The 60,948-nt window shown below is 42.5% G+C and overlaps 2 protein-coding genes across 2 annotated transcripts in view; one reads left to right on the top strand and one right to left on the bottom strand.

Moving 5' to 3' along the window:
* Positions 1-657: 657 nt before the first annotated feature.
* Positions 658-38,951, top strand: LOC119661700 (17-beta-hydroxysteroid dehydrogenase 13). Its single transcript, XM_038071147.1, has 5 exons — positions 658-1,671; positions 33,974-34,124; positions 34,195-34,349; positions 38,042-38,399; positions 38,490-38,951. Exons 1-5 carry the CDS (start codon positions 1,652-1,654, stop codon positions 38,748-38,750), a joined length of 945 nt encoding a protein of 314 aa, XP_037927075.1. The 5' UTR covers positions 658-1,651; the 3' UTR covers positions 38,751-38,951.
* A 21,227-nt stretch (positions 38,952-60,178) lies between these two features.
* The window catches only part of LOC119661155 (segmentation protein paired), a 13,545-nt gene continuing 12,775 nt past the window's right edge, over positions 60,179-60,948 (bottom strand). The window contains exon 4 of the mRNA XM_038070367.1: positions 60,179-60,948. This exon is cut by the window's right edge and continues 475 nt beyond it. Coding sequence (XP_037926295.1) covers positions 60,324-60,948 — 625 coding nt within the window. The 3' untranslated portion in view covers positions 60,179-60,323.

Raw genomic sequence — 60,948 nt, 5'->3', positions numbered from 1 at the left:
TTGTCAGCTCTACCCAACCCGCAACCTGGAGGACCAGTTGGTACAATTTGTCCCGTTTTTAGGCGCGGGAGACTCGCCTTCATCCTTCTCCGTCTGTAGCTTTTCGTTAAGAAAGAGCTCCCAGCGGTCACCACGTGGAGGTGGAGATAGGGTTTGGTAGTAGAGCTGTTGGTGTTGATTCAGCAGACATTTCCCAGGTTTTATGCTCCATCGTGGGTACCAATCTACGTTTCGCCCTGGGACCTATACTACTCAGTCGAATTTAATTACTATTGTTGGTAGGATGAAATGCAAACTTCAAGCAAGGGTTGGAGTAATGGGTGTGAATATTATATAATGATCATCTAGTGACGTAAATCTGATGACTATCAAACTCTCGCCCGATTGTGTGTCTCTGATGTTGGAGAGTTCATATGAATTGACTCGATCTCCTGAGAACTGGTCGCATATCGTGCTAAGTCCTCTTGATTTACCACCAACTACACAGGGTTTAGCAAATGAGCTAAAGCGAAAATGAAAACTTAAAATAGAGTACGTTCGTCACTAGCTCAGCATTTACGCTAAAAACTACGGATTAGCGTTCACCTGGGAGTTACGAGTAGAGCGTCTGGTTTTTGCGCATAAGTTACAACCAAGGTAGGCCGCAAGACGGTGAGTCGTTAAGTTGCGTGCGAACTATTAAGACGTTGTTTGTTGTACTAAGCGTTTTCTGATAGTGGCGTGAATTGAACCTTAAACAAGAAAATTTGAATGCACTACGTGAAACTTGAGCCGGGCTTCAGATGTGCGTGGCCGAAATTCTAATTTTCCAAGACAATAGTCTGCTTCCAGCGTTCAATAAAGGTTGTGGGTGGAGTTGTTTGTAGGACACTTGTGTAGAAGTTCATTGAAAAAGTTCACTATCACTCTCGTTCGTCCCGATTTACCCTTTCGATTTTATGAAGACATTAACAATCTAGTCACAGTTTCTTTGACGCTCTCAATGGAGTAATCCAATTAATTTACGCGTAATTGTGTGAAACAGATAGTACGGAGTCGGTTGACGTGCATGATGTGCAGACTCTGCGCCAGATTGCAGTAATTTCCAATTCTTCCGGCCTCTTTAATCAAGTCTTGTGAGAAATACATTTCCGAGGAGACACAGATACGTTAGTGGTTTCAATCGTTGGATTTTCTTCTTCACTGTACTTTTGCAAAAGTATGAATTGGTATTTTGCCGGTTTATTGGAATAGGGAGCAACTTGCATTACCCAGCGTGGTCGCGACGACGGTAGTTGCTGATACTAATGCGAGATTAAGTTTGCATGCATTACTGCAACTGTGGTCTTTCTTCTTAGACTCGACGGAGTAGGCTGTCCAAGTACGGGTTTTTCATTTTGCTGGTGGACTTGTTCCATGTGAAGGAAAGTGAAATCGAAAGTGATTTGTCGTGCAGATCTAACGTAACTTCAGTTTTATTCCGTAAAATTGCAAGTATTGGGACTTGATAAAGTGGTTTTCCTTGACTTCCGGAGGAGCATCTGTGAAAAAAGTCGACGATAGTTTCGGATGGTTTTGATCAAAATAGACAAGTTTGCATCTTAACGACTCCATTTAAAACGAAAGTTTTATCTTTGGTACACATCTAATATAATAAGGAAATATTACGACCATGGCAATGGTAAAGAATGAGTAAGTATAATTTTATATTAGTAAAGTTAGTAAATGTGAAAATGAGTCGTTCTAGCGTATCAAGTTCCATTATAGATTTTAGTTCGTCGTAGTATGAGATTTGCTACCTTCTTGCTTAAGTATCTCAGAATTTACCATAATGCAGCAACCAACTCGTCTATATTTACATAAGTGTACTGTGTTTGATGCGGTTAGTGGTAGATGGAATTTGATATTGTTCAGATAAATGAAATTACTACACAATTTCTGGGATACAATATTCCCACCATCATTTGAACAGCGAAATGTTCGCTAATAGAAAGGATGCTTAACTAATTCCACTTACTTCTGGAGACTGTGTGTGAGTAAGCTGCTGAAGAACAATTAACACACAAAATTCATTAAGATTTAATGAAGTTTCGCCTTGCAGAATCTTCTATGTATTCCGCGATTGATTCTTGTCAAAATTATTGCTAAAATATTCAGCCGATCTAAAGTGTAGTTTGGCAAGTGAATAAATGTTCTGTTCTGTTCGTTGCTTGAAGTTCAGCAGGTGAACAAGATGCTTTTTAAGGTTTTGTGTAAAACAAAACCTTATTAAAATCGGTTTACTGTATGTCTTTTTTTTTGGCTGGGGGAAATCCATCATGGATATGCATTTGGAATCTAGGACACGCATGCCGGACTCTTACCGACTAAAACCTCCCATATTTTCTCCACACTCTCCCCGCGGGACCACTGTTTCGGTATTGCTTCGCGGGGCTGTTCAGTTCTTAGCTGTTCACTCTAAACGAGCTGCTACCGCTTTGCGTGGCGTTAATTGCAGTAGCTTCGATTCTATATTTCCGCTATACTTCTGCTGCTTTTAGTTCCTGGTGGATCGTGAAACGGATTGCAACTACCGCGTTCATTGTTGTATTTTATTACACCGGCGATTCATCTAGACCGAACCTATAGAGGTAATTCCTGTATCCACCGTGTCCGGTTAAGAACTGAATCAGATCGTAACTCGCCTCACCGTGGTTCCGCATAGTTTACATGCTTATGTCTGGGATAAGCCTGTGTGTCCACCGGCCATTCTCCGCCTGGTCCCATGCTGTTTGCCACGCAGCCAGTGACCGCAAACGCTCACTTTGCTTGTTTAGGCTTGCTTTCTGATTTTCGTACAAAGGACTTGCCTCATCGGCTAGAATACCGTGATTATCCCCGCAATTACGCATGCTGAATCGTAAGATGTTGTTCGGTAGCCGCAACATGCTCGGAGAGCGCTTAATCGATATGCAGCTTGAAGCTGTCTACGATTTTCTCCGATTTTTATTGCCGACGCATATACTGGTGCCGCGTATAAAAGTACAAAACTGACGTCCCGCGAGAGTAATCGTCGAATGTGCTTCATTTTGAAGCATCCTTGCCAGTGTTGAGCTGATTGTCGCCGCTTTCTGCCTAGTAAACTTTAGATGGGGTTTAACGCCCAGCGTGGAGTCGAATATTACTTCCAGGTATTTTAAGCGATGGCTGAGAGCTAACTGCATGCACTCCGGCGCAAATTTCAACAGTTTTCTGTTTCCGCCGCTTTGTAAAGAGCACCAACTCCGTCTTGTGTTCGGCAAGCTCCTGGCTTACCTGTCCTTGGGATCAATACAAGCTTTTGTATTTTCCACTCTGCGGGGAAGGACCATTCTTTTAGGCAGTCTGTAAATACCAGTGAAAACATGCTTGGTGCCATTCTCATTACCAATTTCAGCGGGGATTCGATCCATGAGGGGGGCTGCGGCATCCCGGACCTTTTTCACTACTTCCAAGACTTCGTCTGTGGTTACTGGAGGTATATCTTCGGTGTATTATTGGGAAGACTGTTTTCGGATGTTGGGGGAACCATGTCGAAACTATCTCCCACAATAATCTAGGGCACATAATAGGAGGGGCCCTTTTCCCTTTTATTGCTGACATAATGGACTTGTACGCTCCTCCCCATGGATCTGAGTCTGCTTCATCACAGAGTCGTTTGAAGCAATCATTTTTACTTTTTGTGATGGCCCATTGCAACTTTTTTCGTGCCTGTTTATATTCGAGGTACCGTTGTTCATACTCTGACATGTTTCTTCGACGTTGACTCCGCCTTCTGCCTTCAAGCATTCCGTACGACACTTCACTATTTCAGCGTTCACCAGTAGTTAGGGTTACGCTTCCGAGATTGTGCACGTCTTGGCATGGAAGCGTCACATGCTCGGTATATCTGTTGGGACAGCTGCGATGCTTTTTCTATGGCTTTTCTAATAAACTCGGTGTTCCACTGCAATACCTCGAGAAATGTATCCTCATCAAGTGCTCTTGATGACCAACCAGGTGAGGATTTATTGTTCTGGGTCGCTTTTCAATAGTATTATATATCACCTGGTGGTCGCTATGCATGTATTCTTCGCTAATATGCTAGTGTAGATGGTTGACAAACGAATCACTTACGAAAGTAAGATCTAGCTCTCCACGCCTAAAGGTGTTTACCCTTTCGATGTTTGGCAGGGTGACATTTAGGCAGGAGAAAACCTGGAGTAGTCATTTGTTTTCTGGCTTCCCCACTCCATTGCCCAAGCGTTGAAGTCTGTCTGTCTGTCTGTTTGTCCGTCACATGGAGACGGTTATAGTAATTGGCACCAAATTTGGTAGAAAGGTGGGAACTGTGAACGCTCACGCAAACTGTGAGTTACATCCTTTTACGTTGAATTTAAGGGGGGGTCCCCATACATGAAAAGCGGGGTGTAAATTTTTTTTTCATCAAATATAGTGGGGTATCAAATTAAAGGTCTCGGTTAGCACTTTTCGAAGCCGGTCTTACTTTTGACATTTGTTTTAAAGGTGGGGAGTACGGGGGGTTGAAAGTGATTATTTCTTTAAGGGGGCCATTCTCAGAAACTAAACAACCGAAAAATCAGGAGGCTGCCACTATATAGTGCCTGGGCTCCGAAATACCTTATTTATTCAAATAAAGTTAATAATAGTGTATTACTATAATTTTTAGCAATTGGCTTCAAAACCTCCCTTAAGTTCATACTAGCACCACGAACCAGTAGTATAGGCTATAGTATGGAGTATGATCTTACCAAGTTTGGTGGAAATCGCACTATTACTAACAAAGTTACAATACGTCAAAGTTGTTGCTTCTCTGCAAATTCAAGACTCAATATCGCCCGAAAGTGGATACTTTCACATAATATATGCATATATTACGTGGTACGTACTAAGAAATACACAAAACCTTTCGTACCTGAAGCGTCCAGCTTCCGGTTTCCCGACTTGTTGTCCTACATAATACGTTCATTGTTAAAAAATTCGTTTGCTTGGTTTTACTTAAACGCAACCGCGATTTAGTTGTTCACACAATGATATGTGTCGAAAACACATCATTTCATTTTAACAAAAAAATAAAATTAATTTGTAAACCGGTATGAAAAAAATGTATAGATTATCTTTTTATTCAAAAAAACTTTACTTTAACATGTAAAAATCTTCTTGAAGTTACGGAGTATATTCCAATATTCAATGAATACGTTATATTAAAAAGGTCGTCAATTGTATCATTGACAGTCAAAAGATAGCATCAAGAAAGGCTCCAGAAAGTACTCAACTCATCGCTCTAATATGCCCTTTCTATCGGAAATCAGATTTCCCACTTTTTCTCGGCACGGTGAGCATGGAGGTGTGCAAGGCTTCATCCTGCTGATTGCCTGGTAAAACTTCTGCGCTTGGTGTGGTTGCTCCCTGTACTTCTCAAGTTCACAGACCTGTTGGTCCTCCCAGGCTTCTCTTTTCCGTCTGTGAAGTCGCTTCTCCGCTCGCCGGAGTTCGTGATGAGTCTCCGCACGTGCCCGCGTTTTTTGAGAATACAACATTACTCGATATGCGGCATTCTTCCGTTCCGTTGCTAGCTTACATTTATCGTCAAACCAGCCGTTCCGACTCCTTTTGCGACTGGGGCCAAGTAAGTGGGTGGCCGTATCAATGATAACGTCTTTCAAGTGGTCGTGAAGATCATTCGTTGATGCTTCATCTCCAGTCCTTCTGTTGACTGCGGTTATTGCGGCATCCATTTCCCTCTTATAGGTGTCGCGGAGGGCTGTGTTGTGGATGGTTTCAGTGTTCACTCTTACCTGATTGTCAGAGGGGATTCTAGGTGGTATTGTTATTCGAGCTCGGAGCACAATGCCAACGAGATAGTGATCCGAGTGTATATTGGCCCCCCTATATATTCTGACATTCATCAAGGCTGAGAGTTGGCGGTGTTCGATCAACACGTGGTCAATTTGGTTGAAAGAGGTCCCGTCTGGAGAGGCCCGCATATGTTTGTGGACCGCTTTCCGCGCAAACCAGGTACTTCCAACAACCATTTCGTGTGACACTGCTAATTGAATAATCCGCAGTCCGTTATCATTTATTTTTTCGTGTAAGCTATGGGAGCCGACGTATCGCCTGAATACGGGCTCCGTCCCTACTTGACTGTTAAAATCCCCAAGTATGATTTTGATATCATATCTGGGACAGGCTTCGAGGATTCGTTCTACTGCCTCGTAGAAGGTATCCTTCTCCGACTCCGCAGTCTCCTCTGTAGGGGCGTGAACGTTATTGAGGCTTATATTTCTAAACTTGCCTCGCAAGCGCAGAGTGCATAGCAGATCGTTTACGTTTTCAAAGCCGATAACAACAAGTTTAATTTTTTGGCTGACTATGAAACCTACTCCGAGCACATGGTTTATTGGATGGCCACTATTATATATGGTGTAGTGACTCTTCTCTAGGAAACCGGCCCCTGTCCAACGCATCTCATGCAACGCTGTTACATCCGCCCTATATTGGGACAGGCGTTATGAAAGAACTCCCAATGGTAACCACGTGAACAGATAGGGTTTGGTAGTAGAGCTGTTGGTGTTGTTCAGCAGGCGTTTCCCAGGTTTTATGCTCTATCGTGGATACCAATCCACGTTTCGCCCTGGGACCTATACCCGCCTATGTCCACCACTTTGAAAATTAATGAGGTAGTGGTTTTTGTGTAGCCCTAACCCATGACTAAAATCGCCTTCACGATAAACAAAATGAAGAGAAATCTTTTATATCAGAGTAACTACAAGTACTACAAGCCGAAGGAAGAGCGTGGATACAGAGCATATATTCTGTGTGCGGAGAAGTGAAGATAAGGGTCGGGGTAATAATACTGCGCACTTCTTGCTCGAGTGAGCTTTTAGGAAGATACTGGGTGCCTGCATGAATTTAATTTGAATAAGGGATTTTTTGAGGCCTCTTTGAATTGACTTCAGTTAATTGTCTCTCTTGGGAAGGTTCTGACAAATTTGTAAATATGTTATATTCCTTTTGCTTCACTTCTAGTTAGATCTTATGGTATCTTGTCTATTTGTTTAGCTTATGCTCCTTGTTCTCAGCTCTCTTTCCACATTTTTTTCAAGCGACACTCGGTTGAGAGATTATTGCTTGATGTTTGGAAGTGTATGCCCAATTCCGCGATGTTTGCGCTTTCTGTAGTTTGTTTCTTTTCTTATACTTTGTTCATAGGCATTGTTGATGAATGGTTGTAACACGTACAAACGCAAGTTTCTCTAGCAGTAGGTAAAATTTCTAGGTCATTCAATCACCCCTGACGTCATTCGACCCGACCCAGTCAAAGTGCAGACGAATGCGAGTTTTCCGTTCGCAAAGACGATCAAAGACCCTACAAGGCGTTTGGGCATAATAACCTCCGACCGTCGTTTCCTACTCAAAGCCGCTCACCACCTGGCATTACTTAACGCCTTCTTGTCTGGTCTTAATACCAAGTATTCGCGAATGGTTGTGTGGTCTCCAAAAACTGTTTGAAACCACCAAGCAGCGGCTGGTAGACGCTACTCTTTTGATATAGCCTCAACAAAGTGCACCTCTTCGTCGATGCATCAGACATAGCAGTAGACGCTGCTCTTCACCAAAGGGTGAATCAAAGCTGGCAACCATTGGTTTTTTCTTAAAACAGTTGAATCCCGCTCAACAGAATTACAGCGCCTATGATCGTGAATTATTAGCCGCGTATCTGAATATTAAGCACTTTCGATATTCCCTTGAAGGCAGACCAAACTATAAGCCTCTGAATGGTAGACGGCCGCTTTTTGTAATGAAGTGTTTTGCTCCGTGTACGATCTTCCGCACCGTTGCAAATATTGCCTCACGATCACTGGCCTGAATCAATACTTCTGAAGGACATTACTGCACAGTCTTGTACTGAGGCCCTCTGTCATGAGTAGATTCCGGGCTTTGGTGTTCCCGCCGTCATCATCACAGACCAGGAAAAGCAATTTGAACCTTTTCTCTTTTCCGAGCTCGGAGAGCTCCTGGCAATCAAAAGTCAGTGGACAACTGCATACCATATGCAGTTCAATGGAATGCCATTCCGGTGAGGACTGATGTCCTCCGAAAGACAATATGAGGGCTACTACAAGTACTCGAGTGTGGAGAGCATTCGGGTAGTCTGGACGTCGGTGGCAAGCCCAAGAGGATCTCCTTAGATAGGCCTTTCTTCCAGGAAACAGACGGCACTGGACGGTAGCGAGACCGCTGCGTTCGTTTTGACGTCTTCCATTCAAACGCAGCCGAGTAGCCTCGCCGCGGGTTCTCTCACCAAAACCCCTAGGTTTCAAGTGGGGCGGAGTGATACCGGGCGTACTGGAAGAGGGTGGAACCTGCCAAGAGGCCGATTTGAAAGAGCCGGACTACTCCACACGGAGTAATTGTTGTCGTGGGAAGTGGGCCTTGCCGACCCAATTGATTTTTAAAAATTTTTTAGAAAAAATAATTGAATGAGCGAGAAATCAGAATTCTCTTAGGATTCTTTAAATTTAGTTTTATAGTTGTTAATTAACACTCGCTCACCAGTTTTTGCGATGACCTCAAGTCAAACAAGGTTTCTGATGACGAATGGCATAGTGTCGCTGAGAGTAATAAAGCGGTATTGGCCTGCGATTATCTGTACAATTACGTGCGCAACGGAGGGCGGTAAGATATTGTACCTGCCCTCGCTGTTGTTATCTCGTAGTAGGGGCGAATGATAACGGCGTACATATCTTGAGTCCACTACATCCGCTGACTACACGAACCTGTTGAAGTGACAGGCGGAGCCATGCTCCAGGTCATCATGGCGCCCAAATACCAGGAGGCCCAAAACTTCTAAACAAATCAAGAAACAAAGATAATTCCTGAATGATAACTTGAATTGCCCAGTTTTTTTTTGTTGCGATAAACGCTCACTTTTCTGTTTCCCGTAATATAAAAATAATAATAATGGTAGAGAAAACCCATAAAAATGATTGTTCTTTCTTTGAAAATATATTTGATATATTTGACTTCAAAGTGTATGGCCGTAATTGTCCAACTTTTTAATCGTGTATTTCCAACCATTGAAAAGGGACTTGATGTCGACAACAAGGAATGACTCGAGTAAATCGAGTTTCTTCTGAAAACGGGCGTGTGAGAGTATTGGCACAATAAACTTATATTAAAATACGTTGCCAAAATTCTCTAAAATTATTAGGTTGTTGCAAATGAAATGTCGGATTTTTCAGTGAAGTTAGTTATGATTTTAATGTTTAAAACTGCCGCAAGGTGACTCTGGTGGTATGGGATAATTCGTTCGATCAAGGAGTCATTTCAGTTTCAATCGACATTGAAGTTCTAAGTAAAACTCAAAGAAAAAAGCATGGAAGGGAGTCAAAAACGTCTACTTTTTCTATATGAATTTAAACTTGGTCACAACGCAGCGGAGGCAACCAGAAACATTTGCAGAGCATTTGGAGCTGACGCAGCAAACGAACGAACGACACAGCGGTGGTTCGAAAAATTTCGATCAGGCGACATGACCCTCCAAAGTGAACCTCGTGGACACCCAGGACCATCGATCGACAACGACGAGTTGCGTTTGATAGTGGAATCTGATCCCCGATCATCGATTCGTGACATTGCAGAGAAAATAGGCGTACACTATTCGACAGTATCTCGGCACTTACAACAGCTTGGAAAGGTGAAGAAGCTTGATAAGTGGGTTCCGCATGAACTCAACGAGCAAAACATGGCGCTGCGAATGGAAATATCCAGTTCTCTACTCAACCGCAACAGGAACAATCCCTTTTTGCGCAGAATAGTGACATGCGATGAAAAGTGGATATTGTACGACAACCGTCGCAGATCAGCGCAATGGCTAGATGCCGATCAGCCTCCACAACACATGCCAAAACCGAGCCTTCACCCGAAGAAGGTAATGGTAACTGTTTGGTGGTCTGCATCTGGAATTATTCATTATTCGTTTTTGGAGCGTGGTGAAACAATTAATGCAGAGAAATATTGTGCCCAATTTAATGAAATTCACGAGAAATTACGTGTTCAGCGGCCTAGATTGGTCAACAGAGATGGAGTGATACTGCTCCATGATAACGCCCGACCTCATGTTTCCAGAATGACGGTCCAAAAATTAAATGAATTACGATATGAGACTCTACTCGTTACTGGAGGCCAGGGTAATATTTGGAGCTGTTACGCTATAAATGATTATAATGACGAATGGAAAATCCTTTCTATGAATAATCTAGTTGTAGAAAGTGCGTCCGTGGTTAATTTTTCCCATTTATGGAGGTCGTGAATTCAGTTCATCGAGCTGAGGCACACAGCCGTCGATCTTGACGGATGGTGCTCCCCATAACGCTTGATGTAGGAAATGCCTTCAATTCCGTAAGATTGGCAGATATATTAGGCACATTGGAAAACTCATTCCACGTACCAAGCTATCTTGCGGATATTGAGAGATTATCTGAAAGACTGCTCTCTGCTCTATGAGTAGCCGGACCTCTGGAACGCTTGCTACGATAGTCTGCTGAGCTTCGATATGCCCGAAGAGTCTAAGAGCTAATCCTACCGAGATAAAATGGGAAATCTTATTTCCGGTCATATGGGCATATTCGAGCGATGCATTGGGTACTTTAATGAACTGCTGAGTAACCAAAATATGGGCGAGTTGCAGGTCCTGCCAACTGAAGACATCGTGGAGACCTTCCTACGATAGTCTGCTGAGTTTCGATGTGCCCGAAGCCAAGAAGCCAAGATGTACAATCTACCTTTATCCAGATCGAGCAATGAAGGCAAACCGAAATATATGATAACAACGTCAGCATCAAAAACGCAAGAGTCTCGTGCTGAGCAGCTTGCGGCCTACAATATTGACCATGTAGTCCATATTTGTCAGTTGACTCAGGACCGTTTCGTACATCGTTTCACTCAATGCTTTGATAAATACTACCCGGGAAAGACGACATCCTTTTTTCCTTACTCTGACCAATTGGAATCCAAACGGAAATTGGCAGAAAAGCGAAACTTTCTATTTGTTGGTCTTCAAGCAAAGCTTATAAGAGAATTACACCTGCAAAATTATATGCTCTACTTTCAGTAGGCTTAATGGGATTCCCAAATGAAATAAATGCTTCTGATTGACATTTCTACTTCCCGAAAGAATACCATGAAAATATAGGCATGGCTTTAAAAATACATCAGCATCTAGACGTCGGATCTGACTTCCTAAAAGAACTCAACACTCCTAGCTATGTAGGCGTTTATGTAAAGAGTGATGCCATACCATCCATTGTGGTTTCACGTTGTTCAATGCTAATGGTGAAACGACAGATGTAGTTCACAAAGTTCTAGCTAAGCTAGAAAGAATATAATGACTCACACCTTTACTAAAATGTTGTACCTGTTTCACTTTACCGAATGAATTAACGTAGGGATTTGGGGGTCGACCAGATTTATAAGTTGCGTATTCCGAAAAAAACTAAATTAAATGTTTTTAGCAACTTGGTACGCCAGCATGAGTATGGTATATTCGTCCAAAACTTATGTGTCCTTTTTCGCCACTTGCGATTGGAAGATAATGGGTGCCAGTCTATTTGTCAGCCTTTTAGTTCGCTGTGAAATTCTAGACTAAAGAGGTAGACTTTTCCAGACAGGTGTCAGATACATATGTAATTCAAATATAATTTACACTATATATGCATATACAATAATTTAGGCTATCTATACCTTTTATTAAAAGAAGGGTGAAAGATTTTGAGGGAAGGATATCTTGTGGCGAATGACTATATTTTGTGTGAATTAATTCTGTGGATTTTTCAGTGCGGGTGCTGTCGGCATTCTGTATAGCCACACATGTTACACATAAGTTTCGATCCATTCTTGTATTATTTAAGTAGAGAAAGCCAATTGGCACCGTGAATTGGTTAAGCCAGGATTGATCATTTAACCTTTTGTCGGTGAACTTTCCAATGAATCCTTGTAAGGATCTTCTATACATATACATGAAGCTAGGTACTTGTTTTGGTGCTATTTGTGAAAATGTTGATACCTGCTTTATTCAAGCAATTTTGGGAACCACTAAATTGGGACGTTGATGTCATAGGAGTTCCAAGGCAAAGATATAAGATTAAAAGAGGAAGGGAATGCTGTAAACCTTGAGGTATGAATTTTCCTATTTTTATTCAAAGAATCTGACGTAATACTTTTCATTCAAATACTTATGATTCCGCTGTAAGTGGCTAAATATTCAGATTTAATTCTGTTGAAATTGAACCAATTTGTATTTAGGTTAAAAGCTTAATTATTTAGCTTTGTTACACAAGTGCACGGTAGAGTAACCTAAGGTACTTTGCCCACATTTGTTTAAATTATGGGTTCTTTCCTGCAAAGTGTATGATTTGCTTTGTAAATGCGGGCCAAATGTTCAAAGAACTTCCACTACAATTACAATATTTGGCTTAGTGAGTTCAAAGTGGTACCTTTATAAAACCCACTTGCATTAAAAATATGCTAATCATTCGTGCTAATTCATACGTGATAAAACTATGATGAGAAGTTTTCGTTAGTGAAGTGCGGACTCCTAGCAAGGCCCAGTGAATGCTTCTTAGTTATCGCTAAAGTTATAAATATAAAACTTTGGACTATACAATATATGTATATACATAGCATTGTGCAATAGTTTATATAGAATTCTCCGAATTTAAGTAGCTAATGTGTATTCATAGAGTGTAAAATCGCGAGTAGCAAAAGTAATGTAATGCAAGTAATAAGACTAACAATGTCACATAATTATACACTTCGAAATAAGAAACGTGAGAAATGTTTGTATGATTGATTTGATGTTAATGTTAAAGCCAAGGTCGATGGAGTCATGGTTTCGGATATAATTGGTATGTGTAAAGATGTTCCCTAGTGGATAAATTTAGAAAATTAATATTATTTAAATATGCTTTTGCAAAACTCAATTTAAAGAGTTTCATGGATATTGCGATATAATGTTCTTTTATTGGGGTTTGAATTCATTTGATGTTACTTCCTTGTTAAAAGAGAATGCCTATGGTCAAAGGGCTTACAAGATGGTAAATGATGAAATGACTTATGAGGGATCCAAGTATTCAAAGGAGCCCCCCCCCCCCCACTTTCCCAAGCCTGGCTAGCACGGTGGCGTACAAGTATATCTTGACGGAGCACTTCGATGGAGTTTCAAACGTTCCGGGCGGACCTTCACCCTTAATTTCTAGGTTTCTAGGATAGCTCTTCCCTCGCCTCCAGCTACGCTGCATGGTCTTTTGATCATCACAAGTCATTACAAATAGGGCCCCACGTTGGGCGCTATTTGAAATGACACGTGAGTGATCGAAGTGCTCAAAGGACCGACCGCGCGTGGGGGCGCGGGCTCTGAGGGTCCCGCCCTGCTTTGAAATCTTCAGGCCACTATATTGGAGGATGTTCCGTTTGAAAAAATTAAATTTTCAACCGAGTCAACCGAGCTTTCCAGTTTATTATACTCTTTGGTAACCTAATAGGTTTTCTTGATCGCGGTGAAACTGCTCAAAACTTTTGCTATCATATACGATGCATGGGTCAACAAATCATTTATGTTTCCTATTTAATAAAACTATGTCGTCCACTAGTCCTAAAGCTTTATCCCAGTATTTTATTGGCTCTTCCAGAAACTCATCCACTGGGATATTTCACGTTACTAGTGACAGTTAACAACTTTTTAGACAACCTTTAGTTGTGTTTGTGACTACGGAAGGGATTACTGTATAGGGAATCTATTTCTAATAAGTTCGCACCAAAGGGTTTTCTCATACTGGATGTCGTGAAAGATGCCATCTCGGAGAATGCTGAGGTTGCAAGATTTGAGGCCGCATATCTGCCCAAGTTTGTCCCATATCCTCTAAAATTCTTCAGTATTGGTTAATTTAGTTAGATGGGGTCTGGTTTTCGCAGTTTTTGCGAATCTGAGCACATCATCCAGAGGCAGAGAGTTTGCAGATTCTTTTTGGAAGTCAAACTTACTGTGGTAACTTTTTTTGGGGAGTGAAAAGGCCGGCAGTTGCATATAAATTGCAGCGTGGTCTCGTTTTTTTCCTCACATGAGCTACGTATAGCCGATATTACTACGATATCAATTTTTTCCATGTGGTAGTTTAAAACGCCGCTCTATAGGCTCCTGGGCTCTTTCACTTGGGTTTTCTCCTGCAGGTAGTAATTTAAATTTCTCTGTTCGGTTCCGTGATTCCGTTCCTTGCAATTTCATTCTTGATAGCTTCAGTGTACTGACGAACTGTTTGGGCTGTGGTCTACTCGATACTTTTTGGTTAAGTAAAAGATTGATTTGATAGTTTACAAATACGTATTTTCCTCATGATTTGTGTTTTTAAAGCTATTTCTGTAAATATCATATTCTAATTGTGTTTTTTCTACTTTTTTCTAAAAGTTTCACCAAGGTTTTTCGAAATGTAAAGGCTTTCGTATGGGTCTAGTTTGCTGGCATCGTTAGTTTCCTTCAATATATCAGCGTTACCCAACGATAAATCGTGTCTTTGCTCTACTACATGTTTGGCAACCGCGGACTTAATGTGGGGATTGCCACCCTTTCCTGTAGATTCGGCCTTCTTTATGAGTTCTAGCACCCAGGTGTCGACTAGTTTTGTCTGCCCTGCATAATCATGCCGCAATCTAGGCAGGGAACCTTGTGTATGCCGCTTTTTTCGAGACACTGTTTTTTATCCTTAAGTATCGTTTATTGGTTGATGTAACCCAGAATACACGTTTATGTAGTTGTCCTTTGACGTTCTGCGTCAGCCTATCTGTGTTTGGCTCCTGGAGGAATATCGAAAGTGGTTGTCTTGAGGCCTGGTGTATTTTCTTTTGGGTCCGATTAACCAAGATGTCCCTGTTGTACTCGTTTTTCGTGGCTGTGTGTGAAACGGTTATAACGATTGACACTAAGCTTGGTGAATTTAAGCGGAGGGCCCATATATGCAAAAGGGTGGTGTACATTTTGTTTTTACTAAATATAGCCATATAGGGTATAAAATGAAAGGTGTTAGTTAGTGCCGGTCTTCTATTGGATAGGTGGGGAGTGTGGGTGGTCGAAAGTGATCATTTCTTTCACGAATCCATTCTCAGAAACTCTCAGAAACAACAGCTCTCCCATTTTAAAAATCTGAAAAGGATTAAGAGGCTGCCGCTTATGGTGCCTAGTCTCCGAGATACCCTCTATACCGATATCTGTTCAAATAAAATTAATAATAGTGTAATATTATAATTTAAATTTAGTAATTGACTGCAAAACCCCCTTTAAGTTCATCCTAGGATAACAAAATTGTACACCAATGTAGGCTACAAGTTTGGGGGAAATCTCATTATTACTAGCAAAGTTATAATAGGTTAAAGTTGTCACTTATGTGCAAATTCAAGACTTTGAATGTCAGTATCACGCGAAAGTCGATACTCTACATAATATATGCATATATACATGCTAGGTACTAATGGGACAGTCCACTCAAATATTTTTATAAAAAAATACACAAAACCGGAGTGTAATTACGCTGTATTTATAGCGATTAAATTATTTGAAATAATAAAAGCTTACTTTTTCTATTCGTTAGTGTTAATTTATTGGTCATGCAAATACCAATATTTCGGGAACCACTTGTTCCCTTCATCAGTGCTAACAAGTGGTTCTCGAAATATCGATATTTGCAAGAACAATAAATTAATACTAGCGAATAGAAAAAGCCAGTTTTTATTATTTCAAATTTCACACCAAACTTTTCATATCTGAAGCGTCCAGCTTTCGTTTTCCCAACTTGTTTCTTTTCTCCTGGCTGAGCGGTATTGTAGAGATCCTGTGGATCATAAAGTCGTATGCTGCAAATTTGTGGTGGAAATCGAGGTTTGACGTGTGCGTGATTGTTCGTTTCCTGTAAATGTTGAATTTCAAGTTCCCTCTTCTCGTTTTTTTTTTTTCAAATTCAGGAAAGGTATCTCCCTTCCTTTTCGATATCCATGGTGAATTTGATGTTTCTGTGCGCCTGGTTGACTTTCTCAAGGATCGTTCCAGTTTCTTTTGATGATTGCTAAGTACATCGTCCACATATTTGATCGAGAAACTCGGGAGTGTGCCAGCCTTCTCGAGTTCATTCTCCAGATTCTCCATAAATTCCTCGCAGCGGTGAGCGGTGGTTGCCCATTGTTGTCCCGAAGGATGTTTTATAAACTCATTACTGAATGTGCAATATGACCCACTCATGTATATTAAGTCTAGTTTCCTATACAGTTTGGCCTTCTTCCTCCATTCGGGTGAGTTTCCGAGTGTCATGATTCATTCTTCTAATAAGTATAGGGTTTCCTCCGTCGGCACGCTTGGTAACAGTGCTTTTACGTCGAAGGATACTAGTATTTCATCATTGCCGGTGGACGCTGAGCGTCCAACGTCGCCCGAATCTCGGCCACGCTGGCTGTTAAAGCGGCTATCTCGCGCTTTGTCGCTCACCTCATCCGACGCATCAAAGCGCCAGCACCCACTCGACACTCGTCCACACCTGCCTGTTCGCCCAAAGAACTGGACACTTGCACGCACGTTCTGGTCAGGACGGATGCCGTCCGGAAGCCGCTGCAGCCTCCATATGAGGGCCCGTACCGCGTTCTCGAGCGTGGAGAACATTTCGTCCAGCTCGAGATCGGTGGACACAAAAAGGCGGTCTCTTTGTCCAGACTGAAACCCGTGTGCACCCCGAAGCAGCGTCGTGTCCGCTTTGTGGATTAACGGTGAACGAAGTTCCGGGATCAGTGGCCGAAACCCCCTAGGTTTCATCTGGGGGCGGAGTGATGTGGCGCGGCAGGATCCGCAGCATTCGAAATTTATTTCGAATGTTGCGAATGCGGAGGAGATTGTCGCTCAGCAGACGCACCAACCCCGACTCTGTGAGACCCGATCTCTTGTCGAAGACCGGATCGCTTGGGAGTCTTGGGTCCACCCCGTATAACTTCACTGTGGTTAGGAAATTCTAATTTCGAATGCTTCGTTAATGATGGGCTTGTATTCTGCCAGAGCATTTCCCACTCTTTTTACGGAGTCTGGGAGAGGATATTTCTTGGTGATATCAAACTTACTTTCTTTTATTTTTTTTTCATATTAAGTCGTCATACGCTTTTTTTTCCATTGTGTCTGCTGTGTTTTCTTTGTCTGCTGGCAAGTGGAAAACGGGTTTTTCTTTCAACTCCTAAGAGGTTTTCTAGTGATTTGATGATTCCTTTTCCTTGTGGCCATTCGTTTTGCGGGGGCTGGCAGTCGTCGAATTTCTTTTCGAATGCCGTTTCCACAAAGAAGGTATCGTAATGGCCACTAAGGCGAGAGATAAATATACACCACAAGATGAAAAAGCTGGTACGTATCGTATTGCGACGAATTACCAGTGGTATAATACTATATCAAACGGAGAACTTGGTCAGCGCACAGGCCTGCCACCCATACGCGATACGATCGGAAGACGGAAGTGGCAATGGATAAGTCATACATTAAGGAGGGTCGAAAATTGCATTGTTTCTAAGATGGCTGACGAGTGCGTCGCCCCAGCGGCACTTGGCGTAGGAGTACATGCATCTCAGGAAGTCCTCGCGGGAGCTGAAACGCGTATCAGTGGACTATGTAAGATGGCGCGTAGGTGGTATACCCGATCAAGGACTGGTCACCAAAGAAGTGGCCAAAAAAGGCTTCGTAATTTCTTTGTTCGATAAGTTAGAGGTGATGGCTACATTTTTTTAAATTCAGCTTTGGTGTTGATTTTTTTTTTAATTCACCTCAGTGAGCATTGTGAATATTGATATTATCGTGGTCATTACTTGCCTTTGTATGTAACAAAAATAGGACAGTTTAAGTACAGTTGAAGTTGTTGGATATACCGGGTAGCGTCTTGTACGAAAGCTTCGTTTGGTTCCACTGGTTAGTCATCCATCATTGACTGACTCACTTGCGGATGTTAATGGTGAATCCGGCAAGGTTTCTCCATTCTGATTAATTCCTCTAAAGTATCAGGTGATGTGCCCTGAGTTGAAATCGACACGGAAGGTGAGGTAGTTGCTATGTTTGAATTCGCCTTTACTATTGCCGCAGCCGCGGAAAAGACAAGCGGGTTCTCGATGGCAGCGAAAAGAAAAGTCAAGTCTTAATTCTTTTCGGCTGCATTGAGAACTTCACTCAAATTTTGGAAGGCATTGGTAAAAAGAGTAGTAGTGGCATGTGCGCCAGAAACTCCTTGTTTGCTAAAGTTTGTAGCATCTGTCATGTCTTGTCACTTTGCTTATTTTTTAAGGTTTTGTGTGAAACAAAACCTTATTAGAATGGTGACGGTGTCTGTCTGTCCGTCTGTCCGTCTGTCTGTCTGTCTGTCTGTCTGTCTGTCTGTCTGTCTGTCTGTCTGTCTGTCTGTCTGTCTGTCACACCCAATTTATTCGGAAACGGCTAGACCGATTGTCACGAAAATTGGTGAGAGTATGTAATCTGGTGATCCCTTTACATGCAGTAAGTGGCGCCATCTTGCGTTAAGTTTAAGGGGGGGCTCTCCGTACATGTGAATGGAGGGTGCAAATTTTTTTTTCACAGAATGTAGCCAAGTAGGGTATCAAATGAAAGGTCTCAATTAGTACTTTTCGAATCTGGTTCAATATTTGATATTAGATGAAACATAGGGGAGTAAGGGTTGAAAATATGACCCCCAAAAAGTGTAACAGGTCTCGTTCTCAGAACCTATCCAACCGAAAAATCTGGAAAAAATCACAGTGGTGCATCTCTACGAAATCTAGGCCTCAAAATATATCCGGTTCCGATATCTGCACAAATAAAGTTAATAATAGTATATTTCCACATTTTAGAAATTTACCCGGCACCCCCCCTTATGTTCATCCCAGAAATACAAAATTTGGCATGAGTGTAACGAAGAATATAATGCACAGTTTGGTCAAGTTTGAAGAAAATCCAACTATTATTAACAAAGTTATTGGGGGTGAAACTTTACAATTTTTTGTGAATTTCGTGCACTCTACAACCCGCATGACGTCATCATCACATATCAATTCGTCAATACCACAACGAAATGAATTCTTATGAATTGGGTCGCAGACAATTATTTTGTTTTAGTTTTTTAGTTATTTGTCAACCAGACATGTGTATATGTAGGTATATAATATATGCGTGCTAATGAACTTTGCGGCTAGTGCCTAATTCAGATAGATATAAGACGTAAATCGGAAATATGGGTACGATAAATTTAGATACATGCATATATGTGTACAGCAGGTAATAGGCAGTTTGTTTGTTTAGGGTGAGCATGATATCTATGGCTCTAATATGTACGTATGTCTCGTAGTTTGGAAAAATATGAAGGATTATGTTGGATTTGTAGCTATATACGGACAGAGAAATGTGCGTCTCTTACATAAGATGAACACAAAACCTTTATACCCGAAGCGCGAGCTTCCGGTATTCCGACTTGTTTAATTTTCAGCTTGCCTTCTGGCAACCATGCCTCATATGCCGGACATCCTGCGGTATGTTCCATTTGACTGAAGATAGCGTTTTGTATATTTAACGCAACTAGATACGATCAAGCAATTCTTGGAAATAAATTTCTGACAGTTAAACGTTGCACTTCATCACTACTTCTGGTGAGGGTATACTTCACTCTGAAAGCCTCGTTGACATTCTGGCTACGCTTGAAAGTGGCAATGAGCAACTCCGATTAGGACTTCATTGAACCTTGTGGGGAGCCTAGTCCTTCTTTGTACCAAAATCAGCGACCGAACACAATTTTATTTGAGTTGTTTTATGGTAGGCTACGAAAGGATTTCCTTAGGATTCGTCTCTTTGTGGAAACCTCTGATAATGAACAATTAAGTACTTAAGGTTGGTGGGCTCTGTTGAAGTGTATTATCCTTTATCTCTGATAAAAAGGAACATTTTAACATGGTTTTTAACGGGGTTAGCCTCCATATTCCTCAAAGACGCTTATCTTATATCCTTCAAAGATGCTTTTAGGCCTTTCCCTTTAAGGGTTTTCAGAAATGATGGAACATTTAGATTGTATTCAAGGATTACTGGAATTTTTACTTTTTTTGTTGACCGTTGGGTAAACTTAGAAGGAACGGGTTTTCTTCCTGGAGTAGATACTTCTCTTGGAAGAAAATCCGTAATTTTAGTATTACTCAATTCTTTTTCATTTTTATTTTCGTATAACTTCGTCGTCAGAACATATATGGTGATTTCTTTGCTTGTTTATTCCGGGGATCTATGTTGATATCGGTGGTAGAAGTTAGTTGGACTAGTGTTTCTGGCTTGGATGGAGGCTATGTCAGGGCAAGTAGTTGGCCGCACGTATTATAGAAGGTATTGCTACCTAGAGCTTGACTTCTAGACATTTCAAAAATTCACTGATCGGTCTAATCAGCCTCGTTATTTGCACCCGCTGGGCTTTATTCTCTTTATGGGAGATTGTAGTCCCCGCTATTACTGGGTTGGGATGTATAGTCAACTTCAACAATATATGAGTGAATCTCTACGACATTATCGATGATGGAAATTTCTCTTTTGTCGCTTGTTTTCAGCCGCAAAATGAATGACTCATTGCCTAAATAAATAATAAGTGCATATAATAAAGGTTATTATAGAACACAGAAGTACTTTGTTTCCATTGGTAAACAGAATCTAGATATATATGCTTAAACATTTCTGGTACCCCGTCTGTCTCGGATGGTTGAGTATCAGCGAAATTTCCAGGAAAGGCTGTCGTTGACATTTAAACAGCTTTTAGGGTCAATTATAAATAGGGCCTGGATTTTCTTCCCAAGAGCTCCAGTTCAAGTAAATCCTTATTAAGAGATGGAATACTTGAAATGGGGAGGGCATTGATTGAGACGTTTGGAGGAGATCAAAGACTTGATTCATATATACGGGTCATTGAAGAAGAAATTATGAAGAAAAGCTGAAATGCCGATGTATACTAACTGTTTCTTGGCAGAAGTTTAGGGTAGTATGGATCTTTATCCTAGAAATGGCATATGTTGCCAGGAAGGTGATCCCGTTCGAAATAGGAGGCTAGCTTTTAACAAAATCTTTCGTGAAGGGATATTAAAGGAAATTAAGTCATCTGGCAAGTAGGACGAAAGTAAAATATATGATCTAGAGACGAAGAAGTGCTTAACAGGCTAAACATCACAATGTTTGATTACGCTTTGAACAAGCAGACCAGCTTGCATATTTAAGAGCCTGGCTTTCGAGAGGTGTTAACGAAAAATACGGGGTACCACGATGAACCGGGACAGCTGCGCATGCGCCCTGATTACTCTTTACGGAGAATGAGACCCCCACACAGTCTAATTAATTTCAATGAAAACTGGATTTAATTTTGTTATCATCACACTTAGTGCTGTGCAATTGACTTGTTGCAGAAATGGGACGAGCACAATGAAGGATACAAACAGCCGGGATTTAGCCCAGGTCTCCGGCTTAACCAATTCCCCAAACTTTCTATTTTCCTTTAAAAAAAATCGTCACTAAACGTGTTGCAAGCCTCAAACCCTTAAGAGCATTTTTTTCAAATTTAATTATAAATAATATTTGCATAAAAATTAGTATTTTAACCGTATATTTCATAATTACTCGTTAAGGTAATGTGGTTTTCAAACCACAATGTTGTTTCTAGATTTTTTTAATATTAGATTAATGCAGTTGAATATTCTTGGGAAATACTCGTGCTAACTCGACCTTGATATTCTGCGTTTCCATTAGATAATTAGATTCAATAAATAAAAGTGAATTATGCCTTGTTTGTTAGTCTTTTTTTTGCTTTCTTTCTGCTCGTCACACTAACGAGTTTTCAATTATAAAAGCACGTGGTATACTCGTGTTCTCAATCGTTTTTGGCAATAGCGTCACTAAATGTCACCAAAACCACTATACAAATCACCATCATGTGAATGGTTGTTTTTATAAACTAGAACTCAAATAGCATATTCCAGACACACTAATCCTGTGCTGGCATGGAAAATTCCGGGCATTTTTAATAACCACGCATAGCAAGTTCTTCCCGTGCTTTAACTTTGATTCTGTTTAAAACTTGTTTGCATTTAGTAGTTGACTTTTAAGCAGTATAAGATTTTGGTTTTTCCCTAATCGATTAAGGCATTTGCATAAATGTTTGAAATTGACAATTCTAAGTTAATACAATAACAATTGCGGCCTATATTTGTCATTTTAGTAAACAAATGGATGGCTATTACCATATGTTGGTAATTTTCAATGAATGTACATTTGCAACTAAAATATTCAATTGATGGCACAGTAGTAGGTTTTGTATAAAACAAAACCCTATTAAAATCGGTTACTGTCCGTCTGTCTGCCTTTTATTTTTGAGGATGTGGAAATCTTGAAAAAACACTGGTCTGAATACGTCAGGGTATGGGGTTTTCAATCACTGAAACCACCAAAAGGTATTACAAAACCAAGCGAAGCAGTTCATTCTAACGTCTTCACTACGCGGTGTACGTAACCCCACTTTTGTCCTCTCCTCTGTCGTTTGAATTTCACTATGGATAGGTGGGATCATAGAGTTGATCGCATCCCAATCTTCTTGGCGTGCTACCATTCTCGGCACCCGATCTTCTGGTACCAGCACCAATATAGAAACTCTTCTTAGTTCCTCCTTTCTTCCGCAAACCTTGGACAGTGGAAAAATACATGCTCAAGGTTGTCAAGGCAGTTTGGACATCCGGACGAAGCGTCCTCCATGCTCCGTGCGAAATTGGATAAGATTATAGTTTACCTCACCGTGTCTTCTCTCAAACCACTCATTGATGGCAGGGATGAGCCTGTGAGTCCACTTCTTTCCTGAGCGTCCCCAACCCTGTTGTTATCGATTTACTGAAATCTTCCTTTCAGCGTTCTTCGTCTGCAATAAGGGAGAGATTGGCTTGACATTGTATATGTCTTTCGTTTTATCTGCCGAGATGTCAATCGGTATCATTCCCGAGATGACGAACTCTGCATCGTTTGAGACAGTACTGAAGGTAGAGCACATCCTTAGGACTATACTCCTGTAGACTATAGCCTGCAGTTTATCAGCATCAACTAACATCCCTAACGCTTCTCTCCAAACAGGGGTCGCATAGAGCATGATCGAGCTTCCAACCTCGCTATAAGCAACCTAGGGTTACACCGTGGCCTTTCCACGTTCGACATCATTCTTGCAAGGGCCACATTTATAGTGGATTCTTTGTCGCAAACATATTGCACATGTTGCTTATAACTGAGCTTCTCGTCTATCATCACTCCGAAGTATTAGATGGCTGACTTGAAAATGATGATATGATTTCCAATTTGAATGCAGTCATAATTTCTTTTGCGGCGCTTGGTGATGAGAATCGCTCTCGCTTTCTCTTTCGCAAGTATCAGATTAGAACTCTGTAGCCAACCTTTAACAGCGCTGATTGCTTCACCTGACTATAACTCAGCATCTTGAAGATCCTTTGCGACTATAACCAGTGCTACTTCGTCGCCGTAGCCCACCACTGTCGCTTTCTTCGGAAGGGGAAATTTAAGTATATCGCTGTACATCATGTTCCATAGTACTGGGCCCAATGTAGAGCCCTATGTCACACCCGCGAGGACAACGTACTGCTGGGCCCCCTCATTGGCGTCATACCAAAGCCTCCCTTCTGCGACAATAGCTGCGAGATCGATAATAACTGCGAGATACTAATAATTTTTCTGCCAATTGCATCTTTCGCCAAGCCAATAACCAATTTGATCGCCTTACAGAATCTTGGCTCTCGAACATATCCTCTCGGACATGCACGCTTCGAACAACTCAGCTAGCACGTCCAGTCTGAATTTCGCGGCGAGCCTAAGGACTTTATACGCTACTCCGTTCAGGCCCTGGACCCTGGGCAGCAACTCGGCTCTAGTGGTTGATGGTATTACAGTTACGTTAGGAGGTCCTCTTGCTGAAGGAATAACCCTTGGATGATTTATAACAAGAGAATAGGGTACGTGATCTGCGGGAATAAACGGCCTGTGAATCGTCCCATCCCGCTCCCCCACGGGGTTTATGTCCGTTGCTGCATAGGGCTTGGATGGCGACCTTGAGGATTTTGAAGTTTTCCTTATAGGTGTGTTTTTTTGCCCCTGATTGATTTTACCTAGCGCCCATTCAGCCGTTCTTTTAGCTCGACTGATCGAAGGCTGGCCAGTTCAAAATTCCACCAGTAGTTTCGTCTTTTACTGGACCCGTCACATTTTTGGTGATACATTGAATCACATGGGCAGCTCTTTTCGTCAAGGCGCCTATTTTATTAGGATAGTCTAACCATACCTCTATGAAGGACTGCTCATTAAAGCTTTTTCAGACCAATCATTCTCGATTTCAGGCATGCTGGTTCTCTACTCTGTGGTTCACACAAAGCTCAAGCCTGGTGATGGCTGTAGGCTTAGCGTTCGAACCAGGTCATACCACGCGCCAGTTCACTTATTTTCGACGGCACATAACCACTGCCTGACTCGCAGTACATTGTATGGCTTGTCGACCGCAAGCCCATATCGCCGTCCCACTAGTCAAATCTGTGATTCACACGTCACCGTAATGGTTTCTACGGTTCACTTATGATGGCAATTTTCATCTCAGATTCGTAAGTGGCCTGCTCAAGTAAGTTATGACCGACCCGGCAATGATTGAGGTTTATTTGAATAAGCCTGATTTTCTCATTGCAGTCAGCGCCTTTCTAAATTCTGGTCATATAATACTTCCGATAATATATGTCCCTCCGTCAGTTCGAACAATAAGCCCTTGGTATCCCTATTGGCATCGATCGGATTGATCAATGTCGCTGGTGCATGCCTTTGCGAAGTGCTCAAATATGAGGCATTAAACTACCTCGTTCGTGAGATCTGTTCTCTTAAACGGCAAACTACCCATCCAATCCGAACTGTCCCGGCTGCCAACAACTTCTGCGCTGCCTCCACTGGTACTCGTATTGTGCCAGTTTGAGTAACGCCATAGGCTTTTCGTAAACTCACAATGGTATGTCTGTCCGTTTGTCTGGGGGATCTCCATACATGCAAAAGGGAACCGAATCGAATGTAGTAACGTGGGGTATCAAATGAAAGGTCTCGATTAGTACTTTTCAAAGTTGGTTTTAGTTTTGACATTTAATACACAAGGGGGGCTGAAAAGTGGTCATTTCTTTTACAGGCTTATTCTCAGGATATATTCCCAACCGGAAAATCTGAAAAACTCACGAAGCTGCCACAATGTGCATGCATCTTACCAAGTTTGGTGGAAATTCAACTATTATTAACAAAGTTTAATAGGTCAAAGTTGTCGTTTTTGTATAAATTCTAAGACCTTGGATGTTAGTATCACACCGAAAGTGAGTATTCTGACGTGCTAGGTACAAGTGGAAAAAATGTGAACTCAAATATTTTTGTATATCTTAAGAAAATATTGGGAATAGTGGGGGCTCTGCTCATTTGATTTTATTTTCATGACTAATGATGATGTCTTTCACAACCTTTTCAACTGAGGAAAACGTCTCCATGATTCATAATTTCCCGCAAATTTGTTTTATTTTCATGAATGGTAATCCAAAGTAACCATCTATATGACAACGTGTAAGAATTCCTCACAACCTATAACACCTTGGTAAGGGGTCTGTCACTCGATCTCATCACTCTAGGTCTGAATCTCTGTCATCGTGAATACATATTCGTGTTTATCTTTGTGCTTGTCTCATTGTTCTAGTCTTATCATTTGCATACCATTAATTATGATGATATCAGAGCACACTTTCATTGAAAATAAAATAAAAAAGAACGATAAGAACAAAGAACTTGTGTGGAAACGTCATACTTCCCAAATGAATGAAACTTTCTGTATCTAATCTCGAAGTGAAACAATTTCTTAGTACCAGATTACATTTAGGAAGTTATTTTGATCTCCTCAACTTCAGTTGAATTATATTGTAAGCTCCATACTCAAAACTAGTGGCATATTTTTACGGTGCTAATGTGGGAAACCTATTTTATTTTCGATTTTGAATCCGTCATGCAAATCATGATCATATGGTCCTTCGGGATGCCGTTGACAAGAGATCTGTTTCCAGTAGTTGTCGTATTTTATAAAAGGGTAGATGATTCGACCCCATATTTACATAACTTGGTACTGAACCAGACTAATTACAGACGGCTTCACTTAAAGAATTCGTTGCCTGCACAGAAATAAAGTACAAAATCGTAGCAAATCGACGTTTGTCTCTCCGAGTGTGTCTTCCTCCAATCAAACCTAGAAAACTCTGGTCCGCTGCTGTTCCGCTAATGGTTGAGCGTTAAACGTCAGAAAATGTCACTCCATATGCCACCCGCTCAAATCCTCGCGCACTTCCTTTTCCTAATTTCTTGACGGGTAGTCATAACTTTAAAAAAAAAAAAGCTTCACTTCCGCTCCCACGGCCATCAATCGAGCTGTGAAATTGTCGGGCTTAAGGCTTGATTCCTCTTTTGATTTTGACTCCATCCAACCCTCCTTAACTTGTTTTTCAATACCCTAGTGAGAAGTATCTTCGAGTACTGCTCCGTGATCTGGTCACCCTCCTGTACCTGTGATTGTCTTGGCTTTGAAAAGGTGCAACATAAATTTGCCCGTTTCCTCTTCTGGAGAACTTTCCTCTCTCCCGCATCTGCATGGCTTAGTGGTTGGATCGCTAAGGGACGTTCCAGATTTAACTTTTATTGTTAGTAGAGTTCATATCGTATTCATATCGGGCTCAAAAAGGGGAGGGGTGTCCAGTTTGTGACCTCCTTTTGGTACGTGATCGACAATTTCGACAGCATCATAGATAAAGACATTTTTTGCGGGGTTCTATTGCTCACCGATATTTCCAGGTGGGATGTTTGAAGTTTGCGTAATGAGGAAGCATTTCTACCGCTGAATGACAATTGAGTCGCTGCTGAATTTGGGAGTCGACGCTTTGTTCTGCTAAGGAAGGCGACTATGAACCGGCCAATCTTAACAAATGAGAAAATCCGTTTTTAGGGAAGATTTAGGAGAAAACAACTTTGGTTCAAACTTCTTAAAATGCTTCTTGCTAAGAAGTGACTAACACTATATATCGAGAACTTAGCACCGAAAAGGTCCACCGACTGTTCGTTGTGGAAAATAACCTCAAAAGAGTAGCTATAATACAACTTATTGATCCATTAGCCCCTTACTGGATGTCTTGCAACTTTTTGAAAAATTTGTACTTTTTACCCTCATTTGAAGAAAAAACATAAAGGATAACTTCGCAATGCCAATTTAGCTTTTGAGAAAAACACGGAGTGATAAAATAAATAAATGTAGAATTAACGAGACCATTTGAAGGTCTAGAATATTACCAAATAATATTTATTGACTTAATCATAGCTTTGGATGGAGATTGGCACGAAGGTCTAGTGTTTAAAACTGATAGCTTTTTCCCTACGCTTGTTTACCTCTTTTACATAACTATTTGTTGAAAAGTTCGTAGCGAGGTAAAAGGATATCATCTCAGGCAAGGAGCTCCTATATCTCGCCTTGAATATAAATACAGCTGATATACCAAGTAGACATGATTTAATAACGATAATGTTTGCAGACTGAATCACAATTTTCAGCATACATTACAATAGGCGTCCCCCAACTTCAGCAGGTACCTTCGAAGAATTGAAAGCCGGGTTTTTTTCTGTAGAGTTAGAGCCAATAAGAAGAAATTATCACGTATCCTTTTTACTTCCAACATACCAGATAAACAGACAGATATTTTTACAAGCCCACTGTGGCTTTGAAGCTGGCTCGAGATGTGATGTCGTCTGTGCTGTGGTGATGGCGGACGTCAAAAATCTTTTCAATTTAGCCAGCTGGGAGGGAATAAAAAGTTCCTCGTAAGTTACTTCTCGGAAAGAACCCCAGCAGTACACCGTCACAGTAGGGGTACAATAGGGCTCAGTGTTGGGTCTTCTCCTGTGGAATATGATGTGCAATGGGATCCTTGTCCTTCTCGTGCCAAGGGGGGGGGGCCACGAGAATCAGTTTCACAGATGATCTATTCATGGATGTCGCTGCGAAACAACCCGAGGATATAGAAGTGTACGCTAAGGAAAGCTTTAACGTCATAAAAACGTGGCTAGAGATGGACCTTTGGACACAAAAGACGAGAGCGGTCTTGATTACCAACCGTACAAAAAGGAAGGGAAATAGTATTCGTGTTGGTTACATCATCACTTCAAAACCGGTTACCAAATACCTGGGGATTATGATTGACTTTAAGGTCAATTTCAAGGAACAAAATGTGAGAAAGCGGCAAATGTTAGGATACCTAATATTGAGGCGGTGCCAATGGGAGGAAGCTCTAGCGTGTGAAAACACTCGGAGGAGAGTAGACACGACGTACCACTTAGTGGCACTAAGCGTGGGCAGTGAAATGCTTCCGATGAACATTCCGGCAAGTGAGCCAGAATGAATCTACCAGAAAAGGATACAGCATACCGAAAGGCGGCAAGGTGGAAGTCCCTGGAAAAGTGGCAGCAACCGTGGTATGACTCGCAAAGGAGTCACTGGACTCACACTCTGGTTCCCCGTACTGAGGAGGGGATTCAGCGACGTCACGGCGATTCAGGTTGGATGATTCTCCCATTTGCCCTGAATGTGGATACATATCTGAGGATCCGCAATATGCCATGTTCTACTGTCCACGATTTTGCTCTGAAAGGAGGATCCTTGAGGGCTTTCTGAAAATAGGCATAAGCCCGTAGAACATCGGTGGGGAAATGATGAAATTGGAGGCAAACTGATGTACTGTGAACTCCGCAATTAAACGGATTCAGGCGCGAAGAACGGAAGTTTTGGTCGCTTTAAGCGCGAAGTAATGATTGTAATGATGGAAGAAGGAGAAAGTGGGGTTGGTTTTAGTGGGTGAGAACCCCTGCAACCTGGTGTGGCAGTGTCTTTCTAAGATTTGCACCTTCATAAAAAAAGGCGGACAGATAGTAAACCGATTTTAATAAAATTTTGTTTTACACAAATTCTTAGAAAGGGAGCCTGGTCTCTTCTAAGGTTATACGAACAAACAATCCCACAGAACGGAGACGTCCTATACCTTGGCATGCAGCTTGGAAAATGTGCTAAGCTCCCTGAATACAGAGAATGTCAAATGCACATAAAGATAAATAGTATATATCGGCTACTAGGGAAAAATACTCTTAACCCCAAACGACTTTTGTACAAAGTGACAATTAAATCCATACGGACCTACATATTTAGAGGTAGAGAGTTGCATTATTGTCAAACATTTAACTCGTGCGAATAGCACACAGGAAAATACTTACAGAAGTCATAGGAGTCCCTTGGTATATCAAAGTAGTCAACATCCGCATCCTTAGATAGGGATTTCTTTAGCCAAAATAAGCAAATCCTACAAATTTAAACTGCAGTCAACATACGTCTTAAGAGAAAACATTCTTTTGACTTGTGACCCCGTATAGGATGAATTGATAAGACCATGTGTATTACAAATTATTAAAAATATTCTTACCTTTATTATGGTATATGTTGGATGTCTACATTTGGAAGTTTCATTTCAGTGTTACAATGTTTAGATTGGAGTTTAAGTTGATATTTTTGATCGTTCGAAGCAAATTTCGAGTTAATTCACTGAATTAAGGGGGTCATCCCGTGTGTCGGATTCCCGGAATCGAATTTTTTTTGGCATCAATTGTATCTAGTGTATGGGTAAAGTAATTTTTTGATATTCGGAGTGGTTCGGAAACTATAGTGTTAAACACGTGATAAGTCACTTGCCACTTGCCTGGCCAGGATTCGCTGCGGACAGGAAAAAAAGATGCTTTACACATCATAAATGAGAGCAACATCCTTTATGGATTTAGCATCCATAATTCAGTGTGAGCTAAGTCGGTACCAACTGGCTTATGATCGTTTTATTCCAAATTTTTTAGTGTTCAAAACTTCAAAGCATTTTTGCCACTACTCACGTTTCCAAGGTCGATGCCTCTCATAGCTCCAAAATTACTACGACATGGCAATAATAAATTCGCCAATTTTTTTCCGTAAAAATCGCATTTTTCACTTCAAAGTGTTTTCAAAAACTGAAAAATCGAAATTTTGAAAAACGCTCCCACCTGGGGAACGCAATCACCAATTGAAAGAACTTTGATTTTTTGATTTCAGAAAATCCAGCACTGAGTTGTGAGGGGCATCGCAATTCCACTTTTTTCGGAGACGCTTCCGAATGATTGCTCGATTGCTTGACGATTCCGTAGCCTACATAACGACGAAATCTATGAACGATACCATGGCCGTCTGGTCGTGGATAAAAGCCGGCTCAACAGGTTGTGGTGGGCGGGTCACCTAATCCAGCCAGAAGGTCTATAAGGGCAATATCTATAGTAGAAGAAGAAAATCATTCAGACGCTGCCTGAGATGGAGCGATGGCGTAGGTCAGGACGCCAGACAGATTCTAGGGATATCGAAATGGTGGACTTCAGCGCAAAACCTTACTAAGGCTGGCCTAGATCGGACACCGGTTGTTGCGCCGTTGATGGTGATGATGATTGCATTATTTTTTAATATTTTTAATGAAAATTTTAATTTTTAATGTATTATTGGTTTCAATTGATATATTCCTACAATGTCGTGAAACAAAAAATCACAAAATTGTACCGTTTTTGCATGAATTAACGTTATCCCCTTTTAGGCCGCTTCTGTTTTCTCGTGTAGCACGGTCAGCGGGACCTTTTCCAGCTAGGTTTTTGGCGGTCTCACTGTCTTCCTTACGTAGGACTTCATGAGGTGCTATAATTGAGATAATTATACATACTACCACCATTAAAGGGTATAATAGTTCTTCAGGACACAGTGCACATTCTCTTGGTAATTAATATAATCAGAACACAAAGCAGCCGTGCCAGGACATACCAAATATCACAAATTACTATCTCTTTTCTCTTCTATTCAACGCATGACAAAAATGAGGCCCTAAAATCTGGCACAACAATTTTAATTTTTAATGACACTGTATCAACGAATTGGTGGAGAGAGGCCACAAGGAAGGGCTGAGAATGCATGGTTTATCAAATGATGGTAATAGTTGTGATAGCACACAGTTATCTAGTACACTTTCGGTTAAATCTTATGAAATCTCAACTATAGATAATATAAACGGTTCTTCGACCAAATATTGCCGCTACCTACGCATGGTGACCATGGGTATTTTATTGTTGAAACAATAGACAGAGCAAATTAAAGGCAATTTTTCCCCTCGTAAAAACGGAATAACCAATCAGATCAATCCTCCAGATTAGAAGTAGGATACTGAACCGCTATTCGGAATATAGCCTAAAGTAGCGGCAATGATTCCGGCAGCGGAAACTGGGCGATTCGAAAAAAAGGGAAGGCAAAATGAAAATCAAAAATTAACTGACCTAAAAGTTTTCAATGAAGACCGGACTCATACCAGGAGATGGCCTCACTCCAAACCCCTCACCCAGACCGCCTCACTTTAACACGCTTTTCGAACACTTCACTAGGAAGATGACCTCAACGGACATCAGAAACAGGCCATTTGTAGAATCCACATAATTGGCCATCATCATTATCAACGGCTCAATAATCGGTATCTGGTCTACGCCTGCATTAATAAGGAACTCCAGACACTCTGGTTTTAGGTCGAGGTCTACCAACTCAATGTTCCTAAAAGCTGTCTTGCGCCCTGGTCTACGAAATCGCTCCATCTCAGGCAGGGTCTGTCACGTCTTCTTTTTCTACCATAGATATTGCTTATACACTTGTTCATACACTTTTCCGACTTTTCCAGCTCACTAAAAATGACAATATCATGTGGTGCGGTTATTTTGGTCAAAGTAATCCCCCAGCTCACAACATTACACTTCCGTGGTGACCAAAACTCGGGAACCTAAACACCACATATCGCTCCACAATGATCGCAAGAGTGTTAACGTAGCCAGTGTACTCTACTTCCGTCAATCAGGCTCCCGACGTGTCCTTTGATGCGTTCGAGGATTAACTTTATCTTTGGGACAGCAGGAAGCACCAACACTCCTCCAATTTTCACACTCAGAAGGGTATCCATCTTCGTTCATTTCCTTCTTTACGAACAACCGAAAATGCTAACTTTGCAAAGACTACAAGGACCAATTCTGCGAGAAGACTGTGAAGATCGACGGCTTTACGCTGCTTGAGAGCGTTGATGACAAATAATTTCCTTTCTGTTCCTGTCTGCATCTTACGGTGGTTCCCGGTATCACCCACACTTTACCGGATGTTACACGATTCAGAATCGTGGTGAAGTGTTCCTTCTACTTTTTCACGTGATCATCTTCGGCGAAAGGTCGACCAATTAAGTCCCTCACAGAACCATTAAAAAGCTTCCGGCTACCTGCAAGCTCTTTTGCGATGTGGTATACGGTTGTAAAATCCGGAATAGCTTCTGTCTTGCCACGGTTATGGGATCATTGAGTACAACAAAACTATCAACACTTCAAGACCATTGATTTGTCTCCACGTTTCCGAAATGAACATTGTCTTGAGAAGTTTTTTTTGGGATGTATCACCTTTAGGAAGCTGCTCCTGAACTGCGTGTAGTGTCCCATAGAAAGCATTCTTCTCCACTATATCGGAATTTTCATGGGTGCATAGCATTGTACAATTGTGATGCTCCGTAACATGGACCGTAATCTCGCGGTGAAGATAGATAGCGCACCTTGCAACAGCGGATTCACATCCAATACCACTAGGCTTACACTTCTTCCTCAAGCTAAAGCAGGTGAGCATATCGAAGTTCCTCGATAAGTTTCCATTCCAGACACCAGTCATTATCCGTTTAATGATAATTGGAATGTTGAGAAATACACAAATAATGTACCATTAGTAAATATAAAGGACCAAGGGAGACATTCAAATAAAACGAAAATATAATAGCACACAAATGTGAATGATAGATGTAACCACCGCCACGACCAGCGTTTGCTAAGGTTTTGTTTGCAAAACAAAACCTTATTAAAATCGTTTCAATGTCTGTCTGTCTGTCACACGCACTATTCTCAGAAACGGCTATACCGATTGACACGAAATTTGGTGAGAAGGTGGGAACTGTGAACGCCCAGACATGCAGTGCGTTAAGATTAAGGGGGGTCCCCATACATGCAAAAGGGGGTGTAAAATTTTTTTATCAAATATAGCCATGTTGGGTATCAAATGAAAGGTCTCGATTAGAACTTTTCGAAGTCGGTCTTAGTTTTGAGATTTGCTCGATCGCCGTAATAAAGCTCGTATTTATCGGTCCGAATGACGTTCGAATGACTTCGCTAAACGGACACGAATTGAAGCCAAGGCTGTACATGTGTTTCTTGAAGAAACCTAAGGTTTATGACCTAAGTATAACAGATTAATGGCCAGTTACGGTTTTATTGCTAAAAATCGGACTTTCCTTTTTGAATGCGTTTTTCTCGAAACCGCATGTCGAAAATCGGCTGCCACCATAGCCCAAAATTTATCCAACGAAATTCTTTGAAATTTTTACGACTTATTCAGAACATATATCTACGTTCCGCAAACTAGATAAATGCGATTTATTGAGTATTTTTTTTTATTCGTTGAGGAAGCCTTGAAAAAACACAAAAATTCACAAAAAAAAGTTTAACACGGCAACAAAAAGTTAGCTTTTAATATTTTTTAATAATCTTAGTCCCTTAAGTCGTTGTTACACTATTTGTAATTATGTAAGCACTAAATCCTAAGAAGCTATTTTTCAAATTGAGTTTACTTGCCAATTCCTATACTGCTTAGTATTCCTATAGTATTTAGTATATTTTACTAAAACTAATTCCACTTTCCCTTCTTTCCAGCAATGACACAACTGGTCGAGTTTATCAGAAAGTGGTTCAAATTGTAGAAATACTTGTGCTGTTCATCAAGATATTCACCGAAATATTTATTTCAACAGTTAAACTTTTCCTCGGAGAAAAACAAAAAGATGTCAGTGGAGAGATAGTATTAGTAAGTACTGTTAATGCAACCCTTTCCAGAAGCTTTTCGAGTTGCATACTAAATTGTGCATCGTGAAAAGATTACAGGAACAGGTCATGGGATTGGAAGAGAACTTGCCTTGCAATATGCAGCCTTGGGTGCAACCGTCATATGTGTTGACATTAATGAAGCTGGAAATAAGGAAACTGTCAGGGAGGCCAACAGTCAAGGTGAAGGAGAAGCGTTTGGATATGTGTAAGTGAGATTAAATATTATTTGCTTAAGAATTTATTTCTTCAACATATATGAGAATCTTTGCTGAGTTTCTAAAAGCGGAAGCTGCCAACATCCCGGGGTAGATAGATCGTAGCCAAGCAGGAAGTCAAGTACAAGTAGTCGATAACCTTTCTAGCCCTGCTTACAAAACATTCAACCTCGTGTTGTCAATCTAGAAAATTGAACTTGCGAGATGTGGACGATCGAGTTTTCAGGAGAATCCTATACATAGTGAGGGTAGATGCTAGGTGGAGAATAAGGTTCAATAGTGAGTTGTATCTATTATACGACGAACTAGAAGTCATAAGCCAAATTAAGATCGGGAAGCTCTGTGTAGAGGTCATATAGAACATATGGACCGACTGCCTGGAGTGCCCCGAAAAAAACGCTGCTTGGTTTCCGAAATTGGAGGACGCGGGCGCCGGAAAGAGCAGCAGGATCATAGCGACGAATACTTCGAAAGATTAAGCACCGATGGAAGCATCACAGAAGAAGAAGTCGGCTAATAATTAAATGGCTAGCGTTAGTGTATCTGAATGATTTTGGGAAGAGCCTAATACGATAGAAGTCAGGAGTACAGATATAACTAATGGCTTCTAGGTTCCATCCTATTCGGGGTTGATACTGAAAACAGCTGAAAATAACTTTTCAACTTTCAACTATATGCATATTTGCTGAAGATGAGAAAGGTCTGTTTGTATGGATTTGGAAAGAGTCAATTGGAATTATCCACTTTGTGCTGGTAGGAAAATGGTGCGTGTTTCCGTATCTTCCTTAGTTTTTTTTGTACTGTGAAGTAGGTTCTTTTAGGTGATCATGATCTTAAATCTAGTTTTATGACGACTTTATTCTTCCTTTCGACTTTGATATAATTGTGGTTGAATTACTGAAATACGCAAGTGATACTTTTTTCAAGAATTAGCGGGAGTTACTAATAAAGTGGTTTTCGGTGAGAAGAAGAATGCTCCGAAAGCGTCTTCGACTCTTGGAAAGTCATTATGGGGACTCCCAAAGTACCTTCTTCCCTTGCAACCTGCTCCGCGGGAGTGTCATGCGCTATTTTGTATAGCAAACTTTGCGCATTAAAGTATAGTATGTTTTCCGTTTTCCACATGGTTCAGGCACCTCCGGATGGTTCAGGCACCTCCGGCAGCATGATGAATTGTCATTATTAAATCCATGAAGATATGATGATAGTCTTCACCTGCAATAAGAAAGTGCATTGAATTGTAGCTTACGTCACGCGGAATGCTTACTAGGTATTTTATGCATGCCTAATTTGATTAACGTCTTTTTTCTCAATCTCTCAGAATTGAAGGTATTATTGATGTTAACACGAAAAGCGCTGACATCGGTTTCACCAGGAATCACCATCTGATGGTCGCTTATATTCTTTTGCATGATGCGTCCGCCACTTGTGGAAGCGATAGAAAACTACCCTCCCCAAGTTCAACATCGAACGCTTATATGATCAAGTTGTCTCTCGACAACTGCACTGAGTAATCGTCGTTTTCATGCTGAGCCCGCCATTTCTCGCAGGGCTGGAGAGCTGTGGCCTCTCAAAGTTCAATATCGACCGCTTATATAATCCAGCTGTCGATCGACAGTGGTGATCGGACAGCAGATGCCCTGAGTAATCCACCTGAGAATATTGATGAGCTTTGGCCGCCATCAAAATTGCTTTCTTTTCCAGGTGCTACGTAGATCGTTGACCACGTCCCGAAGGGGCGTCATAAGATATTACTGACTGCGAAATCGGGGGAAGGGGAAGAAGATCGATGTACGGAAGGGATTGAACGCTTTATTGAATGCTGCGAGTGATGCAGCGCTTGACTTCCTAGCAAAATCCCGGGTAGTTCAACGTTATGTGCGCAGCGATAGTTGTTATTGCGTTTGTCAGGGAAGCGGAACATACCGCAGAGCGCAATGACTTTAGAAATGTATACCGCATCACGAAAGATGGTCCTTCGACGGACGTAAACGTTTGACGCCCTACCCAAGATGACGGGCAGCGGAAGAGGTGGAAGGGCACTTGGCAATGGATCTTAACCGTATCATATCTTCTGGATGAAATAACTATTCACCGAAACAGGCGAATACAGACTGTTCCTCCAATGCACTCAAACGGAGTCAAGCTGAACTTGACAGCCTCACCGTAATATTATTTACAACTGCACCTGCAGTTTCTGCAAAACTTCTATCCCTTCGTCGAACTGCTTTACTAAGGCGTTGCTGATATTCTCCTTCTCCACCTTGCAGGGGAAATTGTCAACCGTTTTGCCCGGAGACTTCTTCAGCTCCAGCATCATATCTCCTTTTTGGGAGCGTCTGATTCGGCTCCGTTTTCTCCAAGGTCCATCAGTTCAAAATAGGATTTGACCTTCCTGAGGATATCGGCATAAGTCATATCGCCATTTTTTGGAGACGATAATTAATTCAAGATGTAATCTTCTTTTATGTGTCGCATTTTTCTTTCCTCCTCCAACTTTGGTCCATGCTTCCCTGGTTCCTTTTAAGGGCTTTACCTCCCTTGGGTCGATTGGAGCCACCCTGCAGTTCCCACGATTTTCGTAACTTTGTTTGCCTTCCCCTTTGCCGGTGAGAGGCCTTTTTGCCTTTCCGCGTCCGGCAAGGATCCGTAAGAATCGCTCGCTCCCCCTCTACTCCTCTCTTCAAGCTTACCGCCTTTTCGATTTTGAGGGGGTGCCACCTGTGTGCTTGTGTGTTCGAGGCATTTTTTGTCCTTGGCACTATTGTACAGAACCCGAATGGCTCGAACCATGTTTTTGATGTTCTGGTGCATATTGTGCTTGTCCTTTATAAATTTGGACAACTCTATTATTTTTTCTCCGAGTAGGGCAAACGATGATTCGTCCGTATTCTGACACTGCTCCTCTGCTTGGTTTTTCCACTGGGCACTTCCGTATTTATTAACCTTCCGGGAGCTACCCTGATTTCCTTCCTTCATCAACGTTGATTTCACTATGGGCTAATGACTGACCAGTTTGTGGGGCATCTTCCCGTGTATTCTAAACAGGCGTTCGGGAGTGATGCATTCCTTTTAAATGTCTTCTTCTCGAGGCTACTTGTAGTATTCAATGCAATGGTGGCCAAGTAATCCACTATCGAGGCACTGCGGTCGAGGCATATCGACGGGCGGGAGCCTGCTTGCTCGTTCCCAAAAGCCGCCGGCATTGGGGCTCCGAGCCATTTTTGTCCACGGGTGGGTGTTTTTCTCCCATCTACCCGACCTGCGCATAAACATGCCCATACACGCACATCTCCAAATGCGGACATGTGCATATTCCTACGTATCCGCCGAGCATTCCTCTATCCGCGCGAAGGGACGCGTTGGATGGGAGATCTGGCAAGTCGGCACAGGTCCGTCTGCCGGTCTGTTCCTCCAGTCATTCGTCCGTCTGTCCGTCTCACACATGCAGTGAGTTACATTGTTTTATGTGGAAATTAAGGGGACCCTCCATACATGCAACAGGGGTGTGTGAATTTTTTTCACCAAATGTAGTCACGTGGGGTATTATATTAAAGGTTTTAATTAGTAGATGCCTGTTTTGCAAAATGGGGCGAGAACGGGGGTTGAGTAGCATTTAAACTTCTCTTTTCCTGGTGACCAACATTACCAAGAAAGTAAATTATGCTTTATTGTCTTTCAGCTGTGATGTCTCAAAACGTGAACAGGTCCTTGAGGTCGCTCGAAAAGTGCAAAAGGAAGTTGGCTCAGTTTCGGTGCTCATTAATAATGCAGGTATAATGCCAACGCACTCTCTAGAGCAACATACTCCCGAAGAGATCCGTAGGGTATTCGACATCAATGTTTTATCACATTTCTGGACATTGGAAGCATTTTTACCAGATATGCGAGAGAAAAATCGTGGTCATGTGGTGTCAATATCGTCTATTGCCGGCCATGTTGGTTTGTCCAATTTGGTCCCATATTGTGCCTCGAAATTCGCAGTTCGTGGATTGCTGGAAGCTTTACATGAAGAGTACAGAGAAAAAGGAATAACTTGTGTAAGTTTAGAAGTACATTCAACAATTTTCCTCATCATATATGTATATATAATATTTTTCAAAAACTATTCATCAAAAATGTAATTTCAGATCAAAACAACATGTGTCAGCCCCTACATGGTAAACACAGGGCTTTGTAAGAAGCCCAAAGTGAAATTCCCAGGTATCCTAGGATTACAAGATCCTAAAGATGTTGCATCGGCCATAATCGAAGCTCAACGCAAAGATCTTAAAGATATAACGATTCCATTAGGTTTATATCAGTTTGGATCCTTCTGCCGCCTGTTTCCTGTGAAGTGCCAACTTCTGATTAAGGATTACATCGATAGCGGGGTGGAGTCGGACTTATAGACGTATAAGCATATAAAGATCTCGTTTTTGAAGAAATTCGTACAATTTTTGTCTAGGGTGCCAATTTTTTCTAGGAACCCAATGGATTCATTAGAAAGTGGTGTAGACATTTTAGTGGCCTAAGTGTGAAACATTACAGAGGAATTTTACATAGAAATTATACAACTTATTTGTAATAAGAATATAGACTTATTTGAACTATCGGTTGGTTTAATTCGAACATGCTTAGCTGAAACAATTTCGATCTTTTCAAACAATTCTCTGGCAAATTCAATAAATATTATGTACCACATGTAAAATGGGAGAGCAGTAAATGAACATCATATTCCGTCAGTTGCAGAAAAGGGACTCAAATAATTTAGTCAATTTGTATTCTGAACTTTGTCTATTTTGGCAGCATTTGATTTGAATGAAGAAATTTATTCATTAACAAAAAAAAATCTTTGTTTCAGGAAGGTTAGTTAAGTTTACCTGAGAAACGGTCGATCCTGTACTCTTGTTATGTACACTATCACACGAGGCATTCAACGTCCAGCTTTCTACACACTGATCTATGCAGATAATGTTTTCCTAGCATCTCATAACAAAACTAGTCTCGAGTTATTTGTCCAAAAGTGACTCATCGCTTCATGCAATTGAGAGAGAACTTTTGACGACCGTCCTCAAAGAGAGTGAACGGCGCCTCGCGGTAATGGAGGAGTAGATGCTGCTGTTGTGGCGGAGCGATATCAACCACCCGCGTCAAGGCTCTGTTTGGAACAAGCAATGTGTGTGCTGCTGGAGGCACTATCAATTAGGCTAATGTGCGGCGTGCTCGTTGGATGCACCATCGGTCGGAAAGAGGGCGGGAGGCCACGAGCTAGGTTGAAAAAAGCGGGGAGCGATATGAAGAACTCGCGTCATGGCGTAATATGCCATTCGCATCTGCTGCATAGATCATGGGAAAATTGCAGGAGAGGTATCTTCGATGGAATGGATATGTAATACGCGCTGACGAGGGTTTACTTGTTAAGATTGGTCTGAACAATGAAGTAGATGGGAAACGGTGAAAATACCGATAGAAACAACTCTCGACTCCATCAAGATCAGACCTATGACTGAGAAAAATGGTGCAACTGTTCGAGGTGGGCCCACCCCGCTTCCGAACCGGATAAAGGACAAAGGAGAATAACATGACCAGTAGGGGATTTGGATGGTTGTTAGTGTCCAAATTAACCTATCCTTTGTAGGCCTTTGAGATTTTTTTCGAGAATTAAAGCACAATGGTCTTTGTCGAGCTAAAAGAAAATATATTTTATTTCAATTGAAATCCAAGCTGATGCAAATATACCAGCTATATGTATATTTTTTCGAGCCGAACGGGTGAACTTGTGTATTCCTTGCCTCCAAAGTAAAGCAAAGGGTTTCAGTAAGTCTCCTTTATCCTGCAATGCTTCCTTAAACGAGTATAATCAGATCTAGAAACGTACCTAATGGAAATGAGAACTTAGATTCGTTGAAGACAAATGTTCAAAAACTTTTTAATTGAACTGAACCAGGTTCAAAGCAAAACAACGCAAAATGTTATTTCAGAAAATTGTGTGAGGACATCGAACAGATGTCAGTATTTTGGTTGTTAAAATTCATTTTCCGGGAATGAGTGAGGAGAGAGAGAATGGAAGAGAGCATCGTGATGTCCAAAACCTTGATAACAGAGAGGAGCGTGAAAAAAGAGGATTGGAGAATAACAAAAAAGTATGCGGTATGGATTGGAGAATAACCAAGAAGTAAGATGAGTAGCGTAAACCTATAAACCAGGCGGTCAAAGGGTAGTATAAGTCCCAGGGCGAAACGTGGATTGGTACCCACGATGGAGCATAAAACCTGGGAAACGCCTGCTGAACTACCAAACTACCGCCAGCTCTACTACCAAACCCTATCTCCACCTCCACGTGGTGACCGCTGGGAGCTCTTTCTTAACGAAAAGCTGCAGACGGAGAAGGATGAAGGCGAGTCTCCCGCGCCTAAAAACGGGACAAATTGTACCAACTGTTCCTCCAGGTTCGGGGTTGGGTAGGGCTGACAACCCTACACGGAAAACAACTTGTTACGAAGCCACAGCAGGAGCCTCGGACAGGACGGATTTTAAAACGACGGACCCGGCAACGAACACGGAATAACGATTTGCGCATTTTCTCATGGAACGTGCGCTCCCTGTACAGAGATGAAGCTGACGAGCAGCTAGCCGATACCCTGTCCCAATATAGGGCTGATATAACAGCGTTGCAAGAGATGCGATGGACAGGGACCGGTTTCCTGGAGAAGAGCCACTACACCATATATTATAGCGGTCATCCAGTAAACCATGTGCTCGGAGTAGGTTTCTTAGTCAGCCAAAATATGAAACCTGCTGTTATCGGCTTTGAAAACATAAGCGAACGGCTATGCACTCTGCGCTTGCGACGCAAGTTTAGAAATATAAGCCTCATAAACGTTCACGCCCCTACAGAGGAGACTGCAGAGTCGGAGAAGGATACCTTCTACGAGGCAGTAGAACGAACCCTCGAAGCCTGTCCCAGATATGATATCAAAATTATACTTGGGGATTTTAGCAGCCAAGTAGGGAAGGAGCCCGTATTCAGGCGATACGTTGGCTCCCATAGCTTCCACGAAAAAACAAATGATAACGGACTGCGAACTATTCAATTAACAGCGTCACACGAAATGGTTGTTGGAAGTACCTGGTTTGCGCGGAAAGCGGTTCACAAACATACGTGGGCCTCTCCAAACGAGACCACTTTCAACCAAATTGACCACGTGTTGATCGAACGCCGCCACCTCTCAGCCTTGATGAATGTCAGAACATATAGTGGGGCCAATATAGACTCGGATCACTATCTCGTTGGTATGGTGCTCCGAGCTCGAATAACAATACCAACTAGAATCCCCTCTGACAATCAGGTGAGAGTGAACACTGAAGCCATCCTCAACACAATCCTCCGCGACACCTATAAGAGGGAAATGGATGCCGCAATAACCGCAGTCAACAGAGAATCTGGAGATGAAGCATCAACAAAATGATATTCACAATCACCTGAAGAACGTTATCATGGATACGGCCACAAATATACTTGGCCCCAGCTGCAAAAGGAGTCGGAACGGCTGGTTTGACGATGAATGTAAGCTAGCAACGGGACGGAAGAATGCAGCATACCGAGTAATGTTGCATTCTCAAAGAACGCGGGCGCGCGCAGAGACTTATCACGAACTCCGTCGAGCGGAGAAGCGACTTCACAGACGGAAAAAGGAAGCCTGGGAGAACCAACAAGTCTGTGAACTAGAAAAGTACAGGGAGCAACCGCACCAGACGCGGAAGTTTTACCAACAAGTCAGCAAAATGAAACCTTATACACCTCGATGCTCATCCTGTCGAGACAAAGAGGGAAATCTGATTTCCGACAGAATGGGCATATTAGAGCGATGGGTTGAGTACTTTGATGAGCTACTGAACAACCAGAACATCGGCGAGTTGGAGGTCCCGCCAACTGAAGACGACGGACAAATACTACCACCACCAAGTTTAGGAGAAACAGTCCGTGCAATTCATCGGCTAAAAAATCATAAGTCGCCAGGAGCCGATGGAATTACAGGCGAATTGGTTAAATATGGAGGCGACCAGTTACACCAAGTGGTTCATCAACTTGTGCTCAAGGTATGGGACAGCGAATCAATGCCTGACGATTGGCAACGAGGCATTATCTGTCTCATACATAAAAAAGGAGATATCACACAGTGCATCAATTATAGAGGTATCACGTTGCTGAGTACCATCTATAAGATATCCTCCACTATCTTGCTAGGCCGGATAGCCCCATACGCTCAGAACATCATTGGCCCATACCAAAGAGGCTTCACTCCAGGCAAATCAGCAACAGATCAGATTTTCTCTGTGCGGCAGCGATGGAAAAACTGTTGGAATATGGACACTAGTTGCACCATCTATTCATCGACTTCAAAGCCGCCTATGATAGCATAGCCAGGGTAAACCTGTACACGGCCATGAGAGAATTCGGTATCCTGACGAAATTAATAAGACTGACAAGGCTGACCCTGACCAATGTGCGAGGCCAGATAAAAGCAGCAGGATCACTCTCAAGACCATTCGACATCAACAACGGTCTATGAGAAGGGGATGCGCTTTCATGCGTCCTCTTTAACCCGACCCTCGAGAAAGGGATCCGTCCTGCCGAGGTAAATGCAAGAGGTACGATCCTCTTCAAGTCCACCCAACTACTGGCCTATGCTAACGATATCGACATCATGGGAAGAACCACCCGAGATGTACAAACTGCCTTCATCCAGATCGAGCAGGCGGCGGTTGTCGCGAGATCTTGGGTTGCACATCAATGAAGGCAAGACAAAATATATGGTGACAACGTCAGCACAGAAGACGAATCAACCAACAACATCAAACCGCACTGGTCAAACACAAACACAAAGAAGAATAAGGATAGGAGAATACAACTTTGAGACCGTTGACAATTTCTCCTATCTAGGGTCGAAAATCACAACCGATAACAACTACGATGATGAAATCCGCGCACGGTTGTCGTCAGCCAACAGAGCCTATTTCAGCTTACAAAGACAGTTCCGCTCGAAACGTCTCACCATAGGGTCCAAGCTCTTACTGTACAAGACTATGATCTTGCCAGTCCTCATGTATTCCTCGGAAACTTGGGTTCTCGGCAAGAAAAATTGCGAACTCTTGGCCGCGTTCGAGAGAAGAATCCTCCGAAAAATATTTGGCCCCCTACATGAGGATGGACGATTCCGTAGCCTACGCAATGACGAAATCTATGAGCGATACCATGACCGTCCGGTTGTGAACAAAATCCGGCTCAATAGGTTACGGTGAGCGGGTCACTTAATCCGTATGGATGAGGATGATCCCACCCGGAAAGTCTATAAGGGCAATATCTATGGTAGAAAGAGAAGACGAGGCAGACCCTGCCTAAGATGGAGCGATGGCGTGGGTCAGGACGCCAGACAGCTTTTAGGGATATCGAATTGGTGGATCTCGGCGCAAAACCGGGATGTCTGCAGTTCCTTATTAAGGCAGGCCTAGACCGGATACCGGTTGTTGCGCCGTTGATGATGATGATAAACCAGTGAAATCGTCCGAAGTTAATGGCGTCTTCTCAGTGCTACTTAAAAAAAAGCTTAGAGGCCATTCTAGATTCTTTTCTAAGGGTGGTAATAGGTAGTTTAATTTTAGGACGCATCCTTGAAGGCCCACTTACGATTGACTCTTCATTATTTTCATATGGAGAAGCAGGCATCCTTCAGACTATCTGCTGCTAGTGCGGTGGAGAGCTGCCGAAACCGAAAGATGGTCGACTTTTTTTCTCAATGATCAATGAGTCAGTCTGGTGGGGTATAACAATGACTCACTGTTTAAACCACCAATTGCTTACCTCATAGACTACTGCAAGTAGATGCATGAGTCAATGGTTCAAGAGGTACAAATATGCATCATACGCAGGTGTCCTTAATTCAACCTTCAGAGGAATAATATGAAACAGAATACTGCTACTTCATCCGTGGTTAGAGCAGTAGGCGGTCGTACGGAAAATCCTGCTTCAAATCTCACTGGTGGCAGTCATGACTTGACGTCGGATACCAGTCGACTCAGCTGTGAATGAGTGTCTGAGTGAAATCAGGGTAATAATCACCATTTTTGTCAACCACAATTCTTGGTATAACACCGTCATCAGCCGTAATTGCTGCCGGTTAACCAACTGGTATTCCGAAAACTTACTACCTCTATAACTAACTCTCTAACCCCCAACCAACCAACCTTCCACTAGGGAAATACTCATCCCTACCTAGACCTTTTCATTGCTAGCAATAATCTCCTCATCCAGTCCCACCTTACATCAGTGCAGGCTTTAGCAACTACGACGGTGTAGCTCTGCACTTTTTCCCCAATGAACAACTCCCCAAGGCCAAACCCCAAACCTCCTAGACTATGCCCTAATGAACTGGAATATACTCAATGTTAGACTGACAAATTGTCAGCCATTACCCTCTCAACCCATCCCTCGAGTTAATAGACGACACGGTAGCCCGAATAACCGAACTCACTTAAGAAGTGAATCACTTAATTTTTGAATCGTCCCGCTTCGGACCTTAAATTACAATTGACTAATCGCCCTTCTCAATCAAAGAGAAGACCACACCCCATCGTCAACTCCAGCACAATAGATACAACCGTCAATTCAACTATTTGAAAACCCGCATTAGTTAATGGACTATCGAAATCCCTTTACCGAGAAAAACGCCCACTCCTGGTAAAGAGTTCTCTATGGGAAAGATACCCAGAAATAAAACCGAGCATTCAGGATCAGAATAGAAATAAAGTTACGGTGTAGGGCTTCGTAAACTCAGCCCCTCCGGTTTTAGGGAATAGGCAAGCAGGCTACCGATCGTCGACGAAAATTTTCGAGGGGGATAGGTTCTCTGCGGGGCTTGAGCCTGATATATTCCTGAATGGCCAACCAGGTGGGGGCGCATCTACGAAATACAGAGGGCTAGGTGATAACACCCAAAAAAGGAGAAATTGGAACGTCAAGCAGTGAATCTAACAACCAATAAAAGCAGTTCTGAAGTCAATATATCAGACGTCAGGAAAAAGATGTACCTGCGTTATCTGAAGAAAGGCTCGAAACTAAAAGGGACCCTGAAGAATGCTCAGGTCAGATCTAAATCATTTTTATCGGAGGCAAGAAAGCGGGGGGAAGCGGAGATTAGTCCCCATGAAGGGGAGGCTCTCAAAAAACCCAAACCTGAATCCAAGAGGGGGAAAAACGCAGGTAGCTCAGGGGTGAGGGTAGAAATCAGGAAACTCGCCATTAGCTATGCTAGTATGGTTAAGGGCATTCGACTGGACATAGTGCCAAAAACGTTTGCCGAGCAAATACTCACTCGTGAGGAGCTGGAAACTATCGAAGAGCTTGCACATCTGTTCGACGAAGCCTACGAAGCTTGCTTTCACCGCGATACGCTTTTTACTAAGTCACATACTGGTCGACTGCATGATAGAGGACACTGCAGAGTCACTTAGGACTATAGTTCCAAAATTGCCAGACTGGGAAGGAGCAGAACTGTCGACATTTGCTGGGGATGATATAACAGGAGCACACATGATGACAGTTTTTCTTCCAAAAGCCGCAACAATAGAAACGGAAGATCTCATGGGCCTCTTAATTGCTCAGAATGAAGATCTCCAAATGCGATTATCGAGTCTTCAGAGCAAGGTGGAGGGCAAGAGTAGACTCCTCACGATCGGGGTGGACGACCGACCCCTGAAGACGATCGAACGTCGAAGTTGCCCTATCAACTATAGATTTGGCAACCGGGAGACACCGAGAAAAGACACTTCGGTGGAGACATCGTGTGGAAAACTTACTGAGGTCCCCCCAGGCGGAAAGAATGGATCAATCAGAGAAATTGACCTACTGCCCAGTAAAGAAGTTGGACAACCTGGACTTAGATCTTCTAGGGCTTAGGGTGGAGAGCAACGCGTAAGAAAGCGCCATGTTGGAGGAGAACGGTGATATTCCGACAGTGGAGATGAACAAATAGCCAGCACTAAGATAGCCCAAATAAACCTCCAACATGCGAAGCTGCATCTTCGGTAATTGCAAGGGCAAGTTGTAAGGATAACATTGGAATAGTGCTGGATCAGGAGCCTTCGGTGTACCGGGGGCAGATTCGCGATCTACAAGGAGAAAACATTCAGGTTGTTTGGAGGCTTCTCTTGCGAAAAACCAAGAGCTTGCAGCATTCTTAAACGTAATTTAAATCCTTCTGGTTATGCAAGTCCTATTGAAAGCCAGGAGTGAGTACTCGAGGGGCAGTCGTGCCATCGGGCTACTTCCCGGAAGACGACATTCGGACTCCATTGGAGCTTGTCGCTCAACTGGTGAACTATTGTGAGAGGAGGGCGTTACCACTTCTCCTTAGTTGCGATGCCAACGCCCATCACGAAGTTTAGCGGAGCAGCAATAACAATCGAAGAGGTGAGTACCTTCTTGAATTTATTCATAGCAATAAGTTAGATAGTTTTCGGATAGCTGAGTGGTTAGAGCACAAGGCTATCGTGCGGAAGGTCGCGGTTCAAATCTTAGTGGTGGTAGTGGGATTTGTATAGTGATTTGACGTCGGATACCAGTCGACAGCTGACCACATTGCCTCCTACAGTGTACTGTAGTGTACCGTTATGGTCTTCAATGAAGTGCTCTAACACACTTCAAGGCCCTGATCCAATATGGATTGTTGCTCCAACGATTATTATTATTATTAATAAGTTAGATGTACATAACATGTATATAACACTCCAGCATGCGGACCAGCCCTAGACTAGAGGGCATAACTCTAGGGAAAACTCTGATGCACGGGCTGGTCGGGAATTGGAGGGTGTCGGATGAGCCCTCTATGTCGAATCGCAGAATAATTAGATTTGACATTGAGGGCAACTGCGAAATAAAAAGAATAATGAGGAATCCCAGTAGTACCGATTGGGATGCCTATATAACGCCCCTGAGCAACAACAGCGAACTGGAACTAGAAACAGTAGTGCAAAACCTCAGCAAAATCGCTAGTGACGCCTATGAGGCTAGCTGTCCGGATATGACAGTTAAGTGATCAAGGGATGTACCCTGGTGAAATAGTAACCTAGTCAGAATGTGAACAGAAGTTCGTAATTTCTGTTGTGGATAACACAAACCGGAGACTGGTCGAGGTATAAAAATGCACTTTTTGTCTATAGCAGCGCGATCAGGGAAACAAAACGGAATTCTGGGAAAGGATCGAACCAGGATATAGAAAGCCCAAGACGGGGCAATATCTTCTGTCTGTCTGCAGAAGGGGGATGGGGCATTTACCGAGAATGATGAAAGGAGAGAGTATATCTGCTTCTCAGAATTCATTTCCCGGCATCCTATGCCACAGCGGAAAGTGATAATCATCTTAGAGTCTCTTCTAAGAGTAGTAAGGGCAGCATAGCCCTGGGATATATACCAAGGGTATGGAGGTGGAAGTGGTTTTATTCCGAAAGCGGGTAAACACCTTTCTGATTGGGTAAAATGTTACAGAGAAGGCAAATAGAAGCATCAACAGGTACAAATTCTGTTTTCATGAATACTACTCAAGGTTGTCCAGAGGGCGGGGCACCATCACTGCTTATGTAGAGTATAGTGGAGAAACTCCTGGACAGCGATTACTATACAGGTACACGATTACGCGGGTGACATTGTAGTGGCAAATATGAGGACACCCTATGTGATGGAATTCAAACTGGATTAAGGGTTACTAGTGCCTGGTGCAGGATGGCGGGGCTGCATATCAATCTAGCCAAAACCACCATTGCACGATTCACTAGGAAGTAGCTACACACATGGCAAAGAGGTGGAACGAGAAACAATTTGGAAGCAATTTGGAAATTGCGCTAGAATAAAAATTATTCAGGAAGACGCATGTTGGAGACACTTTTCGGAAAGCTACGAGGGCTCTGATGATTTGCAGGTTCATAGCACTACAATTGTAAAGCCAATGATTACCTTTGGGGTGGTAATCTGGGCAGAAAGAACTGAACTTAGCACACAAGCCATGGAGTTACACAGACTTCATAGACTGGCTTGTGTGTGTATCAGGGGCATCCCTGGAGGTATTTCTGGGATTAACTCCTCTTCATCTGCACATATAGATGCAGGCAAGGACGATGACCGGGAGTCCCAGTGAGACGCGGAACCAGCAAAATCGAAGGAAGATTGATATTTTTTCTAGGCGGAATTATTGATATTACAACAACAATTATTGATACCAAGAAATAACATGACAACACGGTTTTACTTCGATAAGGAGTTCGAAACATATTGGAGTAACGGGAGAAGCTCGGAGAGCGTAGCTGTGTCATACGGTTTAAACCGGAAACTGACTACCTTGTGTACTGGCGGATCCCTCACAGCAGAGGGAGCGGCTGTCGCGGTCATTGGTCCAAGGGTCCAATGGGTAAGCACAATAGCATATTCCAGGCGGAAATTTACGTTATAAACAGATGTACCTCCTTCAACCTACAAAGGAACTATAGGTGGCAGAACATTGCTATTCTGACTGACATTCAAGCGGTGATCAAGGCACTTAGTTCCAACCAGGCGAACTCTAAACTGGTATAGAAATGCCTTGAGAGACTGAATACGTTCGGCTCGCGCAATAAAATCTGGATATTCTGGGTTCGTCGGTCTGGAAAGCAATGAGGCTGCGGACGAACTGGTCAAGAAGGGACATTAAAAAATGATGAGGAACGGCGGAGAGACCAATATTAGGTGAGCCTGCTAATGGAGCAGTCCGGGGTACTTATTGCGAGATTTGAACCCAAGCGCATGAAGGTCTGTTTAAACCTCACTAAGAAGAACCTCCGAATCATATTCTCACTGGTCATGTTGTATCTATGAAGTTATATCCGATGACGTACTGCAGGGTAATGCACATTCATTACATGATATCCAATGATTTAGGTGGGCGTAAGGGGCATAGCCAAGTGAGCGAACATGGCGATTGATAGAGATAAAGTTCTTCCTCTAACTTAAATTTATTTATTCTTTATTGCTGATAAAAGTAGAATAAAATTGTTTCCCAATTTACTTTGAAATACTTTTCATCCTCCTCAGCTCCCTCTAAAAATACGCCGTTGTGCATTTACACTCCGGGCAAATATCACAGAAATAAGTTTTATATACTCTAATGGGTCGTCTTTTGGTAGTTCTACTCTTCTTTCCACAAAGTCTCCGAAGCCAATTGAAGCAACTACAGCCGGTTGTTGAAACTTTTTTATTACTGTGTGCAGTCTTGCTTGAATCTTCGTTCTCCCAAGGGGTTGTAGTCGCAGAAGTATTTGGTTCTATCACTTCAATTTCAGGAACAAATGGGACACATTTTGGAGACTTTACATGAGTGCACGAGTTGACTCTTTTGCTTGGTTTATTTGGAAGAACAGTCTCCATTGGACAATCCTCGTGAATCACATTGGGAAGGGAGGTTTCTATTTCGAATTTCGGGGTATTCAGGTCAGGCATTGACTGGGTGTCTATTGGGTATTCTTCATCCCAAGCAGACCGTCTAGATGGCGGCCTATTTTTATTTTGCTCGGCAGCTATTTGGAATATTTTTTGGATCCGGGTTTCCATATCGCTGTAAGTTTTGTCGTTTCCGCCAGATTGTGTTGATATATTGGATGAATTCTCTGATTGTTCTGGGATTGGAAAAATGCGGTTTGACGTACGAATTCGTCTGGTATTCAAACAGCTTGGATGCCATCGAGGCGTATGAAGCTGATCAGGTAGCCTTCGATTGAATGCATTTGCAGATTCTGGGGAGCTGTCTGTCGTTGGTTTACTATTTGCACTGTTTTCAGCTGAACTGCGTATTTCTTCAATCGTGGCTGTGGACTCTGGAGCAACACTTAAAAGAATGTAGTAATCATTGGTGAATCCGATTTCGCGCATCAAACAAGGGTTGACTCCCACTATATCCGCGCATTCAACAAAATTTAGAACGAAATATTCAGGTGAAATATATATTTCGTCATCGTGGTCTGAGGAAGAAGTTCCTCCGAACCGATCCTCAGTATTGTTTGTTTTCGCTGAAGACCTTCGGCTTCCAGACCCTGTCCTTTGCTGAATGGAGTATTGAGTTTCGGTACTGTTACATCCAGAAGATTCGGGTTGTTCTTCTTCCTCTTCTATAATCTGCTCTTCTTCCTCCTCCTCGATTTCATTCTCCTCAGAATCCTTATCCGTAGATTGTGATTGCAATTCGAAGTCTTCGAGGATTAACTTCTGTATAGCCGCAGTTCGGTCGTTGTTTATAATATGAAATCTTGAACTTGAAAGTGGGCTGTATTCTGGGACTTGGTGTCCGGGAAGTGTTGACGCTGTTTCGCCGTAGTTTGCAGCATTCTGCTTTCTTACTTGTACTTCCGTATCACTCAGGGATATACGTATGGATCGATTGTTGAAATCTGTGGCTATTACCACAGGATTAAGTTGAATTACTGGAGGACGTTTCTTGTTACTTTTTGATCTTTTCGAATCATTTTGGGAACTTGAAGCCGTTGTTGGTGATTGTGGAGTGTTACTTTTACTCATTTTGCTCCAGCTATTGTTAATTACATTGAGGGTTGAAACCGGTAGACAACTGACATGCCTTTTTCTTTAAATCGTCAATTACAAGCGCCGCTTGCTATTTCTTGATTTTTGCTAGTTATACCATTCTTGGATTTTATGTGTGATAAAGTATGGTTTGTGCCTACACTAGACATTAACGCCTAACATTCTAGTGAATACATAAACACAAAAGAGAAAGTACAGTGACCTGTGAAATTGTGGTGCTGTCACTAAGAAAATGTGGGAAAGGGATAATTGAGATAAGAAAACTCTTGCTGGTTCTTAGGATTTAGGGAAGTGTCCCATTTATTATTTTGATATGTTAGTAATCGTTGGCGTGCTGCGCCATGCATTTAAATATGAACATGGAAATGTGCTAGAATTCATTTCAACGGCAGGATTGCCCTCGCCCGGTATTATTACCTTGATCTAACTCAGGTACTCATTCACAGCTGAGTCGACAAGTATCCGACATCCAGTCTTGATACCAATCTATCTGCTACAAGTAAGATTTAAACAAGTGACTTTCCACTGCGACAGTCTAGCGCTCTAATCATTAAGCATTCCGGATATTATTTTCAGGCAGTTATTTTGAAATGAATACCAGAAAAATGCAGATCCCAAAGTGTGTACAAGAAAATTCTTGCGTTGTAGTTGTCCGAAAGGTATCCTCAATATTCTGCGCAACCAAGTAATACAATATAATAAAAGTTTCATTCCGTTTGAGAAAGTTGAAGAAACATGTTGTAGTTCCGTAACATTATCTCCTCTTTGAAGAACTTCTTATATGAAAAAGATATTTTGCCTTCTGAGATTGTTACTTTTAGTGAGATTTTCATTTCCAAAATAATAGGAGATTTTTTTGGCATCATAATGAAGACGAATTATCTTACAGGAAAGGACGGAAGAATCTACATTCCTGAAATTCTATATAACCTTGTGTTGTGGTGATTCCAAAAATTATTTAAATACTTTTTATAATAATAATCGTTGGCGCAACAATCCATATTGGATCAGGGCCTTGAAGTGTGTTAGAGCACTTCATTCAAGACCGTAACGGTACACTACAGTAGTACACTGTAGGAGGCAATGTGGTCAGCATTGCGCTCGCCCGAGATTATTACCCTGATTTGACTCAGGTACTCATTCACAGCTGAGTCGACTGGTATCCGACGTCAAATCACGATGCAAATTCCACTGCCACCAGTGAGATTTGAACCGCGACCTTCCGTATGACAGCAAAGTGCTCTAACCACTGAGCTATCCGGACAGCGGAAATACTTTTTATACAAATACTTTTTATAAGTACAGCCAGAAATGAGATGGTCCAACGTCTCTAACGCCGAACCACACATTCTGCACTGGTCGTTCTCCACCCGTTCTTTCATGATGAGCTTTTTATAAGCTCGGGTGGCGACCACGCCATCCTGAATGGCACACATGAACCCTTCCGTCTCAGCAAAGAGCTCCCCAGCACACAGCCATCTATTTAACAAATGCAAATCAACAAATGGCTGAAAAAGACAATTCACGTGTTTACCGTGCATTGCCTTCGACTTCCATTTATCGATCCGCTCTTGGTCCGACTTCACCCCACTCAGAGGATTGAAAGATCGATCTTTCAAGTTAAGTGGAGTCAGCCTGCGCCTCCTCTTTGCTGTAAAAATAAGTGCGCAGCGAGTCGACTTGGCGATGATGTTGTGCCGCCAAGTCAACGACGCCCCTACCTCCGATGTCACGAAGCAAATTCATCGCCCCACAGCAGACTTTGGATGATGCATTCGGAATTTGGACATTGTTGTCCGTATCCGCCACTGGACGTTTTCCAGATCGGTCACGGCAATATTCCGAATGCATAAGCCAGTGAAGGGATAGCGAATACATTCAACGCGCTTATTTTATTCTTCCCCGAGAGATGCGATTTCAGTACCAGCTTTACGCGTCGTAGGAATTCGGACAGCAGAGCATCCTTCAGATCACCAACTCAAGCATGGGTTCCTTGCTGAATTGGTATCTGTAGACGTCTGCCTCGGTCATAGCTTCGATGTGGAGGTCACCAATGCTATGTCCGGCATGTGGCTCGTGATGACCTTTGCCGATGGCTTGGATACGACACTTGTCTAATCCAAACTCCATCCAAATATCACCGCTGAATATGCTTATTATTCGGAACAGACTTCTAAGATGGTCGTCAGTACCAGTATGCTTGATGTCATCTAGGTACATCAAGTGTGTCAGTTCGCACTTAGCAGGTAAAACTAAGCCCTCTAGCATCATTCAGTAGCCATGAAAGGGGGTTGAGTGGCATACAAAACCAAAGGAGACTCAATGAATCACCCTGGAAGATGCCCCTTCTTATACGGATGGGCTCTGAAGTATTAGCACCCTCAGATGTACGCACCGATAAAGTGGTATGCCACCCTTCCGTGACTGTCGCCAAAAACTTTATTAGTTTCGGATCAATGCGATATAGATGTAGGATATCGATTAGCCGGGTATGCGAGACGCTATCAAAAGCCCTGGCATAATCGATATAGCAACTAGCAGCAAGTTTCTTTGGCCTCTAGTTGTGCCGAGTCGATAATGAGTTGCTCTTTGCAGCCCCTTGGCCCAACTTAGCAGCGCTTCTGCTCCTCGGACAGAATGTTGTTGGTCTCGAGGTGCGCATTGACCTTTCCACTAATAACGGACGTTAAGAATTTGTAGAGGGTTGGTAAGCAAGTAATTGGTCTTGTGTCTGCGGGGTCCTACACCGTGTCCTTCTTAGGGATAAGGTAGATAATTCCCGCAGTGAGGAAGGGTGGAAATTCTTTCGGCCGACTCATGACCTTATTTATACTGTGAGCCAACCGACTGTGTACGCTGGTAAATTTCTTATACCAGAAATTCTGTAACTCTCTCCAGTTCTTCCAGCTGTTTATGGCTCGTCGAACTTCTTCTTCGGTAACATTCGCCAAATTCATGTCAGGTGTATTGGCATGGCGGGTGCCTTCGGCGGTTATCCACTCAGCGTGCCCAACATGCTGGGAGGGTAACCGAAAACTGTACTGTTTGGATGCTCTGTTGGGAATCGTTGAGAGATCTTAAAAAGGTTCCGCTGGTTCCTCGCGTATGTTGCATTCTGAACACTTCTGGAATAACTTTCGCTTTACCGTCGTAACCGACTGCATATGACCGAAAGTTTCTGTTTTAGTGTGTCTAGAATTTCAACTACGGCTGTCTCACTGGGGATGGAATAGTTCCAGTAAACCCTCTGCACTTTATTCTTCACCCGTTTGCTGGCATTGCCAGTGCTGATCTGAATCAGTCTAGCAATGTCCTGCCTTAGTGCGTCCCGCCGACGTACCAGACGAATTTTCCATGATGGATCTTTTTGGTCACTCAGACCACAATACACAAGTGATTGTAGTCGCAGCAGCGACATATCAGCACTCAGTCGAGATGCAATCTCATCATTGATTTGAGATAGAATTCCCGGAGTTGCTGGAGATGCGTAGAGCTTGGGAATACCTAGTCTATGCAAAGGATCCATATCCGAGAATTCTATACACGCTGTTTGGAATTCGTCCCGAACCTCAGCGGAAACCTTAGCTGGACGGTGGAGAAGAGTGCTTCGGCGAGTACTGAAACTGTTGCCTGCAGTGCGGCGTGGTGTTGTTGATGCGGTCGCCTCTGCCCCCATTAACTCTCGGTCACCGGTTTCCTCGATTACCTCAAGTCGAGCACGCTCCCTGATGGTGCCCGGGATTGTGTCGCTGCGAGTAACAAAGTGTTACTTGTCTGCGACTCGCTGCACAGTTACGTACGCGAATTGCGGGAAACGCTCGATGAATCTCTGGTGCAACAAGGAGCGGTAAGATGTTGTACCCGCCCCCGCCGTTATTTCATAGTAGGAGTGGATGATGAAGAGGTTTAATTCTTCAGTCCATTTCATCCGCTGCCTACGCGAACCTGCAGAATTGGTCGCCACAGACTGTGGTGAAACAGTTGCAGCAGGCGGAGCTATGTCCTGGTCGTCGTGGCGCCTAGACGTCAAACCGCGCTACGACGGTTTCGACGCCGTGCTGTCCATTACGAGAGCTCGACCCAGTCATCACGTAAGACAACTCCCGCCGGTTATCTGTACCGGACCTCAAATTTCTTCTTCTTCTCGTTTTATGTGGTGCATTTTATCTCTAGCTGCCAAGTGAGCCTCAGTGAGTAATCTGCAAGACTGCAAAGTTCCTGAATTTTCGTCACCTACCCCCTGAGACGCTGCGGTGGCGTACATCCATTCAGCCTGAAGCTACCCATCAGTGCTCCTTTGACAACCGTGTTTCGGACCGGCTACGGCGGAGTTATTTAATTATTATTATTTAATTTTTACATGCAGAATAAAATGCTTTATGACCTCAATAACCATAATTATATGTAAGTCGACTAATAGGTCGTTGTAGACGAGTGAAAGTTAAAAAAGCTAGTACAAATTTAATAAGTTTAATTTTCTTTACTGGACATCTCAAAAAAAAAATATGGGAGCTACTTCGCGGACGTCCCTAAAAATATCTACGTTTTATCAGCTATCCAACGAGGTATAACAATCTAGGGTTTTATTTAAACTCATAGAAAAAACTTAGCTTGTTATGCTTCATGGGATTTAAAAATAATGGCACTTATTAAATCTAATTTATTCTTTGAACTTAGATAACTAAATAAAACAATAGATGAGTACAAAATAACATGTCCACCTCTGTTTTGCGCACATTGTCGAACTATTTGCGGAATCCACTTTTTACTTACTACAACCAGTTGTCAAAGTCCTTATTTCATTCGCCGCATTAATTATTCTTTCTTTCAGAACTTCAAGTGATGAAATTTAGCTGGGCTCATTGTAGACGAGGCTTTTCATGTGCCCCACACATAAAAATCCATGGTGGTCAGGTCTGGACGTCTGGCTGGCCAAGGTAAAGGCCCACCTCGCCCAATCCATTTGTTGAGATAATTGGCCAACATGCTGAAACCACATGTCTTGAAGTAGATTGAGTAGGAGATCCTCCAGTAAGTCGCCAAGGTCAACGCTCAGGAGATTTTCGTAGTCTTCGCCATTTAAATTATCGGAGAGAAAGTAAGGCCCAGTCGGAAATGATGCCCATCCACACATTCACGCGGAATCTACGTTGATACTTCTTTATTCTTTTCTTATTGGGATTTCCTTATCCTTTTGGGGCCCAATAGTGAGCGTTGTGCTAATTCGTAATCCCATCTTTATCAAATTTTGATTCATCAGTTGACAATATTAATTTAAGGAAATTCGGGACTTCCACATCAGCATTTAGCAAAATCTCGCGGGATCTCCTTCTTCGATAGCTTGTACTGGCGTGTAATGGTATGGGTATAAGCCCGCTGTATGTACTATAAACCACACTTTCTGGAAATTTTCGATAAATTCTGTCGAACACGCTCACAACCGGCACTCAAGGGCTGAGATAGCGCCATAATTTTTAAATCCTATGTAGCATAAGAAGCTCATAGAAAGACTATGAGTTTAAATAAAATCCTAGATTGTTATATCTCATTGGATAGCTGATAAAACGTAGATATTTTTAGGCACATCAGTTGCTATTTTTTTTTAGATATCCTAAAGAGAAAATTAAACTTTTTAAATTTTGTACTAACTTTTTAATAATTTTCAATCGTCTACAATGACCTATTTAGTTAACTTACTTACAATTATGGTTATTGATGTCATAGAACATCTTATTCTACATGTAAAAATTAAATAATAATAATAACAGTCACATATTTTAAAATATCTAATTCCATAGCCGAAAACACAAAACCTTTCTTAACGAAAAGCTGCAGACGGAGGAGATTGAAGGCGAGTCTCCCGCACCTAAAAACGGGACAGATTGTACTCACTGCTCCTCCAGGTTGGGGGTTGGGTACAGCTGACAACCCTACATGGAAAACAACTTGTTACGAAGTCACAACAGGAGCCTCGGACTGGACGGATAATACAACGACGAACCCGGCAACGACAAAGGAATAACGATTTGCGCATTTTCTCATGGAACGTGCGCTTCCTGTACATAGATGAAGCTGTTGAGCAGCTAGCCGATACCCTGTCCCAATATAGGCCTGATGTAACAGCGTTACAGGAGATGCGTTGGACAGGGACCGGTTTCCTGGAGAAGAACCGCTACACCATATATCATAGTCACCATTCAGTAGACCATGTACTCGGAGTAGGTTTCTTAGTCAGCCAAAAAATGAAACCTGCTGTTATCGGCTTTGAAAGCATAAGCGAACCCGTTCGCACTCTGCACTTGCGAGGCAAATTTAGGAATATAAGCGTCATTATCGTTCACGCCCTACAGAGGAGACTGTTGAGTCGAAGAAGGATACTTTCTACGAGGCAGTAGAACGAACCCTCCAAGTCTGTCTCAGATATGATATCAAGATCATACTTGGGGATTTTAACAGCCAAGTAGGGAAGGAGCCCGTATTCAGGCGGTACTTTGGCTCCCATAGCTTACATTAAAATACAAAAGATAACGGACTGCGGATTATTCAATTAGCAGTGCCACAAGAAATGGTTGTTGGAAGTACCTGGTTTGCGCGGAAAGCCGTCCACAAATATACGTGGGCCTCTCCAAACGAGACCACTTTCAACCAAATTGACTACGTGTTGATCGAACGCCGCCACCTCTCAGCCTTGTTGAATGAATTGTTGAATGTTAGAACATATAGAGGCCAATATAGACTCGGATCACTATCTCGTTGGCATGGTACTCCGAACTTGAATAACAACACCAGCCAGAATTCCCTCTGACAATCAGGTGAGAGTTAACACAGAAGCCACCCACAACACAGTCCGTCGCAACACTTATAAGAGGGAAATGGATGCCGCAATAATCGCAGTCAGCAGAGATCCTGGAGATGAAACATTAACAAATGATCTTCACAATCACCTGAGGAACGTCATCTTAAATACGGCCACAAACATACTTGGCCCCAGCCGCAAAAAGAGTCGGAACGGCTCGTTTGACGATGAATGTAAGCTAGCTACGGAACGGAAGAATGCTGCATACCGAGTAATGTTGCATTCTCAAAGGACGCGGGCACGCGCGGAGACTTATCACGAACTCTGGCGAGCGGAGAAGCGACTTCAGAGACAGAAAAAGGAAGCCTGGGCGAACCAACAAGTCTGTGAACTCGAAAAGTACAGGGAGCAACCGCACTAGACGCGCAAGTTTTACCAACTAGTCAGCAGGATGAGCCTTACCCACCTCGATGTTCATCCTGCCGAGACAAAGAGGGAAATCTGATTTCCGACAGAATGGGCATATTGGAGCGATGAGTTGGGTACTTTGATGAACTACTGAACAACCAGAACATCGGCGAGTTGGAGGTCCCGCCAACTGAAGACGACGGACAAATACTACCACCACCAAGTATAGAAGAAACAGTCCGCGCAATTTATCGGCTTAAAAATCATAAGTCGCCAGGAGCCGATGGAATTACAGCCGAATTGATTAAATATGGAGGCGACCAATTACACCAAGTGGTTCATCAACTTGTGCTCAAAGTGTGGGACAGCGAATCAATGGCTGATGACTGGCAAAGAGGCATTATCTGTCTCATACATAAAAAGGGAGATATCACACAGCGCAGTAATTATAGAGGTATCACTTTGCTGAGTACCATCTATAATATATTCTCCTCTATTTTGCTAGGCAGGATAGCCCCATACGCCCAGAACATCATTGGCCCATACCAAAGAGTCTTCACTCCAGGCAAATCAGCAACAGATCAGATTTTCTCTGTGCGGCAAGCGATGGAAAAACCGTTGGAATATGGACATCAGTTGGGCCATCTCTTTATCGACTTTAAACCCGCCTATGATAGCATAGCCAGGGGAAAACTGTACACGGCCATGAGAGCCAGACAGCTTTTAGGTATATCGAATTGGTGGACCTCGGCGCAAAACCGGGATGTCTAGAGATCACCACAGGTCCAAACCCCAGGTGGTCATGGAAGTTTGTGTTCGTCATTGTGTTGTCCCACTGCTGTAGGTACATTACCTGCATTACATGAATGTGATATCAATGAAATACCAATGATAAGTGACTGCAGATTATTCAGTTAGCAGTATCGCACGAAATGTTTGCTGGAGGTACCTGGTTTGCGCGGAAAGCGGTCCACAAACACACATTCATTTCAACCAAATTGACCACGCGTTGATTGAACGCCGCCACCTCTCAACCTTCCTGAATGTCGGAACATATAGGGGGGCCAATATCGACCCGGATCACTATCTCGTTGCTCTGGGCTCGAATCAGGTGAGAGTGGATATTAAATCCATCCACAACAATGTCCTCCGTAACACTTAGTCCTGTAAAGCAGATGAACTCTGTTCCCATCATTTTCAGTGTCCCATCTTTCTTCTTCACACAGACAGAAGATATTGCCTTGCTTTTGCTGTAACTTTATATACCCTGGATGTTTCTGTGGTTTGTTCTATTTCTTCACAGAATTCAATGAAGTTGTACCGTTTTGGCTCCCTTATCGCGTTGCTACACGTAGTAAATGCATTCTTGCACCTCAACCAATGTCCGGTGGTTTTCTAACGTTTTCGGACGTCTGTTCTCATTCTGGCTTGGTTCCTGTCCCATGATGGTATATCCCTTGATGACTTAACTATATTAGCCGGAAATCCGGTCTTATATGTGGCGATTTTGTTGATGTCTTCCACCATTATTGCTAGTTCTTCAAGTTCTACTTCCCTTTTTAATCCTGCCCTTTCAGCCTCTATAGCCTCCAGATTCTTTATGTCCGTTTGTTTGATATTGCTTTTAAGTTATGGCTAGTAGTTAAGTATGGTGGCTAGGAAGTCCGCCGTGCCATAGCTCTCCGTAGCACGGCAAATTCAAATTTATTGACTGAGGCGATCAACTACCAGTGAAGCTTCTTTGGAATACAATTAGTTGTCCCCGAATGCAAACTACACAATGACACGGTTTGCACAATACCCTGGTTCGGGGCAGGTGTTTTCCGTAACGATCTTGGTAGACAAGGTGCTTTGCTCCTGGAGAGCCACATATTGTTGACTCCCAGGGAGCTACACTCCGCGTCCATCTATCCTGCCCTCTATTGCTTGATCGTCGAGAATGGACAATAGGAAACAAAAGAATGATTTTTTTTAAATAATTACAATTTATTATCGACTTTACATGTTATGTGCATCCTTAATCATACTTAGTTTGGTCTTTTCTTATATCTATTTATTTCTAGAAGCATAAGTAAGATTAACCTTTGTTTAATTTTGAATCTTGTACATAATTTATTATTTAATTTTCTAGATTACATTTCTAAGGATCTAAGGATCAACTCAGTGCCAACTACCATAGAAGCTCTGTGGCATTCCAAAATTCTTTGCAGGTGAGAATGATGAAAAGTTCTGTTGCATGAAAGACGTAGAATAAGCAGAATTATGATGGAATGGAATATGATGAGGGATCGGGCTTCCCAATGTTGTGGCACTAGTCTGGATGGTGTCTGGTGGAGAAATTGGGGCAATAGGACGTGCACTAGCAGCACTAGTAGTTACTGCGGTGGATGTGTTCCACGGTGAATAATTGTTATCATTGGTGTTGCCATTGTTATTGTTATTGTTGTTAGAGTGGTGGCTTTGATGGCTAGTGTTGACTTGCTGAACATTTGACTGCTGTTGTGCTGCGTCCTCGGCTTCTTGTCCTTGTAGGTGTTCGCTACTGTTACTGTTTCCAGAATTAGGACCCATCATTGTTACTAAGCTGTTAGGGGTTGGCGGAAGTTGCAAGGAGATGGTATAGTTGGTATGATTGGTGGTGGGACTATCGTTGCGAATGGTAGTTTGATGAACGTCAGAACTCAAGTTGGAAACATACGGCGTGTTCATAGAGGGCATGTTCGAAATAGCAGAGGAGTGATGGTGATGGTGTAGAGGATAACTTGGTGTAGGGTTATGAATTTGA

This window comes from Hermetia illucens, chromosome 1, assembly GCF_905115235.1.
Source record: "Hermetia illucens chromosome 1, iHerIll2.2.curated.20191125, whole genome shotgun sequence".
Taxonomy (NCBI): Eukaryota; Metazoa; Arthropoda; class Insecta; order Diptera; family Stratiomyidae; genus Hermetia; species Hermetia illucens.
The sequence above is the reverse complement of the archived record's forward strand: the minus strand, read 5'-3'. Positions and strand labels throughout refer to the sequence as shown.

Bases quoted from the DNA above. Each gene is read 5' to 3' on its own strand.
- LOC119661700 (XM_038071147.1), top strand. From the start codon at position 1,652: ATGGCAATGGTAAAGAATGA. The intron at 34,125-34,194 runs GTAAGTACTGTT...CATCGTGAAAAG, and splicing joins TCAGTGGAGAGATAGTATTA to ATTACAGGAACAGGTCATGG. The intron at 38,400-38,489 runs GTAAGTTTAGAA...ATGTAATTTCAG, and splicing joins GAGAAAAAGGAATAACTTGT to ATCAAAACAACATGTGTCAG.